Genomic DNA, 72089 nt, shown 5'->3' on the forward strand with positions numbered 1-72089 from the left:
CAGCGCGGGCGCGCCGTGGTACTGGAGTTTCAGTGTGGGCGCGTCGTGCTTCTGAAGTTGGCACTAAATTTTTTCTTCTTATGATTTTTTTATGGTTTTCACCTTGTTTTCTTCTTCCTCTATCTACTAATGTACAACAAACTTGGGTTGCCTCCCAAGAAGCGCTTGCTTTACATCTCTAGCTTGACGTAGAACCCCGAGATCAAGTTGACAATAAAACGGAACTAACCACCTCACGGTTTGTCGTATCGCCATAGTAATGCTTCAACCTTTGTCCATTCACCTTGAATGCTTGGCCTGGATCATTCTCAAAAATCTCCACCGCTCTATGTGGAAACATAATTTTGACAACAAACGGCCCTGACTTCCTCGAATTCAATTTTCCAGGAAATAGACGGAGACGAGAGTTGAACAAAAGAACTTGTTACCCCGGCATAAAAGATTGGAGCACTAGACCCTATCGTGCCACCTCTTGACTTTCTCCTTATACATTTTGTTATTCTCATATGCTTTAAGCCGAAACTCGTCGAGTTCATTCAATTGAAGCATCCGCTTCTTACCAGCTGCATCCATATCAAGGTTCAACTTCTTCAAATCCCAATATGCTTTATGCTCGAGCTCCACAGGAAAATGACACCCTTTCCATAAACCAACTGAAACAGTGACATGCCTAGCGGAGTCTTGTATGTTGTTCTATACGCCCAAATAGTTTCATCCAGCTTCAAAGACCAATCCTTCCTTGATGGACACACAACTTTCTCTAGAATACGCTTGATCTCTCTGTTAGATACCTCAGCTTGACCATTAGTCTGAGGATGGTAGGCTGTAGCTATGCGATGATTCACATTATGTCTCTGTATCATAGCAGTGAATTTGCGATTGCAGAAATGCGATCCCTCGTCACTGAGTATGACTCTTGGAGTTCCAAATTTTATGAATATCTGCTTATGAAGAAAATTAAGCACTACCCTCGCATCATTTGTCGGCAAAGCCTTGACTTCAACCCATTTTGAGAGATAATCAAATGCCAACAAGATATACTAATTATTGCATGATGAGACAAATGGCCCCATGAATTCAATTCCCCAAACATCGAAGACCTCAACCTCGAGAATCAAATTAAGAGGCATCTCAACCTTCTTGGACATATTACCAATACGCTGGCATCGATCACACTTCAAAACAAACTGATGCACATCTTTAAACAATGTAGGCTAGAAGAATCCTGTTTCAAGGATACAAGCTGCTGTCTTTTCTCCACTATAGTGTCCTTCATAAGCAGTCAAATGGAAATCTATCAAGATCTCCCCCGTTTTGCTATACGGAATACATCTCCTGATGATTTGGTCAGCTCCTTTTTTAAATAAAAAATGGCTCATCCCACATGTACCACTTCAGCTCATGAAGAAACTTCTTCCTTTGAGCAGAAGTCAAATCTTGGGGCATAATGTTATTCACAAGGTAGTTCACACTGTCTGCAAACCACGGTTCTTCCTCTTGCACCCCAAATAACTGCTCATCGGGAAAAGACTCATTAATCAATGTCTTATCCTGTGAAGTTGCACTTGGATCTTCTAAACGAGAGAGATGATCAGCGACTTGATTCTCAGTACCCTTTATGTCCTTGATCTCCAACTCAAACTCCTGAAGTAAAAGAACCCATCGAATCAGTCTAGGCTTCGAGTCCTTCTTCGAGATGAGATAGAGAATCATAGCGTGATTAGTGAGACTGTCTTCTTCGTCCCAAGCAAATAAGATCGGAACTTTTCAAAACCATAGACAATAGCCAATAGCTCTTTCTCAGTAGCAGTGTAGTTCAGTTGAGCACTATTGAGGGTCTTACTAGCATAGTAGACCACATGAAATATGTTGTTCTTTCTCTTCCCAAGAACTGCTCCAACTGCATAGTCACTTGCATCACACATCATTTCAAAAGGTTCATCCCAATTAGGGGCAGTTATGACCGGTCTCGTGATTAACCTCTTCTTTAATCGCTCAAAAGTAGCTAGGCACTCGTCATCAAACTTGAACGAGACATCCTTCTCTAGAAGATTGCATGAAGGTTTAGAGATTTTAGAGAAGTCCTTGATGAAACGCCGATAGAAACCCGCATGACCAAGAAAGCTGTGGACTCCCTTAATAGAAATTGGTGGGGGAAGATTCTCAATGACCCCCACCTTGGCTTTATCCACCTCGAGACCCTTACTAGAAACCTTTTTCCCAAGAATGATGCCCTGTTGCACCATAAAATAACATTTCTCCCAGTTGACACTACTAGAAAAAGTAGAATATACATCGCTTCAAAGACATCGGTTGCTTATTGCACTGATGTAAAAGGTGTTTTAGACATCGCTTGACATCGATTTTGAGCAAGCGATGTCTTTTGTGTTTATAAACATCGGTATTTTAGCCCAACTGATGTTAAAAGTCTATTTTAAAAAATTTAATCAGCGCGCCTTCCCCATTTCCCCCTTAACCAAATAATTCATTCCCTCTTAAAGATTTCCCCCTTATTTTTTGCCTTAGAAAAATTCCCCCCTCTTTTCAACCAAATGTTCCCCTCTTTTTAGTTAAAAAAAATTAAAAATCAAAATCAAAACCATAAAACATAAAACACAGATTGTAATATTAAAACAAAAAGTCCCCTCTCTCGTCTCTCACTCTTCTGTGCTCTCATCCAAGAACACCCACCACTCTCTCAATATGCTATCTCTCTATGTGGAATGTTGTCTCTCCATTGTGTTGTCTTCTCTCTCTCTCTCTGTGGGCTCTTATCTCTCTCTCTGCTCTTATATCTCTCTGTGCTGTCTGTTTAAAGATAAGTCGAAGTTTAACTCGGAGTTCAAGTTTAAATCGGGGTTCAAGTTGGGGTTCAAGTCTGAGTTGGAGGTTAAAGATTGAATTAAGTAAGTTTTAAACCCTAATTTAGAATTGGGGGTTTCAATTTGAAAACCTAATTTTTTAATATTAATTAGTTGAGTGATTGTTCTTATTGTGCATAATACATTGAACATGTTAATATAAGTTGTGTAATTTTTCATGTTTTTAATCATTTTCAGTAGTGTTCTACATTGGGTAATTTTTCAATATTTTAATTATTTTTAATTTTCTTGAGCATTGTTATGTATTCGTTTCTTGTTATGGATTTCCAGCCTGTTAATTTATTTACAGATACACCTCGCTTCGTGATTCCGACAGAAGGAGGTCCTTAATAGGAATATACTACCTCAATATGCTTCCTAGCCTCCCAACTAATGCCTTATTGAGTATATTTGTATGAGTTTACTACTGTGTTTCTTAGAGAGGTACAAGAAGGCCAGCTCTTATACCCTTAACACTCCTTCAGTTTCGGAAGCCAGTGTTCAGATCTGTATTATCAGCAACATAACAGGTTAAGAAGCCTGAAAACTACCAGACGCAAATGATTTATATTCGAAGCTAACAAATTTTCTTTTCTGGTTTAATTTGTATATACTCTAGATGTTAATTGCCCTATGCAACAAACACTACAGGAAATCAGGTTTAATTATGTAATCTAAGGGTTATAACAAAACTTGGGCATTTACACATACTCTAGATAGCATCACTAGTTTTGTCTGGACAAAATGTTCTAAAAAGAAAAGGTTGCCCTAATAAAATGGAGAACCTCACAAAACCAAAAGTATCAACTGCATAAAATGCTGATGATAGTTTGAATTTGACAGGTTTTATTGGATCTGGAGGATTTAAGGTTGCTATTCTTCTTGGCAAGTGACCCCTTTCACTTTCTATAGAACACCCTCACACTCTACATAAAAGGTACACAGAGGTACTTCAAAATGGAACAAATCGATAAACCTTCCTCCAGATATGATGAACTAGCGCCAATGTGGAAGCTGGTTCTTGTTTCAGCCATTGCTGCTGGTGTTCAATTTGGCTGGGCTCTGCAACTCTCTCTACTCACACCCTACGTTCAGCTTCTCGGAATTCCCCACACCTCGTCTGCATATGTTACGACCGGCATTTTCTGTAATATTAATTTTGGACTTGGTATAATATTAGAGTTGAATGTGAATATACTTAATGGTTGTACGTTGTGTGAATGAAAATTTCTGCATTTTAAATTTGCTTTATGTAGTATATGATTTTTCAAAGCAAAAGTTTATTTATTTTCCTTACTTTTGATTTATAAGGAATATTCTAAACCTTGGAGAAATTTTCTTTTAAAAGTTATTTTGTTCACAAATTTCAAAAGTGATTTTATAAAATTTCTAAAAATCCAAGTTATTTTATGGAATAAATTTCATAATTTTTCAACTTGTATGTTATTTTATAAAAATAAATCTTTACAAATTTTATTTGTTATAATTTGCAAATTACATAGAAGCCCTTGCATGCAAATCACCCTCCTATTCTCTCAAAGGGCAAATAAGACCTTTCCAACCCCACTAACTCATTTGTTGATTACCAAATTACCACACTAACCTTGCATGCAAAATGGCCTAACTTTAGCTAGAGGTCATTTTTGTACATTCTCACTTCCACTCATTATTTTGTCAACCCAAAAGCGTAAAACCAAAAACCAAGTGGGAGAAGTCATTTTCACTCACTCCACACTCCAACACACCTCATTTTTTCTCTCCTCCCCTCCCTTGTTGCTATCGGCCGGAGCCCCCTTCCCCCACTCCCTTCCATTTTTCATTCCATTTCTCATCTTTCCTAGTGTAAATCTTCTACCTACATTCATTTTATATACTTCCCAAGAGTTTTGTGACTTGGGAGTGGAAGTTTCATGGTTACATGTGTAGTTCTTGTGTGATCTCCAAAGAGAAACTCTTGATTCTTGTGAATTCAAGAGCTCTCTATGAGATACATTTTATATATGTGCTAACTAAGTGTTTTATGAAGAAACCATGCTTTAAAATCCTTTGCATGCTACTGAAATTTCATTATATAATCATGTTTAGCCATGCATGCTAGTTTTAAGATATTAAAATGATGATCAACCATGTTTTGCATGCTACTCTTTTCGAAATCATGTTGTTATGTCTAAAAATCTATAAATTCGAAATATATGTGCTTAAAATAGATTGTTTCCATGATAAATTTCTTATTAATAGTTAAGAGAAGATATATTTCATGAATATTAAGGATGAGTAATAGGTACAAGTCGAATTTGCAAGCATTTAAACTTTATGCTTTAGCCGAAATTTTGTTAAGTGTTTCCATGAGTTGCATGTTATATTTTTAGTTGCATGTTGTTGTTGTTGGGCATGGATGATCTCCCCTCCTGTTGAGGCACTATTTTAGGACATTAATGCACTAGGTTTGCTTTGGTAAGGGTTGGATGCTTGGTTTTTAAGCGGGAGTCAAGGTGGAAGGAGATTAGTTAGTGTTTGCATTTTTCCAGATTTGATGCACTAGTTTATGAGGAAGTTTTGAATGAGCATTTGTTGTGCACTTTGAGGCCCAAGCCACCAGAAGCTAGAACTAGGAGTATATAAAATGTTTTAGGTGTTTGTTGGAGGTTTATAAGTCGTTTGGTTAGGTGCACGAGTGGAATCACAAAATCTGTCCAGCAGGGGACAGTTTTGTTGCAACTTAGAAATAGGAAGTTTAGACCATGTCATGGGTAGACCCTCATTAGGCCTTCTTGTGCCTTAGTTAGAGGGAGTGTCAGAGGAGTTTTTCCAGCCATAGTTCATAATATTTGAGTTAGAACCATGTGTCACAAGTTAGTTCAAGTCAGGGCGTTTTCTGCCCAGAAAAACAGGGGAACTATGGACTTTAAGCTTAGGCCCAAGGAGGCCCAAGCTAGGCCCTTGATCCACATCGAGTTTGGGAGATGTCTTAAGGTCAGAAGAGTCTAGTGTAGAAGTTTTGGAGGTAAACTTGTAGTTCAAGAGTGTCTAATGCACTCAAGAAACCATAGATGTCATTCTGAAATTTTCCTTAGCGAGCACTTTCACTTATCACATAGTTTTAGAGCACTTATGAGTGAGACCTAGGTTGACCACTATGGTTGCAAGATAGTATAAAGCCAGTAGAGTAAAAGGCCCAAGTGAGGGTCAATAGGTTTTGGATAGTTTAGTAAAGGCACATCGAGTTAGGAGGCCAAAATTTGGAGACTTTGTCTAGTTTAGCAATCAAGTGACTTAGTTGGGGATCGAGATCATCCAAGCCTAGTGTTGCATTATGGTGTGTGTGATATTATTTGATATTAAAATATGATATGTGAGTATATGTGGCTATGTGTACTGTAATAACCCCAAAATTTTGAACTTTTTGTAACCCTTATGAATAGTGTTTTTGCTGATATTGCTGAATAAGAAAACTGTTCATGCCACACTATGTAGGGGTTTTTTTTATGGATATTCTGATATTTTATTGGTACTCTATATGATATATAAGTGTATGTAAAGATCGTCAGAATCCAAATCCGAACACTTTGATTTTCCGGAAAATCCACCAGATATCGAAAGAATTGAGTATAAGGTAACAGGATAAAAAGGATTTAAATTCAAGGATTGTACGAGAGGATCATAAAAGGAATATAATGTATTGAGAAAGGTTAAGGGAACCCAAGTAATAAGATCCCGGGTATGATCCCTCAAACGATAAACGAAAATGAAAGTTAAGCGAACCGTATAACAGATCAGTGGTCATTAGCCAAATAATTAAAAGCTAATCAAAGAGATTAGTGGGGATGATGTCATCAAACCAATGAGAAGAGGACAAAGGAGGGAGGGTGATATCACATGGTGACATAAGCATGACCAAGCAAGTGTGTTGTTGGTTGAATTAGAACCACACAAAAATTACCATGGTAAAAAGGTAACAAAACAAATCAAAATGTCAACCAACCAAGCCAACAATTCATTTTCACCAAAAACACAAACTTTTCTCCCCATTCTTCATCAAGCTCTCAGCTTTTCTTCTTTTCCAAAGAAAGAAAAATCAAAAACCTAGTTCCAAGCTTTGTTAAATTGCAAGGTAATTATCTAAGACTCCTTATGCATAGTTATGGATATCCTATAAGTTTGAGCTCCTAAATCATTCACAATCTCTTCCTAAAAATCATGGAAGAAGATGGTGAATAGTGTTTTTCAAGAACTAAATTTTTTGTTCTTGAAGTTTTATTTAGATTAAGTTTGGATAAGGACTTTAAGGGTGATTCCAAGTTATTCACTTGATTCTCCACTCTCCAAGGAAGGTATAACCCCTCCAAACCCTAACTTTATTTGAGTAATTAGGTTTAGTTTTGTTGTTATAATTCATGAGAGGCTTGCTAGTTGTAATTGTAGAGATTAGTTGATTTTGTGAAGTTTTTGGAGTGGTAGTTCTTGGATTGTTGATTAATGAACTTAAGTGTAGTTTAAATTCAAGTTTAAGAATAGTATAAATTGATAATATGGAGGTTTTGGGGCTGTCATGGTGAGTTATGGATGGAATTTTGATTGGGTTGTGATTGTGTATTGATTGTGGGTTGATTTGGAGTGGTTTAAATTTGGGTAATCGCGTAAACATAGCCGTCGTAATGTCCGATTTACTTTAGGCTGTTTTTGTTCTTAACATTAGGACTCGTGAACTCACTGCTAGGTTTTGACCATTGCCATGATTAGATAGTTCATGTTACGAGCTTCGTTTTTATATGTAGTTCGTTTGATTCCGATGTACGGTTTAGGAGAAACGACCGTTTTAAGTAACGACATTTCGCGAACGAACCATTACCCCTTGCCTTACTTTGAAACATAGGTTAAAGACCTTAAAGGACTAATTGGAGTATGAAACATTTATGTAAAGTGTATTAGGAAGTTGGTAAGGAACTCGCGAAAGAATCGCCTTAAAACCCCTAATGGTTAATTTATTAAAAATGGTGGAGCCGAGTGTACTCGAGCGACTTAAGAGAATCAGTAAGCGCAAAGCGAGCGTTAGAGTCTAAATTGGTTAAAGTATAGATTTATAAGTGACTTTGGTTTAATTCCAACTTATATGTTGTTTATAGGTTACCAGACTCGTCCCAAGCCATTTATAAATCCCAGTCGCTCAGGCAAGTTTTCTACCTGTTATACTGTTGTGGTGATGTATATATGTATATGCATTATCTTGTGATAGATGCATGTTGGTTAATTAGCAAATTTTGCGATATATTGAAGCATGCTGAGATGGTATATATATGCATGTCTGTTTCGTAATCTGGTTATCTATCTGTTGATTTCAATGCTTATAGTTGCATAATACCTATGCTAGAGATAAGCGGTAATTTGCATATACCCTTAGTATAGGGGACCCAAAGGTGAATTTTTTTTCCTAAAACCGGGAGTCGATGCTCCCGAGTATAATATATGTAACACCCCCAAATCCGGGGTCGGGGATCCGGGTTGTCACGAGTTCCATTTCCCTTAATAACACCCAATCTTAATAAATAATCAACTACTCTGTACTGTGACCCCACAATAAACACACACACCACAAGTTATAGTCTCAGAGATGAATATCCAAAAATAATCACAAGTCGTTTTATTCCACAATTATATGTCAATACACCTTAAAAAGGTTTCTGAATAAATTTACATTTCTTTGCCATTATTACAATTCAAAATTATACATCAGTCTGGTACATCATAAGTTGAAAACCTAGCCTATTGGTAGTTCCTACCTCAGCTACAGCGACATCAACGCCTATAGGAAACTGCGGAACGTTTCCTAATTGCTTGCGAATCGAGAGCTTGGTCCTGTTCATCTTTTCTATCTGTTGTTGTGTGATAAAAGAAGAAAGCAAGGGTGAGCAACAAGCTCACCGAAATAATATGTATAATATTCAACAATATCTGAGCATTCTCATAGTACTCATTAAAGTCTTGGTCAAAAAGAAATGAACCAAGTTGGATAACTTAACGCGACCAAGTCGCAAAATATTCAGTATATATGTATATATACTTTTCAAAATCTTTGAATCCTCTCCCATGCATAATATACATAGAATTCCAGTTTATAACTGTATAAAAATATCGTTGCAAGGTGATCTCATATATCTAACCTTGTATCAATGTTTATCTGAAAATCTTTGTCAGGCATAAGATAATCATTAACTAGATATAAGTTTAAAAGATGAAGTTATAAGATACTCCAATATACTTATATCTTTTCCAAATACTACTTGAACTACCACCGTTCAAGTTATAATCAGTTTCAAAAGTTCATCACATAGATGAGACCACAAGATAAGACTTGAATAGATTCAATCTTTGAATTATCATTTGAAAGAATGAAGTTACGAGATACTTCATTAAGTCCCGATATATATATATATATATCCATATATATATATCTCATACTTTTCCTGAAAACCTCTGTCATGTAAAGTATGAACAGAGTTGCAATATCCAATAAATTTGGAAAGGAAAGAATTTTGGAATAAACCCGATATCTTGCTGATCAGGCAAAGATACCAATAAGTAACCTTTTCTACTAGTAGATGGATGAATCCCCCACCGGTCATCACCCTGGCCTCAATAGGACCTTGTGCTGGACCGCCACCCGGCCTCTTACACGTTGATGGACTGCCACCCAGCCACTTACACTTTGATAGACCGTACCCCAGCCTGTCGCTTATGCCGACTCAATTAGATGGGCTTACTTCCCGAACGTTAGGTAAGTAATCAATTCATTTGTTTTCTCAAAACAGCAACCACGTTGCGAATGTAAAATGCACCACAGAGCTGGATCCCCCAGGTTTTGAGCGAGTATTTAAATCCCCTTTGAAAGGAAGATCTTAAATATAAAAAAAATGAGTTTTGGGGTCCACTTTAACTTTAAAAATCATTTTGAAGACTCGAAAACATTTTTAAGAATGTTTGGAGTACTACTGATTTATTAAAATAAATCAGTCCCGATATATTAGAAAATATCTGAATATTATTATTTAAATAATATTCTCATAAAGATAATCCTTATAAAATAATCGAAGTAGAAGTTTTAAAACTTATACTTGAAATGGATATTAAATAACCAAAGATATACTTATATGAAAGTACTATCTTTATTTGAATAATCGAAAATAAGTTTGATTATCGAAACATTATTCTTTAATAAAATAAAGAATATTATTAAATAATAAGCGGAGTCATAATACCTCGAATGAATATTATAAATAATATTCATTAAATAAAATAAACGGAGTCATACATCCTCAAATGAATATTCAAATAATATTCATTGAATAATATAGACTGAGTCATAAGCCCTCGAATGAATATTCAAATCATATTCAATAATAAAATAAGGTTACTTATTGGTATCTTTGCCTGATCAGCAAGATATCGGGTTTATTCCAAAATTCTTTCCTTTCCAAATTTATTGGATATTGCAACTCTGTTCATACTTTACATGACAGAGGTTTTCAGGAAAAGTATGAGATATATATATATATATGGATATATATATATATATATATATATATATATATATATATATATCGGGACTTAATGAAGTATCTCGTAACTTCATTCTTTCAAATGATAATTCAAAGATTGAATCTATTCAAGTCTTATCTTGTGGTCTCATCTATGTGATGAACTTTTGAAACTGATTATAACTTGAACGGTGGTAGTTCAAGTAGTATTTGGAAAAGATATAAGTCTATTGGAGTATCTTATAACTTCATCTTTTAAACTTATATCTAGTTAATGATTATCTTATGCCTGACAAAGATTTTCAGATAAACATTGATACAAGGTTAGATATATGAGATCACCTTGCAACGATATTTTTATACAGTTATAAACTGGAACTCTATGTATATTATGCATGGGAGAGGATTCAAAGATTTTGAAAAGTATATATACATATATACTGAATATTTTTCGACTTGGTCGCGTTAAGTTATCCAACTTGGTTCATTTCTTTTTGACCAAGACTTTAATGAGTACTATGAGAATGCTCAGATATTGTTGAATATTATACATATTATTTCGGTGAGCTTGCTGCTCACCCTTGCTTTCTTCTTTTATCACACAACAACAGATAGAAAAGATGAACAGGACCAAGCTCCCGATTCGCAAGCAATTAGGAAACGTTCCGCAGTTTCCTATAGGCGTTGATGTCGCTGTAGCTGAGGTAGGAACTACCAATAGGCTAGGTTATCAACTTATGATGTACCAGACTGATGTATAATTTTGAATTGTAATAATGGCAAAGAAATGTAAATTTATTCAGAAACCTTTTTAAGGTGTATTGACATATAATTGTGGAATAAAACGACTTGTGATTATTTTTGGATATTCATCTCTGAGACTATAACTTGTGGTGTGTGTGTTTATTGTGGGGTCACAGTACAGAGTAGTTGATTATTTATTAAGATTGGGTGTTATTAAGGGAAATGGAACTCGTGACAACCCGGATCCCCGACCCCAGATTTGGGGGTGTTACATATATTATACTCGGGAGCATCGACTCCCGGTTTTAGGAAAAAAAATTCACCTTTGGGTCCCCTATACTAAAGGTATATGCAAATTACCGCTTATCTCTAGCATAGATATTATGCAACTATAAGCATTGAAATCAATAGATAGATAACCAGATTACGAAACAGGCATGCATATATATACCATATCAGCATGCTTCAATATATCGCAACATTTGCTAATTAACCAACATGCATCTATCGCAAGATAATGCATATACATATATACATCACAACAACAGTATAACGGGTAGAAAACTTGCCTGAGCGACTGGGGGTTCCAAATGGCTCGGGACGAGTCTGGTAACCTATAAACAACAAGTAAGTTGGAATTAAACCAAAGTCACTTGTAAATCTATACTTTAACCAACTTAGACTCTAACGCTCGTTTTGCGCTCACTGATTCTTTTAAGTCTCTCGAGTACCCTCGGCTCCACCATTTTTAATAAATTAACCATCACGAGTTTTAAGGCGATTCTTTCACGGGTGTCTTACCAACTGCCTAACACACTTACCACAATTGTTTCATACACTAATTAACCATTTTTGGTCTTTAACCTATGTTTCAAAGTAAGGCGAGGGGAAAAGTTTCGTTCGCGAAATGCCGTTACTTAAAACGGTCGTTTCTCCTAAACCGTATATCGGAATTAAACGAACTACATATCAAAACGAAGCTCGTAACATGAACTATCTAAACATGGCAATGGTCATAATCTAGCAGGGAGTTCTCGGGTCCAAATGTTATGAACAAAAGCAGTCTAAAGTAAATCGGACATTACGACGGCTATGTTTACGCGATTTCCCAAATTTAAACCATTCAAAAACCATCACAATTCAACCTCAACCCATTCATACAACCAAAGTCCATCCTTATCACATCATAACAGCCCCAATAGATTCAATATTAACATTTATACTTATGCCTAAGCTTGAATTTAACTATACTTAAGTTCTTTTAACCAAAATAACAAGATTCACCATTCCATTTCACTACCACTCCAACCCAAACTCTAAACCACAAGCATTAAGCTACTATATCACCATAATAATCAAAATCATCTTATTATACAAAGGAATCTAGGGTTTGAAGATGATATACCTTCCTTGAAGTGGTGGGAGTAGCTAGGAAGCCTTAAGAAGCCTTGAGAAGTCTTAGGGATGCTTGGATCTTAAAGGAAAACAAGAAAAATTCAAGTTAAAAACTTTGAAATCACTATTCATTGTCTTCTTCATTGATTTATTGAAGAAGATTCAGAATGAATGGGGTGCTTAAACTCATGATATAGCCATAACTATGCATAAGGATGATTAGGGAATTATCTTACCAATTTAGGAAGCCTTGATCTTGAGTTTTGAAATTTCTTGCTTCTTGAAAATGAAAAAGCCGAGAGCAAGCTTTTGTTGAATGAGAGAAATGATTTTGTGTTTTGATGAAAATGATTTGTTTGGCTTGGTTGATTTGGTTTTGTTTTTGTTTTAGTTAATTACCTTTTTAGCCTTGAACTTTGTGTGGTTCTAATTTAACCACATCTCCTTCCTTCCCATGTCATGCTTATGTCATGCTATGATGTCATCTTTTCCTCTTTGTCCTCTTCTCATTGGTTGGGTGACATCATCCTCTCTAATCCCTTTGATTAACTTCCTAATTGTGTGCCTAATGACCGCTGATCTGTTATACGGTTCGCTTAACTTTCGTTTTCGTTTATCGTTTGAGGGATCATACCCGGGATCTTATTACTTAGGTTCCCTTAACCTTTCTCAATATATTATATTCCTTTTATGATCCTCTCTTATAATCCTTTAATTTAAATCCTTCTTATCTTGTTACCTTATACTCAATTCTTTTCGTATCTAGTGGATTTCCGGGAAAAATCAAAGTGTTCGGAATTGGATTCTGACGATCTTTACATACACTTATATACCATATAGAGTACTAATAAAATCTCAGAATATCCATAACAGAACCCCTACATAGTGTGACATGAAGAGTTTCATATTCAGCATAGTCTGCAAAATCACTATTCATAAGGGTTTCAAAAATTCCAAAAATTGGGGTTATTACAATATATATATTTATATATATATGAATTATTTTTAAAACTATGAATCAAATAAGGTTTATTCGACAACCTTATTTTATTAATGAATATTATCTTGAATATTCATTCAAGGGCTTATGACCCCGTTATTTTATTAATGAATATTATTTTGAATATTCATTCGAGGGCTTATGACCCCGTTATTTTATTATTGAATATTATTTTGAATATTCATTCGAGGGCTTATGACTCCGTTTATTTTAATTAATGAATATTATTATTTGAATATTCATTCGAGGACTTATGACTCCGATTAACTACTAATTATTATTATTTATTTTATTAAGGAATAATGTGTCGATGATCAAACTTACTTTTGATTATTCAAATAAAGATATTACTTTCGTATAAGTATATCTTTGGTTATTTAATATTCATTTCAAATATAAGTTTTACACTTCTACATCAATTATTTTTATAAAGATTATTCTTTATGGGAATATTATTTAAATAATAATATTCAGATATTTTCTAATATATTGGGACTGATTTATTTTATTAAATCAGCATCACTCTGAACATTCTTAAAAATGTTTTGCGAGTCTTCAAAATGATTTTAAAAGTTAGAGCGGATCCCAAAACTCATTTTTATATTTAAGATCCTCCTTTCGAAGGGGATTTAAATACTCGCTCAAAACCTGAGGGATCCGGCTCTGTGGTGTATTGTATATTCGCAACAAGGTTGCTATTTTGATAAAAGAATTTTTGATTACTTACCCAACACTCGGGAAGTAAAATTCTTGGAACAAGTTAATCCATTAACAGGCATCGCCTGGGAAATATCGGTGAGTTCTCCTTTCCAACTAGATACGTCTTCTTGGTGGAGTCGGATCAACAAGTTTCTACTTGGGGAAAGGGGGGACGAGCTTTACGTTTCAGAGTCATGGATTTCATCTGAACTAGGAGTGGCGTAAGTGGTCGAGTGGCGCCGGCCCAGCCTTATTATATTGGCCCAAATGGCCTGGAAGTTCCGCAAGACGGTACATTCCTTAGGAGTCCAGTGTTCGGTTGACAAGTAAATCCGACATGTTCTCCTCTATATGTAGAAAATGGTGGGGTTGCACTACTACGACTGATCATCGTAAGTGGTCTTCCTGGCGCGGTAAACTCCCGTAATGAGTTCTTCATCCAATTGGATATTTCTGCAACACTACCCAGAGCACTTCAATAGAAAGGCTACAGTTGGGCGATTGTTGAGTGTTGGCAGGGTCAAGTTTTCAAAATGATGTTTGCATCAAATAAAGTATCTCGTAACTTTATTTTATTTTGATGATATTTTAAAGATTGATTCTATACAAGTTTTGTCTGGTAGCTTAATCTATGGGATGAACTATTTATACATTGAACGGTGGTAGTTCAAGTAGTATTCGGAAAAGATATAAGTATATTGAAGTAACTTGTAACTTCATCTTTAAACTTATATCTAGTAAATGATTATCTTGTGCATGTCAAAGATTTTCAGAAAAACGTTGAGACAAGGTTAGATATATGAGACCACCTTGCAACGATATTTTTTTATACAGTTATAAACTGGAACTCTGTGTATATTATACATGTCAGAGGATTTCAAAGATTGTGAAAAGTATATGTATATATATACTGAATATTTTGTGACTTGGTCGCGTTAAGATATCAGCTTGGTTCATTTCTTCTTGACCAAGATTTTCATGAGTACTATGAGAATGCTCATATATTGTTAATCATTATACACATTATTTTGGTGGGCTTGTTGCTTACCCTTGCTTTCTTTTTTCATCACACAATAACAGATAGAAAAGATGAACAAGACCAAGCTTCCAATTCGCAAGCGGTTAGAAAATGTTCCGCAGTTTTTTGGAAGCATTGATGCCGCCGTAGCTGAGGTAGGAGCTACCAATAGGCAAGGTTTTCAACTATTAATGAACCAGACTTATGTATAATATGAATTGTAATAATGGAAAGGAATATGTAAATTATTTAGAAACCCCTTTTGAGGTGAAATGGTTTATAATTGTGGAATAAAATGACTCGTGTTAATTTTGGATATTCATCTCTGAGACTATAACTTGTGGTGTGTGTGTTTATTGTGGGGTCACAGTACAGAGTAGTTGATTGTTTATTAAGATTGGGTGTTATTAAGGGAAATGGAACTTGTGACAACCCGGATCCCCGACCCCGGATTTGGGGGTATTACAGAAGTGGTATCAGAGCCAAGCGTTATAAACCTTAGAGATGATGTGACGTTAAGATAATAAGTTCACTCAGATAATAAGAACTCTTGCCACGTTCATGGTCGGACTACTTAACGTAGTACTGACAGTTAAAACCCTTACGGGAACCCTTATAAATATTATGATAGTAACATAGTTCGTTCTCGTATAGGGCAGCAGGGCACCGAACCCTGAGGTTCAGGAGCATTAGCATGAGGATGTTTTATTACATGTTGGAGATCAAATTGTGAATCTGATAGAGTACCCTAACGAGGGACCGAATGAGATTCATATTGAGAATGTTGCGGTTGGGGATGTTATCCCAGAAGGGATTGTTGCCGAGGAGGATCTCGTGGAGGATCCTGACGAGAATGAAGAGAGGACCGCTGAGGAATTGATGACCGTAGTCAGGGCGACTACCAGAGCAAGAATGGCCGCGAGGGTGGCACTAGAGGATGAAGAGTTACCAAGGGCACAAAGGTTAATGAGGGAAGAAGGAGTGGGGCCTTCCACGACACCAATTATACCAGTATCAGACCCTCTTCCTGAGGTTCCTGAAGACATTCATGAGGTTCCACCAATTCCTGTTCCCTCCCCTGTACAGAGCCCAGCACCTACTGAGGAAATGCCACCTTTATCTCCTGCACCATTGTCACCTGATACCGTGCTTGGTTATCCATTTGGATCCCCTGGGCCTGCACCACCTGCACCCCATGGACTGCTAGATGCAACCACTCAGGCTTCTCTTATCGCCGATTATTACATGACTTTGGGTGGCCTGTCTGAGGCCCGTAATGTTAGGAGTGATCTGTTGGATCGACTTACTGCACCAAGGATTGAGGGCGGGGTACTTCCGGCAGGATTAGCTCATAGCATGGAAAGGATTGAGGCTACCACCCGTGTTACAGCTAGAGGCCATCTTGAGGGTCAGATTGATCCAGCTCTACTTGCAACTATCTTAGACCTCATCACCTCTGTGATGGAGCAGGTTAGGGATGTCGTGCGTGCCCGCATTTCTTGATCCATGGTAGTGTGTAGAGCTAGAGCGATCAGACAAGGGTTTCATGTAGCACCGCTTTTGGAGGATTAACCTAAGTTATGAATGATTAGTTTTAATGACTAGATGATTATCTATGGTAGTACTTTTAGGATAGAAGCGATCAGATCAAATGATGTAATTCTCTTTAATGTGTTCAGTTGTTGTACCCTCGAACAAATGGTTATGTATATATTCGTTAATTTCAGTTCAGATCAGTTTGTTTGTGATAAGTTCATATTGTTAGTTGCACTATCAGCACTTAATAGTGTCATGAAGTTTATAGAACTCGAGAATTCATAATTTGCAATCATGCAAGGACAATACGAGGGAAAGATTTAAGCAAAGTAAGTAAGACAAATATCCAGAGGTTCTCAATTTTTTTTTCCCAAGGATTATGCCCCATGAGGAATAAGATTAGGGGCAAACCTTGAATATGATAATCAGGGAGGTCATAATTAAGGTATAAGGAACCCAGAATATAATGAAGTGGAAAATGAGGATTTTAAATTAAAAGATGACCCCAATTATGGGGAGTAGGAAGAAATATTTAGACTGAGAAAACAGAAGTCGAGCAAGATAGGAAGAACCAGGATGGTACTCTTATTGGGAAATTCATGGACCTATCTAAACATAACTTATACTTTTATTTCCAACCACCACCTTGAGGAAACAATGCGGTGAGAAATTTTTTTCAGGACCTTTAAGTCGCTAAGCTCTCAGAGTTCCAAGGAACAAGCTGACCTAGCCGAGGCAAGAGCCTGGCTAAAGGAAATAGAGAAATGATTTTATATTCTAAATGATTGATGAAACGCAAAAACTATTTTGTCGCTTACCCTCCCAAGAGAGAGGCCACCCGCTGGTGAAAGGCCAAGAAAGGCACGGAGCTAGAGGTTATGATAAACTGATTAAAGTTCAGTCAATTGTTTTCGGGAAAGTCATTCCCAAGGATAAGGAGATAGCTTTGGAGCTAGAACAAAAGCGGACGAATATGATGAATTATGAATCTAAGATTGTAAAAGTTGTCAAGATTCCTTCTGAGGACATGAATCCAGAATGACGGGATGTTTGAAATCAATGCTTATGTTGTGTTGGTTCATGAAATAATGATAAGAGAAAGGAAAATAAAAAGGAATTGAAGTGAAAAGGAATATAAAGGCAATAGAGTTTGAGGAATGATAAGGGAGTTGGGTATGAGGAAACCCTAAAGACTCGTAGCAATAGAAATAGAAAAGTATGTAATCGTCAGGATGGGGGTGATTCACCATGAGTTAAATTGATGGTTGAAGGCATAAGAGATACATATATTTTATCCCCTGTAAGTTGGGAGGATTCGAGGAAACCTTGAGATAGTTCGAAGGATAAATAATGAGACGCGGATAGACTGAGGAGACAAGGAAGTAAGAAATTAGGAAAATTGGATGAAGGAAGTGACCTTCAAGAATGTGAAGTGTAAGACCGGTGGCTTGATACCCAGAAAGGGAGACGCCAGGTATGAAAGATATCCCAGCATTGAGGTGACTGTTGAGATAAACAACAAAAGTAAATAAGGAATTATTAAGAAGAAGTTCACATTGAACATGACCAATATCTTCCAGAACATCCTTGTTATCATTACCAAATAAGGCAAGAAAAGCGGATAACCGTTGTTATCTTTTGGAGGCCATATTGATTGACCTCATTTTGAATACAGATGTTATTGTGAAATTAGGCATATACTATCGAGGTGGGAATGATTGAATAAGATACCCTTATCAGGGATATCTGACTTGATTATCCATGGAAGGATGCATGTACCTTTTTAAAGGTGGGATTAAGGATAGAACATTGGTAACTTAAAATGAATCCTAGGGGAATGCATAAAGGTTGGCATTTCACCCTTAATAGGGATAGTATGAGTTTTGACAATATGAATTGGAAAGGATTAAGGTAATAACAACCTTTAAAGATCAAGAGAGAAATTTTTTCAGAAGTACATAGACAATGGTTCTAGTATTAGTATATGGTATTTTGATATGCCCTATATCTAGGGAATACAGGAGGAACGATTCAAGGATAACCTTAGAGGTTTTACAAGGAGAAAGGTAATATTCAAAATTCTCAAGAATAGAAATGTTGATAAAGGAAATATGATGTAATTATAATGATGCCAAGTGGGGCACGTGTTAAACCACGAGAAAGTATGGATCGAACCAGTAAACGTCGAAATTGTTCAGGGCAATTAGGACCTAAGATAAAAGATGTTCTAAGTATGATTGAGATTCAGTCGTGACAGTGATTAACCTCTAATGACTGAGGCAATAACTTATGGAAAAATGGTGATATTTTTTTTACTCATCAGATTTTAAGGAAAACATCTTCACATAAGCAGTGATTGAAATGAGGTAGAAAATTTATTTGGAGGTGGTTAAAATGACATTGACTGTAAGGAAATTTTACTATTAGGAAAGGCCAAAGAGGTGGCCGACACCTTAAAGGTAAGAGGATAATTATAGGCGCTTGTGCCAAAGGAATACAGTGATGATGGTTAAAGCTGTGAAGGTTGTATTATGGTTTGGAAGATTGACATTCCTTATGATGACTGTGCAATATCCAACCGTAATAGTAGTTGGTAAAGGTTTAATTCGTGTAATCTCCATGAGCGGGCTATCTATCTCAGAAGGTACTATCTTGAGATAAGCCAGGACCATGTTTCAAAAAGGACTAGACGAACCTTTGAGTTAAGTCTTCTATTTAAGGCATATGATTAAGAATGGTATTAACCTGCTATCGTTGCTTTGATTGAAACTCTTCTGCAATTTTATCTGCTTCATGTCATGAAAGTACGTCAGAATTTGGAGTGTTCTTCATGAATTTTGAATGATGATTATGTTAACTCCTTAGAAGAATTCTATACGACATGTATGGACTCGGTATGGTTAGATATTAAGATTTCATGGAAAGTGAATAACGACAGTAGGTCAGTGGTGGACCATAGTAATGCATCAATGATTCTGCGAGTAATGAGTCGATTACAACCGTGAGAGTTGTATTGGAATGGACGTTGAGATTGAGTACCACTAATCGGGTCGTGTTGACGTATAAGTTATCTTTGATAGAAAAACTAGGTCGATTATTTACCTATTGAATATTTATTCCTTCTATTAATAGAGAGTCGTATTACTATACGAGGAAGGTTGCAGCGCAAGCATAAAATTCTAGTAACGATGATGTCTAGAATGAGGTCCCAGATTCGAGTTTCGATATTGAGGGAGTTTCAAAGGTGATTGTGTATAAGCTCGAGGAAGAGCATGGGTCCATAGAATGATGGACGGAATAACGAATACCTGATATGGATTTATATACATATATGTTTTGTTCTCCTATGTTAAACCTCTATAGTTCAGAGGTAGATTCCAACCTAGATATTTTGTGGCAGTATATTTTATATATATACAATTCTCTTCAATTCGTTCTTTTCTCTCCTTTTCATTTCATATAAGCTGAGAAGAACAACCCTTCCAGAAGGGGAGGTATTACCGAATGACTATCTATCTGTGTGATAGAAGCCTAGTAGGATGCCATCTATTGTTTAATTGCTTGTCAAGTACTAAAGGCTGGCCACCTTCTGTACTAACTATGCAATAGAACAAGTGTTCATGATCATAGTGATCTCTCAACAAATTCCTTTACTTCTATATGATGGATCAAGCTTTCGAAGATGGAAGCAGCTAAAGGAAGTAGTATCAGTACGGTGGTATTCCGATTCTAACGCGTTAGTGATACTAAGGTTGACGTGGTTATTAAAAGGTTATAGAACGCTAACGAGCAAAAGTATAACCAGTATAATATTAGGAACGGAAGGTAGTAGCGATTACGAACTGGAAAAGAATGGGTATTGAGAAGCAAAAGCTCTAATGCTAAAAGCTATAATGAGAGTCTGTGCAACAGACTTGAAAGAATTTGGAATGATCACTTAACGCGGATTGAGTTTTCTCACGATAATAGATCGTATGTCAGGTATCGAGATGTCGTCTTATGAGATCTTTAAGGGAAGACAATGTCGATCTCCCTTATGTTAGGATGATGTTGTAGAGCGCAAGATGCTCGGACCAGCAGTGGTCCAAAGGACCAAGGGTATGATAGATCTAATCAGAGGACGGCTGGTAGTAGCCCAGGATGAACATAAAAAGTATGTTGATTTGACACAAAAGGACAAAGAATAGGAAATAGGGGACCTAGTAATGTTAAAGGTATCCCTTGGAAATGATTGATGAGGTTCAAAAAGAAAGGAAAGCTAAGCCTACGAATTGTTGGACCCTTTGAGGTATTAAGACGTATTGGGAAGTTAGCATACGAGCTAGCCCTACCCCCGAACATGTAGCAAGTCATAACGTGTTTCACGTATCAATGTTAAGGAAGTGTAATTTGGATGCCAGATAAATAGGGGCATATGAGCGCATAGACATGCAACCAGACGTAACCTACATGGAGCAACCAGGAAGGGTTATAGATCAAAAATGGACAAATGCTTAGGAGAAGAGTTATCAAACTAGTCAGAGTTTGATGGTAGAACTACAATGTGGGAAAATTATGTAAGAGTTAGAAAGTGCAATTCTAAGAAAGTATCCCTACTCATTTTCTATCTGATTCCGGGACGGAATCCTTTTAAGGAGGGGAGACTGTAATAACCCCAAAATTTTGAACTTTTTGTAACCCTTATGAATAGTGTTTTTGCTGATATTGCTGAATAAGAAAACTGTTCATGCCACACTATGTAGGGGTTCTTTTATCGATATTCTGAGATTTTATTGGTACTCTATATGATATATAAGTGTATGTAAAGATCGTCAGAATCCAAATCCGAACACTTTGATTTTTCCCGAAAATCCACCAGATATCGAAAGAATTGAGTATAAGGTAACAGGATAAAAAAATATTTAAATTGAAGGATTGTAAAAGAGGATCATAAAAGGAATATAATGTATTGAGTAAGGTTAAGGGAACCCAAGTAATAAGATCCCGGGTATGATCCCTCAAACGATAAACGAAAACGAAAGTTAAGCGAACCGTATAACAGATCAGCGGTCATTAGCCAAATAATTAAAAGCTAATCAAAGATATTAGTGGGGATGATGTCATCAAACCAATGAGGAGAGGACAAAGGAGGGAGGGTGACATCACATGGTGACATAAGCATGACCAAGCACATGTGTTGTTGGTTGAATTAGAACCACACAAAAATTACCATGGTAAAAAGGTAACAAAACAAATCAAAATGTCAACCAACCAAGCCAACAATTCATTTTCACCAAAACCACAAAATTTTCTCCCCATTCTTCATCAAGCTTTCGGCTTTTCTTCTTTTCCAAAGAAAGAAAAATCAAAAACCTAGTTCCAAGCTTTGTTAAATTGCAAGGTAATTATCTAAGACTCCTTATGCATAGTTATGGATATTATATAAGTTTGAGCTCCTAAATCATTCACAATCTCTTCCTAAAAATCATGGAAGAAGATGGTGAATAGTGTTTTTCAAGAACTAAATTTTTTGTTCTTGAAGTTTTGTTTAGATTAAGTTTGGATAAGGACTTTAAGGGTGATTCCAAGTTATTCACTTGATTCTCCACTCTCCAAGGAAGGTATAACCCCTCCAAACCCTAACTTTATTTGAGTAATTAGGTTTAGTTTTGTTGTTATAATTCATGAGAGGCTTGCTAGTTGTAAATGTAGAGATTAGTTGATTTTGTGAAGTTTTTGGAGTGGTAGTTCTTGGATTGTTGATTAATGAACTTAAGTGTAGTTTAAATTCAAGTTTAAGAATAGTATAAATTGATAATATGGAGTTTTTGGGGCTGTCATGGTGAGTTATGGATGGAATTTTTATTGGGTTGTGATTGTGGATTGATTGTGGGTTGATTTGGAGTGGTTTAAATTTGGGTAATCGCGTAAACGTAGCCGTCGTAATGTCCGATTTACTTTAGGCTGTTTTTGTTCTTAACATTAGGACCCGTGAACTCAATGCTAGGTTTTCACCATTTCCATGATTAGATAGTTCATGTTACGAGCTTCGTTTTGATATGTAGTTCGTTTGATTCCGATGTACAGTTTAGGAGAAACGACCGTTTTAAGTAATGGCGTTTCGCGAACGAACCATTACCCCTTGCCTTACTTTGAAACATAGGTTAAAGACCTTAAAGGACTAATTGGAGTATGAAACATTTATGTAAAGTGTATTAGCAAGTTGGTAATGCATTCGCGAAAGAATCGCCTTAAAACCCCTAATGGTTAATTTATTAAAAATGGTGGAGCCGAGGGTACTCGAGCGACTTAAGAGAATCAGTAAGCGCAAAGCGAGCGTTAGAGTCTAAATTGGTTAAAGTATAGATTTATAAGTGACTTTGGTTTAATTCCAACTTATATGTTGTTTATAGGTTACCAGACTCGTCCCAAGCCATTTATAACCCCCAGTCGCTCAGACAAGTTTTCTACCTGTTATACTGTTGTGGTGATGTATATATGTATATGCATTATCTTGTGATAGATGCATGTTGGTTAATTAGCAAATTTTGTGATATATTGAAGCATGCTGAGATGGTATATATATGCATGTCTGTTTCGTAATCTGGTTATCTATCTGTTGATTTCAATGCTTATAGTTGCATAATACCTATGCTAGAGATAAGCGGTAATTTGCATATACCCTTAGTATAGGGGACCTAAAGGTGAATTTTTTTTCCTAAAACTGGGAGTCGATGTTCCCGAGTATAATATATATATATATATATATATATATATATATGAATAGTTTTTAAAACTATGAATCAAATAAGGTTTATTCGATAACCTTATTTTATTAATGAATATTATTTTCAATATTCATTCAAGGGCTTATGACCCCGTTATTTTATTAATGAATATTATTTTGAATATTCATTTGAGGGCTTATGATCCCATTATTTTATTATTGAATATTATTTTGAATATTCATTCGAGGTCTTATGACTCCGTTTATTTTAATTAATGAATATTATTATTTGAATATTCATTCGAGGACTTATGACTCCGATTAACTACTAATTATTATTCTTTATTTTATTAAGGAATAATGTGTCGATGATCAAATTTACTTTTGATTATTCAAATAAAGATATTACTTTCGTATAAGTGTATCTTTGGTTATTTAATATTCATTTTAAGTATAAGTTTTACAACTTCTACTTCAATTATTTTTATAAAGATTATTTTTTATGGGAATATTATTTAAATAATAATATTCAGATATTTTCTAATATATTGGGACTGATTTATTTTATTAAATCAGCATCACTCCGAACATTCTTAAAAATATTTTGTGAGTCTTCAAAATGATTTTAAAAGTTAGAGCGGATCCCAAAACTCATTTTTATATTTAAGATCCTCCTTTCGAAGGGGATTTAAATACTCACTCAAAACCTGAGGGATCCGGCTCTGTGGTGTATTGTATATTCGCAACAAGGTTGCTATTTTAATAAAAGAATTTTTGATTACTTACCCAACACTCGGGAAGTAAAATTCTTGGAACAAATTAATCCATTAACATGCATCGCCTGGGAAATATCGGTGAGTTCTCCTTTCCAACTAGATACGTCTTCTTGGTGGAGTCGTATCAACAAGTTTATACTTGGGGAAAGGGGGAACGAGCTTTACTTTCAGAGTCATGGATTTCATCTGAACTAGGAGTGGCGTAAGTGGTCGAGTGGTGCCGGCCCAGCCTTATTATATTGGCCCAAATGGCCTGGAAGTTCCGCAAGACGGTACATTCCTTATGAGTCCAATGTTCGGTTGACAAGTAAATCCGACAGGTTCTCCTCTACATGTAGAAAATGGTGGGGTTGCACTACTACGACTGATCATCGTAAGTGGTCTTCCTGGCACGGTAAACTCCCGTAATGAGTTCATCATCCAATTGGATATTTCTGCAACACTACCCAGAGCACTTCGATAGAAAGGCTACGGTTGGGTGATTGTTGAGTGTTGGCAGGGTCAAGTTTTCAAAATGATGTTTGCATCAAATGAAGTATCTTTTAACTTCATTTTATTTTGATGATATTTTAAAGATTGATTCTATACAAGTTTTGTCTCGTAGCTTAATCTATGGGATGAACTATTTATACATTGAACGGTGGTAGTTCAAGTAGTATTCGGAAAAGATATAAGTATATTGAAGTATCTTGTAACTTCATCTTTTAAACTTATATCTAGTAAATGATTATCTTGTGCATGTCAAAGATTTTCAGAAAAATGTTGAGACAAGGTTAGATATATGAGACCACCTTGCAACAATATTTTTTATACAGTTATAAACTGGAACTCTGTGTATATTATACATATCAGAGGATTTCAAAGATTGTGAAAAGTATATGTATATATATACTGAATATTTTGGGACTTGGTCGCGTTAAGATATCAGCTTGGTTCATTTCTTCTTGACCAAGGATTTCATGAGTACTATGAGAATGCTCATATATTGTTAATCATTATACACATTATTTTGGTGGGCTTGTTGCTCACCCTTGCTTTCTTCTTTCATCACACAATAACAGATAGAAAAGATGAACAAGACCAAGCTTCCAATTCGCAAGCGGTTAGAAAACGTTTCGCAGTTTTCTAGAAGCATTGATGCCGCCGTAACTGAGGTAGGAGCTACCAATAGGCAAGGTTTTCAACTATTGATGAACGAGACTTATGTATAATATGAATTGAAATAATGGCAAGGAATATGTAAATTATTCAGAAACCCCTTTTGAGGTGAAATGGTTTAATTGTGGAATAAAATGACTCATGTTATTTTTGGATATTCATCTCTGAGACTATAACTTGTGGTGTGTGTGTTTATTGTGGGGTCACAGTACAGAGTAGTTGATTGTTTATTAAGATTGGGTGTTATTAAGGGAAATAGAACTCGTGACAACCCGGATCCCCGACCCCGGATTTTGGGGTGTTACATGTACTATTGTATTTATAAGGTGATTATAAATTGTGTGCATATAGGCCTAAGTACCATTTGTGTTTAATTTTGGGTTGTAAATAGGTTGAGTTGGTGAGAATATATTATAAGGAGGTTATTATTATTTATGTAGGATCTCGAGACGAGGGTAAACTTGCCATAAAGGTCGATTAAAGCTTCCAGTTGCTACTACCTGCCAGACCAGTCCAGCCTTTCTCAAGGCAAGTGTCATTCCCTTGTAAACTTATATTGTGCAAGTGATTCAACCTGTTTTTCGTTTACACTGCAAATGTGTGATAATTAGGTCATATATATTGATGCGAGTATACTGAGTTATCTTGATATACTTGAACCACGCGATTCTTAAATCTATCTTCGTATTATATAGAAATGCCATGAACCCTCAAGTACATATTGCCAGTAGATCAAAAGTCGTATCATGCTAGTACATCAAAGTAATTGGAATGCCTTGATAAAATAAAGATTCGTTATAATACTTGATTGACCCTTTTTGTTTAACATGCTATTGATCCCTGAGAAGTCCTGAACATTTTACCCGGATGCTTGAACCCCAATAGAAACCTTTCCTTGATACCTAAAGGCCAGATATTTTTCAAAGTTGTTTATGATTGATTGATAACCCTATTCTTACCCTAAAGTTTGACATCCTGATATACCTTAAGCTAATGAACACTTTATGTGTACCTTAACACCTCTAGTATACTTGTAACCAGTGATGCTTATCTTCTTGATGTTCTAATACCTATACCTCGTCTAAAACTGTTGCTTTAAGCCTAGTGTGGCATTACTCTTATCCAACATCCTTGCTAATCTCCTTGTCAAAGTTCTTGTAAATGAAAACCTTTCAATCTCCCTAATATAGTAAAGTCTAGTGAATCATGGCCCTAATATTTGGTGACATATTTCCAGTGTTTCAAAGTTGATCTATAATCCCTCGATAAAAATGTTTACTATTTAAGAGATTTTATTATAAATCGGCATCAGTTTTTGAAATGATTAAAATGTGGATTTTCAGTCCCAAAGGGGATAAATGTTTTCTTGAATAGTGGATCTGGACTGAGACGCGAGTCCCTTCCACGCTTAAATTGTAGGCTTAAAAGTTGCCTAGGGATCCCATTAATGTTTTAGAACCCAGCGAGGTTCGGGATTACTTCGCGGCTGATCACCGGCTGCAATCCGTAGCGTCATAAAATGTTTTTGATTAAGATATGATTTTGAAAATGTCTTGATTCAAGCAAATGATGCCATCACCCAAAATTTCATCTCTTGTTATTATTAGTTATATTTTCGCAATGTCATTCTTTAATATCTCGATTTATGTTTTGTACCGTATTGTTTAGCACTTGTTGAGTATTTGGCTCACTCCTTGCTTTAACCCTGATATTACAGCTAGCAGCTATGGTTAGATTCAAGCAGTCAGCACGTAAGACCTATGACGCCGATGCGTATGTCCGAGCTCAGGTAGAAGAAGAGATAGTTTTGTGTGAGGACTCGATATTAAAATTAGTTGTAATAGTTGTTAGTGTTGGGCTGTTCCAAACCTTAAACTGTAAGATCTTGGATGCAGTTATATTTACTTTCTTTTAAATATTGTAATAGTTATATATTTTGTTTGTTAAGTTGGGGGTGTGACAGGTTTTTGGTATCAGAGCTACGGTTTAGAGTCCCTGGACAGCCCAAATAGGTTATAGGATATATGTATAGGTTATAGATAATATTCAAGAGAGTAGGTTAAGTAAATTTATTATTAATACCCCTCTTATTGGTTTGTCAGCAAAGGGCGCATTCCTCGTCATCCTCTGGGTCGGACGGCTCTATTGCTTTCTCCGTGTAGGCTGAGTTGAGGCGCGAGTTTGACATGCTTCAGGGCAAGTACGACCAACTGATAGACCGACTGAAGAACGTGTATCCGGACAGCCGAAACTATGAAGGGAAGCCTAAGGAGCAGATGACTGCGAGACTTGAGACTTTGGTTCAGTACGTCAACACTAAGCTTGAGGAAATGACATCACACCGAGACCGTACCAGTCAGTATATCATCCAGATGGTGGCGGATGAGCTCCAGAGCATTGTGAAGATGCTTCGAGAGGAAAAGACTACCAAGCCCCGTTTTGATGGAGTGGAGCCTTAGTTCTTTCCATTATCTACCTTCCATTTTGTAGTACTATCAGACTTCGTAGAATTCCCAGTTGTTTCCTTTAAATAAGCATGTTATTCCTAGAATCAGACTTTGTCCTAATCTTGATGTATTGTGACCTTTAAATTTCAATTATTATGCACTATCGTTCCATTTGCTCTCAACTGTTATTTTACGCCTTTATATGCATCACCATATCTGTTTAATTTGAAACTTGACCTCATATGTAAATAAGAATGCCATGTGATACCCTCAAATTATTTCATCATTCATACCTGTTTTGACATAACTCTTATTTCAGGATCATGCCACCTAAAAAGAAGAACCCAACAACCACATCCACCACAGACCCAAATATTCTTCGATTACTGGAAACCTTGCAACAACAAACCAACGCTATAGCTCAACAACAACTAACTCTTCAACAACAATTTGAAAACTAAGATAACCGTGAACCACACCAACCACCTGATCCACCAGTACCACCTCGACAAGTTGTCACTTTCAAGGCTTTTCAGAATGTGAATCCACCTGCATTTCATGATACCACTGATCCAATAATAGCTAACACATGGATTAAGGAAATGGAAAGGGCTTTTGAGTTGGTACAGTTAGGGGACGATCAGAAGACACCATATGCTACTTACTTCTTGAAGGGCGAAGTCATCTATTGGTGGGAATCAGTAAAAGCTATGGAAGTAACTCAACAAGTTTCTTGGGAAAGATTTAAGAAGTTATTTCTGGAAAAGTATTACCCTAAGTACATGCAGAATCAGATGGAGCTTAAATTTCTTGAATTGAAGCAAGGGAATATGTCTGTACTGGAGTATGAGAAGAAGTTCACAGAGTTGTCAAGGTTTGTGACAAAGTATACCAGCAGTGAGGAGGAAAAAGCAAAGAGATTTCAACAAGGATTAGAGCCTTGAATCAGAGATAGAGTGGCTATGTTTGAGCTTGATACTTATGCGAGAGTAGTACAGAAAGCTGCTCTGATTGAGAATAATAGGATGTAGTCAAGAAAGGAAAGGGATAACAAGAAGAGAAAGGTTCCATTTTATGGAGAAAAGTCTGAAGCCGGAAATTTGCAAGATTGGAATGTAAAGAGGTTTGGATTCCATAAAGGCAGAAATTTTCAAAAGAAGGGGAATTTGGGCAAAAGATAAGAATCGAAAGGGAACAACCAGACAAGTCAAGGATAAGTTGGAGAAAACAGATTCCAGAGAACGGAAAGCAAGCATCATGGAAGAAGGCACCCCAGAGTGTGTAATAAGCTGAGCATGACATGCTATAGGTGCAACCAGAAAGGACATTTGGCAAACGAGTGTAAGATGCCGAAACCAGGAGTTACATGTTACAAGTATGGAAAGACTGGGCACATAGCTAGGGAGTGCAAGACAACCAGACCAGTTAAAGCTCTAATGAATGTGGCAAGTACCAGTGCAAGCGTGCCAGCCGAGGTATTGGCATTACCTCCACCACCTACAACAACCCCGCAAGCAACAGCAAGGACATTCGATTTGAAAATGAAGGATGCTGTTCAGAACTCTGAGGTGATAGGAGGTACACTTTTACTAAATAATGTCAAAGCTAAAGTATTGATTGATTCGGGAGCAACGAGATCTTTCATATCAGAAACTTTTGTTGATAAACTTCAATGTGATAAAATGATTATGAGCGAGGTAGTAAATGTGGTAATTACGAACCAAGAGAAGATTCCTGTGAATCAATTCTGTCCGAAGTGTGAGATTGATATTTCGGGGCATAAGTTTTCAGCCGACTTGATACTCTTCAAGTTGGGAGAGTTTGATATAATTTTAGGTATGGATTGGTTAGGGAAGAATAACGTCCAGATTAATTGTAAGACCAAGAAAGTGTATTTAAAGACGAAGAGTGGAGAGAAGGTAGTATTTAAGGGACAGAGGCAAGAGCAACTGTTTCTTACAATCGTTCAGGCTAAGAAGCTACTTAGAAAAGGTTGTGAGTCGTTCCTAGCTTATGTAGTGGATTCAGAAAAGGGCAACCCCAATATAGAAGATATCCTCGTAGTTAACAAGTTCCCAGATGTGTTTCTAGACGAACTACCAGGCTTACCACCAGATCGACAAATCGAGTTCGAGATCAACCTTGCTCCGGGCACAGAACCAGTTTCAAAGGCCCCATATAGGATGGCACCGGAAGAAATGAAAGAGTTGGCGAGCCAGCTACAAGAATTGTTGGATAAGGGAGTGATACGACCAAGTACGTCGCCATGAGGAGCACCTATTCTGTTTGTAAAGAAGAAAGATGGAAGTATGCGGCTATGTATAGATTATCGGGAGTTGAATAAGGTGACGATTAAGAACCGTTACCCGCTACCAAGAATAGATGACCTATTTGACCAGCTGAAGGGAGCAAAATGCTTTTCAAAGATTGACTTGAGATCTAGATACCATCAATTAAAGATCAAAGAAGAAGATATTCCCAAGACAACATTCAGGACCAGATACGGACATTATGAATTCTTAGTAATGCCTTTTGGATTGACTAATGCTCCAGCAGCATTTATGGATCTGATGAATCGGGTATTTAAAAAGTATTTGGATAAGTTCGTAGTGGTATTTATTGATGAAATCCTTATTTATTCAAAGTCAGAAGAAGAACATAAGCAGCATCTATGGATAACATTGGAGATACTCCGATAAGAGAAGTTGTATGCCAAGTTTTCTAAATGTGAGTTTTGGTTAAAGGAAGTTCAATTCTTGGGACACGTCATTGGAGATGAAGGAGTTAAAGTAGATCCGGCAAATATTGAGGCAATTATGAGTTGGGAGAGGCCAAAGACACCTACGGAAGTGCGAAGTTTTCTAGGATTGGCAGGGTATTATAGAAGGTTTGTCAAGGATTTTTCGGAAATTGCCACGCCATTGACTAAGTTAACCAGGAAGAATCAGAAGTTCGAATGGAGTGCATAATGTGATGATAGCTTTCAAGAGTTGAAATAGAGATTGGTAACAGCTCAGGTGTTAGTACTACTAGATGACCAAGGAAACTTTGTGATTTTCAGCGACGCTTCACATAAAGGATTGGGCTGCGTGCTAATGCAACACAATAAGGTGATCGCGTATGCGTCAAGACAGTTAAAACCGCATGAATTAAAGTACCCGACGCATGACTTGGAACTAGCCACCATAGTGTTCGCACTTAAAATTTGGAGACATTACCTCTACGGGGAAAAGTGTGAAATCTATACGGATCACAAGAGTTTAAAGTACATTTTCACTGAGAAGGAGCTCAATATGAGGCAAATGAGATGGTTGGAATTTATCAAGGACTACGATTGCTCGATAAATTATCATCCTGGAAAGGCGAATATTGTAGCTGATGCTTTAAGTAGGAAGGAGAGATTGAATATGATGGCAACACCAAAGGAACTGTCTGAAGAGATTAAGAAATTTGGATTAGAACTTTATGATTGTGGAATAGTTGAAGAAGTTTGTCGTGCAATGACTTTTTAGCCAACACTAGTGGAAAGGATAAGGAAATGTCAGGAAGAAGTAATGGAGAAAGAGAAGAATCAGCTAACTGGAGAAGAGATTGGCATTCAAGGGGATAAGCAAGGTATACTAAGGTTTTCCTCAAGAATTTGGATTCCTCATATACCTGAATTAAAGAATGAGATCCTACAAGAAGCCCACAACTTAAGATTTTCAATCCATCCGGGGAGCACCAAGATGTATCGGGACTTAAAGCAGAACTTTTGGTGGCCAAATATGAAGCGAGACGTGGCAGAATGGGTTGCAAAGTGTTATACTTGTCAGAAAGTGAAGGCAGAACATCAACGATCAAGCGAATTAATTCAGCCCCTAAAGATTCCAGAATGGAAATGAGAAAATATTGCTATGGACTTTATAGCGGGATTACCACGAACGAAATCCGGACATGACGCTATATGGGTTATAGTTGATCGCCTTACGAAGTCGGCGCATTTCCTACCAATTAATGAGAAGTCATCATTGGACAAATTGGTTCATCTGTACGTGCATGAAATCGTACTAAGGCATGAAGTACCTGTATCGATAGTTTCAGACAGAGATCCCCGATTTAACTCGAGATTCTAGAAGCAATTTCAAGAAAGTCTTGGCACGAAGTTGAACATGAGTACGCCGTACCACCCGCAGACTGATGGTCAGAGTGAAAGGACAATTCAAACAATCGAAGACATGTTGCGCAGTTGTGCAATCGATTTTGCAGGAAGTTGGGACGACCACTTGCCATTGATAGAATTCTCTTACAACAACAGTTATCACTCCAGTATTGGCATGCCACCATATGAAGCTTTGTACGGACGAAAATGTAGATCACCGATAAGTTGGGATGAAGTAGGAGAAGGAAGGATTCTAGGCTCGGAATTGGTACAACATTTGCATGAGACAGTCAAGTTAATTCATAAAAGGTTGCTTGCTGCTCAAGATCGACAGAGGAAGTATGCGGATCCAGCGCGTAAGGATGTTAGATTCCAAGTAGACGAAGCCGTTTTGTTAAAGGTGTCACCAAGAAAAGGGTTGTCTACATTTGGCAAGAAAGGGAAGTTAGCACCTAGATATATAGGTCCTTTTGAAATTTTGAGTCAGGTGGGGAAGGTGGCCTATGAGTTAGCCTTACCACCTCAGTATCAGCATGTGCATAATATGTTCCATGTGTCGTTGCTTAAGAAGTACAATCCTGACGCCAACCATGTGATAGAACATGAACCTGTAGAAATTCAGGCAGACCTGTCATTTGTGGAGCCACCTGTCAAATTACTTGATTGGCAAGTAAAGAGTCTTAGGAATAAGTCGGTAAAATTAGTGAAAGTACTTTGGAGGAACCCCAAGGTCGAAGAATCAACTTGGGAGTTAGAGTCTGATATGCGTTCCCGGTATTCTCATATGTTCTCTTAGATTCTGGGGACAGAATCCCTTAAGGGGGAGAGGATGTTACGACCGGCATTTTGTGTAATATTAATTTTGGACTTGGTATAATATTAGAGTCGAATGTGAATATACTTAATGGTTGTACGTTGTGTGAATGAAAATTTCTGCATTTTAAATTTGCTTTATGTAGTATATGATTTTTCAAAGCAAAAGTTTATTTATTTCCCTTACTTTTGATTTATAAGGAATATTCTAAACCTTGGAGAAATTTTTTTTTAAAAGTTATTTTGTTCACAAATTTCAAAAGTGATTTTATAAAATTTCTAAAAATCCAAGTTATTTTATGGTATAAATTTCATAATTTTTGAACTTGTATTTTATTTTATAAAAATAAATCTTTACAAATTTTATTTGTTATAATTAAAAAATTACATAGAAGCCCTTGCATGCAAATCACCCTTCTATTCTCTCAAAGGGAAAAGAAGACCTTTCCAACCCCACTAACTCATTTGTTGATTACCAAATTACCACACTAACCTTGCATGCAAAATGGCCTAACTTTAGCTAGAGGTCATTTTTGTACATTCTCACTTCCACTCATTATTTTGTCAACCCAAAAGCATAAAACCAAAAACCAAGTGGGAGAAGTCATTTTCACTCACTTTACACTCCAACACACCTCATTTTTTCTCTCCTCCCCTCCCTCCCTTGTTGCTCTCGGCCGAAGCCCCCTTCCCCCACTCTCTTCCACTTTTCATTCCATTTCTAATCTTTTCTAGTGTAAATCTTCTACCTACATTCATTTTATATACTTCCCAAGAGTTTTGTGACTTGGGAGTGGAAGTTTCATGGTTGCATGTGTGATCTTCAAAGAGAAACTCTTGATTCTTGTGAATTCAAGAGCTCTCTATGAGATACATTTTATATATGTGCTAACTAAGTGTTTAATGAAGAAACCATGATTTAAAATCCTTTTCATGCTACTGAAATTTCATTATATAATCATGTTTATCCATGCATGCTAGTTTTAAGATATTAAAATGATGATCAACCATGTTTTGCATGCTACTCTTTTCAAAATCATGTTGCTATGTCTAAAAATCTATAAATTCGAAATATATGTGCTTAAAATAGATTGTTTTCATGATAAATTTCTTATTAATAGTTAATAGGAGATATTTTTCATGAATATTAAGGATGAGTAAAAGGTACAAGTCGAATTTGCAAGCATTTAAACTTTATGCTTTAGCCGAAATCTTGTTAAGTGTTTCCATGAGTTGCATGTTATATTTTTAGTTGCATGTTGTTGTTCTTGGGCATGGATGATCTCCCCTCCTGTTGAGGCACTATTTTAGGACATTAATGTACTAGGTTTGCTTTGGTAAGGGTTGGATGCTTGGTTTTTAAGCCGGAGTCAAGGTGGAAGGAGATTAGTTAGTGTTTGCATTTTTCCAGATTTGATGCACTAGTTTATGGGGAAGTTTTGAATGAGCATTTGTTGTGCACTTTGAGGCCCAAGTCACCAGAAGCTAGCACTAGGAGTATATAAAAGGTTTTAGGTGTTTGTTGGAGGTTTATAAGTCGTTTGGTTAGGTGCACGAGTGGAATCACAAAAACTGTCCAGCAGGGGACAAATTTGTTGCAACTTAGAAATAGGAAGTTTTGAGCATGTCATGGGTAGGCCCTCATTAGGCCCTATTGGGCCTTAGTTAGAGGGAGTGTCAGAGGAGTTTTTACAGCCATATTTCATAAGATTTGAGTTAGAACCATGTGTCACAAGTTAGTTCAAGTCAGGACGTTTTCTGCCCAGTAAAACAGGGGAACTATGGACTTTATGCTTAGGCCCAAGGAGGCCCAAGCTAGGCCCTTGAGCCACATCGAGTTTGGGAGATGCCTTAAGGTCAGAAGAGTCTAGTGTAGAAGTTTTGGATGTAAAATTGTAGTTCAAGAGTGTCTAATGCACTCAAGAAACCATAGATGTCATTCAGAAATTTTCCTTAGCGAGCACTTTCACTAATCACATAGTTTTAGAGCAATTATGAGTGAGACCTAGGTTGACCACTATGGTTGCAAGATAGTATAAAGCCATTAGAGTAAAAGGCCCAAGTGAGGGTCAATAGGTTTTGGATAGTTTAGTAAAGGCATATCGAGTTAGGAGGCCAAAATTTGGAGACTTTGTCTAGTTTAGCGATCAAGTGACTTAGTTGAGGATCGAGATCATCCAAGCCTACTATTGCATTATGGTATGTGTGATATTATTTGATATTAAAATATGATATATGAGTATATGTGGCTATGTGTACTATTGTATTTATAAGGTGATTATAAATTGCGTGCATATAGGCCTAAGTGCCATTTGTGTTTAATTTTGGGTTGTAAATAGGTTGAGTTGGTGAGAATATATTATAATGAGTTTATTATTATTTATGTAGGATCTCGAGACGAGGGTAAACTTGCCATAAAGGTCGAGTAAAGCTTCCAGTTGCTCCTACCTTCCAGACCAGTCCAGCCTTTCTCAAGGCAAGCGCCATTCTCTTGTAAACTTATATTGCGCAAGTGATTCAACCTGTTTTTCGTTTACACTGCAAATGTGTGATAATTAGTTCATATATATTGATGCGAGTATCCTGAGTTATCTTGATATACTTGAACCAAGCGATTCTTAAATCTATCTTCGTATTATATAGAAATGCCATGAACCCTCAAGTACATATTGCAAGTAGATCAAAAGTCGTATCATGCTAGTACATCAAAGTAATTGGAATGCCTTGATAAAATAAAGATTCGTTATAATACTTGATTGACCCTTTTTGTTTAACATGCTATTGATCCCTGAGAAGTCCTGAACATCTCACCCGGATGCTTGAACCCCAATAGAAACCTTTCCTTGATACCTAAAGGCCAGATATTCTTCAAACTTGTTTATGATTGTTTGATAACCCTATTCTTACCCTAAAGTTTGACATCCTGATATACCTTAAGCTAATGAACACTTTTTGTATACCTTAACACCTCTAGTATACTTATAACCAGTGATGCTTATCTTCTTGATGTTCTAATATCTATACCTCGTCTAAAACCGTTGCTTTAAGCCTAGTTTAGCATTACTCTTATCCAACAGCCTTGCTAATCTCCTTGTCAAAGTTCTTGTAAATGGAAACCTTTCAATCTCCCTAATATAGTAAAGTCTAGTGAATCATGGCCCTGAGATTTGGTGACATATTTCCAGTATTTCAAAGTTGATCTATAATCCCTCGATAAAAATGTTTACTATTTAAGAGATTTTATTATAAACCGGCATCAGTTTTTGAAATGATTAAAATGTGGATTTTCAGTCCCAAAGGGGGATAAATGTTTTCTTGAATAGTGGATCTGGACTGAGACGCGAGTCCCTTCCACACTTATATTGTAGGCTTAAAAGTTGCCTAGGGATCCCATTAATGTTTTAGAACCCAGCGAGGTTCGGGATTACTTCGCGGTTGATCACCGGCTGTAATCCGTAGCGTCATAAAATGTTTTTGATTAAGATATGATTTTGAAAATGTCTTGATTCAAGCAAATGATGCCATCACCCAAAATTTCATCTCTTGTTATTATTAGCTATATCTTCGAAATGTCATTCTTTAATATCTTGATTTATGTTTTGTACCGTATTGTTTAGCACTTGTTGAAAATTTGGCTCACTCCTTGATTTAACCCTGATATTACAGCTAGCAGCTATGGTTGGATTCAAGCAGAAAGCACGTAAGACCTGTGACGCCGATGCGTATGTCTGAGCTCAGGTAGAATAAGAGATAGTTTTGTGTGAGGACTCGATATTAAAATCAGTTGTAGTAGTTGGTAGTGTTGGGCTGTTCCAAATTCTAAACTGTAAGATCTTGGATGCGGTTATATTTAATTTCCTTTAAATATTGTAATAGTTAAATATTTTGTTTGTTAAGTTGGGGGTGTGACAACATATATTTGGCTCTGTGGCCCTGTCTCTGGCATGTTAGTCCAACCAGTTGTTGGTTACTACTCTGACCGTTGCACTGCTTCCTTTGGCCGTCGTCGTCCATTTATTATAGGTGGTGCGTGTTGTGTTCCCATTGCTATTGTATTGATTGGTTTTGCAGCCGATATTGGATATGCCGCTAGTGATGACCTGACAAGTAAGTTGAAGCTACGTGCCATTAGAGTGTTTGTCGTCAGGTTTTGGGTACTGGATGTTGCTAACAATATGTTGCAGGGTCCATGGCCGGCCTTTCTTGCCAACTTATGTGCCGGAGATAAAAATCTCATGAGCAGGTCCAACACATTCTTTTCATTTTTATGGCTGTTGGTAATATCCTCGAGTATGCTGCTGGTTCCTATCAGAAGATATACAAGATTCTATTGTAATTTACTTTCATTTTGCATCAGTGTTTTAAACTATATTGCTATTCTATTTGCTTTTCTCTTCATCAAGAAAATCATTGTCATTTTTAAGTTCCATCAGATCTCAAACTTATCTTATGTTACTAAGATGATGGAATTTTGCAGGAAAATCTATTTTATCTTGGTTGGCAGGACAGTGGTATGGGGACCAGTGATAAAAAGAACCTTACTATTTTAGGAGGTATAACATATTAATCTTACATTTGGATACTTGATCACGATTATTATGAGAATAAATTTGTATTGGTGATGGTTTGAGTAGTCTAAAATACCTAGTCACTATTCTGTTTGTTTTATGTTCGATAAGTATTACCTGTTTTAACCTCGGAAACAATGTTCAGGATGACGTGGAGATTGGGTAGTCCTTTTCCCTGATGTACTTGTACCTAAGCTGTGTTATTATCTATTTTTATTAGGTTTAGTTATTCGATAAATATTACATATCCACTAAAGTTGTAGTGGCCATGAAATTTCTTGATTAGTCTGAAACCTCTATTTTGATGTTTGCAGATCTAGTACTTTCTAATAGGCTAGTTCTTTATGATCTTGAAAACCAGGCCGATGGACAAAGTATAACTGTGAGTAACTTTTTTCCGTCCACTTAATTATTCTTTTAAAATATCCCCAGAGTAGTTCCTTGTGATTGTATTACTACCTTTTAATTGATTATTATGTTCTATGTATCATTGAATGTTTTGTTTCCTTGTATTACAATAAGGCAAGCTCCAGAGATATGGACCGCTATATTGGTTGTGACTGGATAAATATATCATTACTTGCAACTAAAGATTATTATATTAATCATACAATGGTGCAACCATGTCACATTTGATACTAATTGTGAGCAAAGTTGCTGCTTCCCAGCGCCAATTTGGTCCTGATGGGGATGCTCTAACACAGTCTCCTGAAGTCAGGGCTGGTGCTCTTGCTATTTTCGCAGTACTGGGAATTCCTTTGGTTATATGGAATTTAGGAGATCACATCAATATACGATATGCTAACAGCCACATTTTGGTTTCTTAATTATTCGATACAGGTAACCTATAGCATTCTATTTGCTTTGGCATCCATATTTTCAGCTGGTTCTAAAGCAGGGAAAGGTAAAATTAGCTCTAAGCTTGTTTCAACACTTAAATGTGTAAATTGTAATTGTCTTTCGGCTCTTATTAATGCATAATTTGATCTAAACTTGTTGAATATTCACTTACAGAACCTAAAAAACTTGTACCTTTCATTCTTTACAATTGCATGATACTAAATCTCGACCTGTATCCTATCTAATTCAGGAGACCCTATAAATTTGTGCCGATGCAGGAGACCCTGTATCTTACAGTGAATCTGATTGAAAGGTTTTTGGCCATTCAACCTGGTTCGGAAAAAGCTCCAACTGGTTGGGATTACAGCTCTTCTTCTCGCCTGCAAGTATGAAGAAGTGGCAGTCCCGGTTGTTGAAGATCTTATTGTGATCTCTGACAGGGCATACAATAGAATAGAAGTCCTTGAAATGGTAATTTTAAAACTTGTTTTTGATTTATTTGCTCTGTATATTGAGTATGTGTGTTATCTTATTCATTATAAGAGAAGATATTTAAGTTGTTGCTTATGCTATGACTTAAAATGGTTGATTTTTGTTATAGGATGGAATCAGTGTTTTGAGTTTTATTGCTCGAGCAAATTCTTGCTCAAGAAACCCGTAATCCTGACCATAGGCTACTTGTGTCGGTAAACAATCATAGGCGTCAACTAGTAACTAGTCTTGAGATAGTAAAGTGGCAGGTGAATGTCATGCTTTTTTGGTGTTTTTCTTTGTTTCTGTTGTTTTAGGATAGTTATTTGTTACAACTGTTTTAATAGCTTGAAGTATTCTACAACAAAATTAATCCTCTCAGGTCTATCAAAGTCTTATTATCATCGTACGGGACCAGAGGCTACAGGAGTTTTACTAAGGAGTGAGAAGATGCAGAAGAATAAGGGCGTTCCTCAAATGATATTTTATATGCTATTGTCGGTACCAAGTCAAATTCTTTGTATAGACAGTAGTAGAATATATGGAGGGACATGTGTAGTACTTGATATTTGGATTAGATGAATCTGTTGTACCGGATGTTTGAATATTGGTTGTTAGATTTATAGATAACTGATATTATACAGCAATTGGTTTTGGTAGTTCATTGGTTTTTGGAATCTATATTTTTAAAATGTGCATTAATAAAACAGGTACAAACATCATTACAATGGAAAATGATGTTTGTCAAAACTTAATACATCAGTTCTAGTGGACCATTGACATCAGTAAAAACCGATGTTAAATACTACAACAAACAAATTCTTAAAACAAAAAACTGATGTTATTAAGTATTATAGACATCAGTTTGTTACAAATAGACATCGGTTACCAATTAAGAACCGATGTCAAAGGTATTGTTAACATCGGTTTTTGATGAAAACTGTTGTTACTGGTACTGGTAACATCAGTTTATTGGTTAAATTGAAAGATTTTGCTTAGCTCACATATATTTAAATTGATAAAAATACCATATTATGATGATATATGAAGATTAGATATGTAAGAAATTTAATATCAAGATATAGAAATCGGTTTTAAACAAAGAACTGATGTTATATGTTGTATTTAATATTAGTTTAAAACCGATGTTAAATGGGGTGGTCTTTAACATCACCCACGAAGACATCGGATTTTTGCATTCATAGACATCGGTTTTTAGCCGATGTCTATTGACGTTTTTCTAGTAGTGTGAGAACCAGATTGGTCTCAACATACCTTTTAAGAACGGCACCAAGATTTTGAAAGCACTCATTAAAGAATCACCGAACACAGAGAAATCGTCCATAAACACATCCACATTCTGACCAATCATATTAGAGAATATAGCCATCATGCATCTTTGAAATGTGGTAGGTGCTCCACACAACCCAAAAGAAACTCTTCTGAAGGCAAAAGTTGTTAGGGCGAAAACAAGCGCTAAAATTCACGCAAATATACGCGTTCACAAGTAGTATAAGATATAAATCAAATTCGTTCCCACAGAGACTCTTTGGTTAATTTAATAATATGCACCTATACAACAATGATATGGTTATTATCCAATGCTAAGATAAACAACAAGTTGAGATTGTTTATAACTAAGAATTAAACTAACAATTATAAATAAGAGAACAAGAATGGTTGAAGTAATATATATGACAAATATGGGATCCTAACTTCATTAAATACTTCATTCAATAGCCTTTTTGTTCTTAACCTTAGCATGTAATGGCGATGACACTAATCAGATAACACGAAACTAGTAAACGCCAAATTTCGTTGTACGGAGACCCTACTACCAAGCATCCACAAAAGATATAGAAGTTGAATAGACACCAATTATGCTTAGTCCTTATATGTCTATAAGAATTGAAAATATAACAGTTTAATGCGCAAGTTATCTATCGTGATTACATAGGGCAAGTAAGATGGTTAAAATTACCTACGAATCATGTATAACACATACATGAACCTATGCTAGCATGGCAAGTTCTAAATCTCTATATTCACTTTCGCTTCAATAGAGATTAACATGCTATCTTATATGTTAGCTACGCACATAAGACGAATAAGCACAACCAATACTAGGTTATCAATCAATCACCACACACCAAGATATTGAAACAAATAACTATAAAAATTCATAAGTAAATCCGTTAGAACCCCACGATAATGATTAGTTCATAATCGAACTCATCATCACCATGGGTTCCAATGAAAGCATGAGAATAAATAATATAAGAGTACTAGGGTTCAAAGACAAATCGAAAACAAGCATCCAAGTATCGCCTAAATCAAAGAAAACAAAAGTCTTCTTCTCCGTAGCCGTCTCATACTCTCTAGGTCTTTTATTGCTCTCCCATGTCTCCTTGTTGTTAAAAACGTCTTTTTGTTGGTATATATAGGCTCCAGGATGACCAGGACTCTCAAAATCTTCAATTTCGACTAAAATCAGGATTTTGGGGCGGAAACCGGGTGCGGGCGCGCTGCTACAGGGCGCGGCCGCGCTGGAATAGTGTTTTCAGCGGCGCGGGCTGACATTCGGGAAAAATTCTGACAATTCTTCTTTTGGCCGTATCTTGAGTTCTGCTCATCAGAATTAGGCGATTCAACTGCCCATGCGAAGCTAATGAGATTCTATACAACTTTAGAGTATCCTAGGCTTCCAATTCTGATCTATTTTCAGCATATTTATTTGAAAAGCTCCTTTCTTCATTTAACTGATGCCTGAAATTCAATAACACAAAAACACATAAAAAAATACTAACAACTTGAGTCCAAAATACCAACTTAAGCCTGAAATGAAGCGTTCCAAGTAGATATAAAATCCACTTATCAAAAGTACCAAATGGACAAGTGAAGGTAGTCTTTTCCTGAACTTCCGGAGCGATACAAATCTGATTATAGCCTTAATAGCCATCCAGAAGATAATAGTATTCATGCCCACCTAACCTGTCAAACAACTGATCAATAAAAGGAAGAGGGAAGTGATCCTTCTTCATGGCCTTGTTCAGCTTCCTGTAGTCCATGCAAACTCTCCACCCCATGACTGTTCGAGTAGGACGAGCTCATTCTTTTCATTAGCTACCACGGTGATACCTCCTTTCTTCGACACATACTGTACTGGGCTCACCCAAGAACTTTCAGAAATGGGATAGGTGATCCATGCATCTAGCCACTTGAGAATTTCCTTCTTCGCGACTTCTTTCATGATCGGATTAAGCCTTCTCTGTTGCTCAACAGTAGGCTTACTATCTTCCTCTAGCAGAATTTTATGCATACAATAAGAAGGGCTGATTCCCTTAATATCTGCTATAGTCCATCCAATTGGTGACTTGAACTCTCTCAGAATTTTTAAGAGCTTTTCCTCATCACTGCCTGAAAGGTCAGATGCAATAATAACAGGCAAAGTAGATGCATCACCTAAAAAGCATACCTTAAGTGTTCAGGCAATGGTTTAAGCTCAAGTGTAAGAGCTTCCTCAATAGATGTCTTGAGGTGCTTTGGAGACTTGTTCAGCTCCTTCAATCCAAGAGATTCAAAAGGCATATCTAGCCTTCGCTTCCAAGGAGAAGCATTCAAATATTAAAATTGTTCATCACCTTCGCCATCTTCACTATCAGAATTTCCCAACAAGGCTTTCTCTAAGGCATCAGACCTTAGTCTTTGATCAAGTTCTGAAGTAACCACAGAATCGACCAATTCCACTTTTAAACACTCCTCATTATCAGTAGGGAATTTCATGGCATTGAATACATTGAATGTAACATCCTGATCCAATACTCTCATGGTGAGTTCACCCTTCTGCACATCAATCAAGGTTCGGCCAGTAGCCAAGAATGGTCTCCCCAAGATTATAGGAATCTTCTTATCCTTCTCGAAATCAAGAATTACAAAATCAGCAGGAAAGATGAGTTTTTCCACCTTGACCAAAATATCCTCCACAAAGCCTCGTGGATATGTAATAGAATAATCGGCCAACTGCAAGGACATATAAGTAGGTTTTGGATCAGGTAAATCCAACTTCTTGAAGACAGATAAAGGCATCAGATTGATGCTAGCTCCCAAATCACATAAGCACTTGTCGAATGACAAGTTTCCAATAGTGCAAAGAATAATGAAGCCTCCAGAATCTTTAAGCTTCGGAGGCAACTTCTGTTACAACACAGCACTACATTCCTCCGTCATAGCAACAGTCTCTAAGTCATCGAGCTTCACTTTCCTTGAGAGAATACCTTTCATAAACTTCACATAGCTAGGCATTTGTTCAAGAGCTTCAGCGAAAGGTATGTTGATATGAAGTTTCTTGAAAACTTCCAAGAACTTAGCAAATTGCTTATCCATCTTTTACTTCTGCAGCCTCTTAGGAAAATGAGGTAGAGGATAGACCTATTTTTCCCCTTTATTACCCTCAGGAGGAGTGTTGACAACAGCTGTCTTCTTGTATCCACTTCAGCTTCTTTCTTCACTTCTTCTTCAACCACAACTTCAACTTCTGGAACTTGAGATTTTTCAGTATTTGCAACCTTCCTAGACCTCAATGTGATTTTCTTAACCTGCTCCTTAGCTTCCCTCTTGCCTGGAACTTCAGTGTCACTCGGGAGTGTACCAGGTTGTCGATTCAGCAAGGCATTGGAAATCTGCCCAATTTGATTCTCCAAGGTCTTAATAGAAACCGCTTGGCTCTTGCACATGAGCCTCAACTCCTTCAATTCAGATTTTTCATTAGATTGTGGTAGCTGCTGAAGTTGGAGTTGTTGTCTTGGTGCATATTGCGGCTGTTGAAAACCAGGAGGGTTGTATTGCTTTGCTGCATACTGCTGATATGGCTGTTGCACCGCATTCTGAGTGTTGCTCCAACTGAAGTTAGGATGATTGCGGTTGTTGGGATGATAAGTGGCTGGTGCTGGTTGCTGCGGCCTCTGAAAGTTACTCATGAACCCATTATAAAAGCAGTTAATAATCATCCAATCAGGAATCCCATGATGAGGACACTTCCTAAGCATCTCCTTGTAGCAATCCCAAGCTTCACACAAAGATTCTCCAGACTGCTGTGTAAATTGAGTAAGAGCATTCCTGATTGCAGCAGTCTTCGCTATAGGGAAGAATTTAGTGAGAAACTTCTAAGCAAGATCCTCCCATTTGGTGATAGAACCTGGTGGCAGAGAATGCAACCAACACTTAGCTTTATCCCTCAGAGAGAATGGGAAAAGTCTCAACTTAATAGCATCTTCAGAAACTTCATTGAACTTAAAGGTGTCGCAGATTTTGATGAAATCTCTGATGTGCATGTTGGGGTCTTCTATAAGAGAACCCCCAAACTGAACTGAGTTCTGTATCATCTGAATCGTGCTCGACTTGATCTAAAAGGTGTTAGCCGTGATGGCTGGTCTGATAATGCTAGACTGAATATCATTGATCTTTGGCTGAGAATAGTCCATCGAAGCCTTCAGATTTCCTTCTAGTTCTCCCATTAGGACAAGATCTTCTTCTTCAACTTTTTCTACTTCCTCAAAAACTTCTTGAGCTACTATAACTTCTTCCTTGGCTTGATCCAGAGTTCTCTTACAAGACCGAGAATGTGTATGCATACACGCTCGCTAGAGTACCTGAAACACGACAAGGGAACAAGTAAGTAACAATGTCCGAGTCAATGAACTTTAACGACCACTGATGACAAACACATAAACTAAAAATTAACACCGAGTCCCCGGCAGCGGCGCCAAAAACTTATTAGGACGAAAACACGTGCTAATATTCATGCAAGTATACGTGATCGCAAGTAATATAGAATTAATTCTAGTTCATTCCCACAGAGACTGGTTTAGGTTAATTTAAATCAATGTACTTATGCAATGATGGTATGGTTATTATTCAATGCTAAGACGAATAACAAATTGATTGTTTATAACTAAGATATTAACTAACATGCAATTAAGTAAGAGATTAAAAGGTTAAATTACTTATATGACACAAACATGGGATTCTAACTTCATTACTACTTCATTCAATAGTCTTTTTGTTCTTAACCTTAGCATGCAATGGTGATGACAACTAATCAAACAACACAAAACTAGTAAACGCCAACTTTCATTGTACGAATACCCTACTACCAGACATCCACAAAAGAGATAGAAGCTGAATAGACCCCAATTATATTGAGACCCTATATGTCTATAGAATTTCACAACATAACAGTTTAATGCGCAAGTTATCTATCGTGATTACATAGGGCAAGTAAGATGGTTAAAATTACCTATAAATTATGCAAAATAAATATATGAACCTACGCTAGCATGGAAAATTCTAAACCTCTAAATTCACTGTCGCTTCATTAGAGATTAACACACTATCTTATAAGTTCGCGACACTCATAAGACGAATAAGCACAACCAATACTTGGATATCATACAACCACCACACACTAAGGTAGCTAAACATATTAACTATTGAAATCCATAAGTAAATCTGCTAGAACCCCACGATTAGCCCATAACCGAACTCATCATCATCGTGGGTTCCGATGAAAACATGGTATAATAAACTAGGTCTTTATAAACGAATAATAAAAAAAGTACGTAATCCAGAGTATTAGGTTCAATAAAACAAGAAACTAGCATCCAAGATGACAACTTAGAACAAAGAATCACAAGAATAAACTAGATCTTCTTCGCCTTCATTATATTTGTGCTATAGAACTTCTTGATGCCTTCTCCTTAAGCTCCATCATGAAAAACGTCTCTAAGTTGTCTTTATATAGCAGCCCAAGTAATTCAGAAGCCCATAAAACAGTCTTCTAATTAAAATAGAATTCTGAAATCTCGACATGGCGCGACCACGTGCTTCATTAACGCGGGCGCGCTATCCTTCTGCATCTTCGGCGCGGCTGCGCGCTAGCACAACATGGTCGCGCTGACCTTCTGGAAAAACTTCTTCTATATGTTTTTATGGCTGGTTTGAGATGGCAATCCACGAGCTTTTATTCAAGACATCTTCCTAACACCATTTTAGCATCAAAGCAATGCTAAATCACCTTGATCCCGTATATATGCCTGAAATGCAAAACACTACAAAAACACATAAAAAACACAAATAATTTGAGTACAAAACATCAATCCAAGCCTTTATAGAGCATTCTAAGTGGATATAAATGCCACTTGACAACACCTGTTATACCCAAACAATGCAACAAGAATTACAGAAGGGGGGTTGAATGTAATTCTGGCTCCTTTTTCAATTTTAAGACTGTTCTTACTTAATATATAACAGTGTTTGATTTTACAAGAAGTGCAGATTGAAACTTGAATTGAAATCAAAACACAAAGTAATAAAATACAAAGCTTTAAAACTTTCTGGTAGATTTGAACTTATCCACCAGAGATATATATTAGTATGAGAACTCTGTGATGCTTAAATAACACACAGCTGCTTACAAGTGAACTTACAACCTTACAGAGAAATTCTTAACAAATACAGCTTTTTCTATCTCTCTGAAAATAATGCTTATTTAGTTGGTTGTTCTTCTTGCTTTTCTTGGTTTATATATCACCAAGTTACATGGTAGTAAGACAAGATAATAAAACAAAATTATATCTAGTCTAACTTCATGCTGCTACATTATTCAATCCAGCATCTTTAAATATCTTCATATTTGCATGGAAATGGTAATGCTTCTTTGTTCTCTAAATCCTGCAATTAGGCTGCCACATTCCATTTACAACACCCGACACATGTGACTATGTTATCACTGTCAACTGCTAATTTGAATATTATCATCCGTAGGGATTATGTTGATCATCCGTCGGGAGCCTTGTTGATTATCCTTCAGGAGCCTTTGTAGATCATTCGTCGGGAGTCTTTCTATCACTTGATTCTATTTCACTTATGCAGAATTACAAGACATTTTATATTTACAATTAGCCAATTTATTCTACATATCAATCTAGTAGCCAACATGACTTAAAGAATCCTACAGTGTCTATTCAACTAATATATTGTTGTTTACAGAAATGTGCTACAAGACTTATTATTATATAAGCTACACTCTTGATGGATGTCAAATTATCATCCGTCGGGACTATAAAGTATATCTATCGGGACTATATTAGAACATTCGTCGAGAGCTACAAAAACACTAAGTTAAAATCTACTAAGGTGTTTTTTTCAATTTATCATCAAGTTCACAACATATTCCTAACAATATCCCCCAATTTATGTCTACTGGAATTGTAGCCATAAATTAAAAGAAACTTGATGATAAAAAAACACCCTAAATGTACAGATTGAATTATAGTAGATAAAACTAATAAGTGCGACAATTTATTTAAAAATTGAACAAAGTAAAGTATACAAAGAGTTCTCACTATCATTATCAAGGTGATCCTCTAGCCTGAGCAAATGTTTTCTATTTCCTTGACTGTCTTGATTTCTTCACAAGCTTCCAGTTGTTTTCTTCTATTTGATTTTGGAGTTGTCTGTGAAATTCAAATTTTTCAGCATTTGATAGATCTAACTTTTCTTGCATTTCTAATAGAGTCTCATTGCTTGAGATGCTCAATTGGTCCTCCAATCTAAAGAATCTTCTAATAACTTTGTCATCCATGAATTTCATCAGCCAGTAAGGCCTCAAGTGCACTGTATTTCCTGTGAAGGGAATATATAGAGTTCTTGGAAGTGCATTTGAGGCTTTTCTACTCCTGAGTTATTCTATCTTCTTTAGAACCAATTTCTTGGCTGTCACATTGAATCCAAAGTTCTTTTTGAAGAATGAGAAGATCTTTATCAGAACAGAATGCTTTCTTGAAGAATTCTGTGAAGGGGCCATGTAAACTCTTTCCCACCTTTGTACTTGAATACCAGACTTTCAGGGAGATTCCTGCGAGCATCAATTGCTCTCACTTCTTCTAGCTCATCCAGGTAGAGATTGATGTCTGAAAATTTCTTGATATCACAAATGTATAGAAGATCTCCCTTATTGATAATTGGTTTAGCTTTGGTTAGGGTTTTGGTTATGAGTTTCACAGGCTTGACCTTCTTGATTGCTCTTGTCTTTGTCTTCTTTAGCTTGTTTAATATTGGTAAGTTAAGTTCAGGAATAGGTAAACTTTCCCAATCTATTGGCTCATCCTTGGGAACTATAGGCTCACCATGAAAATTCTTTGTAGGATCCACCTTAAATTCCTCATGTACCACTGAGAGCTTGGATGTTTGAGTTGAAGTTGTAGACTATTTGCGAATGTAATCTTCCATTTCCTCATCACTGAAGTCCAATTTTCTCTTGATTCTTTGTTTGTATCTTGGCTTCTTTGTCTGTTGAGGTCTCTTGAGCATTTTCTGATCCTGAGCTTCAGATACTACAGGTTGTTTCACAGAAATCTCAGTTGCAGTTTTCACAGCTTGAAGCTTGGCTACTATAGTAGCTTGCTCTTTCTTCTATTTGAGCTTCTTAGCCTCTAAAGCAGCTTGCTTCTTTTCTTGCTTGATTCTTTGTTTTTCTTCCTTTTTAGCTTCTGCAAACTGAGGGTGTCCAACCAACGCAGAAATTTCTTTCCCATTCCTGTAGATTTTGGCATTTCTTTTATTTTGTACTGAGTCAGTTGGATCTTTGAAGAATGCAATGGACCTTGCCAACAGCTTTTTTTTATCTGGCTTTGGAGTCTCAAACAGAAGATCCAAGGGATTTTTTTCAGATGACTTTGGATAATTTCTTTTGGGCTTCAAAACCATGTTGGATTTTGGAGACTTAATGCATGAAGGTTGGCCCTTTTCCAAGTTTCCTAGACTCAATTCATTCACAGAAATTTGCTTGACTTGAGAGAAGTGATAAAAGATCTTGTTAGGTTTCTCAGTGGGAGCAATTTCTTCTGAATTGCTTCATCAATATTCTTCCATTTATCATCTAATTCTTTTTCAGCTGCTGCAACATCAAGCTTTGTGAAACTTGACTTTGAATCCAACTTAGCATCTGCTATTTGGATCAGATCAATGTTGTCCAATACTGGTGGCTTATGAAAAGTAAAATTTGGGACAATTACCTGACTGACTTGGATGTTAAGCAAATTCTCCCCCTCACTGATTGGCTCTCCTTGACTAACTGGGACAAGTGAATCATTCTCTCCCTTTTTGTTAGCATCAAGTTGAGTAGAGGTAGAAATATGTGCAACCACTAGTTTTTGAAGCAACCGAGTTTGCTGGGCTTGATGTAAATGAATTGTTGTAATGAAAGCTTCTAATTTCTTGAGTCTTGTGTCTAGGGAGTCTACTTTGGTTGTGAGATTAGTGTTTTTCCTCAATTTTCTGTCGATGTCAAGCATGGTGGTGTTTGGAAATTTAGCATCCAATCTCTCAGAAACATCCTTCTTGACTTGATCAATCTCTGTTTTAATTACAATGACATCCAATTATGTTGAAGAGACTGAATTTGGTGCAGTTGAAGAGAATTGAGATGTGCTTGAAGAAGCTTCTTGGTGTTGGCATTGGTTGTAGCTTGAAGAGCTGTCTAAGTTTGTTGGATGATATGAAAGAGAGTTGACTTGAAATGGTGCTCATCACAATCTTTGGAAAATACCCAAGATGGCATGCTAGAACTTGAGCTAGGGCCTTCTTCTCCCCCTATGTCCATTGGATCTTCTTTATTATCATCTTCATCTCCAAAGAAGTCTTTAGATTCACCAGTTCCATAATCAACATCATCACCAATTGTGGGAGGCATGGCTGAGATGGCATCTTTGGCTCTTTGCATTGAGGCTGTTGTATGCACCAGATTTAGCATTCTTTCTGTAGCCACATTGTCCTGCTCAGCTAGAACTTGATAAGCTGAAACAGAGTGGGTAAATGCCTCAACTTCATAAGAAACAGAATCTAAGACATCTTGATATTCTTGCTGAATTAGTTGTTTCTTTTCAGCCTCATTGACATTCATTAACTTACTTACAATGGGCTCTTCCCATTCTGCTGTACCTGCTTTTCTCTCAATTTCTCTCTGTTCTTGCATTAAGGGCTCCCCTTGGCTCACCACCCTCACACCCTCACCTTCACCTACTAAGGTGGAACTCCCCTCACTCACTTTTTCCAGACTGGAAGAAATAGTCTGCATTGTTTCTCTTTTTTCCTCTCCATTTACCTGAGTGTAACTCAGCCTCTCACTCTGTTCACTCCCTTCCCTAAAACCTAGGAGTGATTGTAGAACTACTAACTCATCTACACTTATAACAATTGTTGAAAATTCATTTTGTGTAGTGAGTACCGACGGATGAGGAACATCCATCGGGGTAGTAGTTAGGACATCTGACGGATGACAGCTGTTAGGCACATCCGTCGGGATACAATCACTGGCCGACGGATGAATAATATCCAACAGAATAGAAGAAATGATAGGGTTTGGAGTTGAAACTATTATAGACTCTGTGCAGATTGATGATATTTTAGGCACAGAAGTCTCAACAGTTCCTGAAAGAATTGGCAAGTGAGCCAACAAATCATCTAGAAGATGAAGCTCACTTGCACTGAATTTTGGATTCTCCAACAGAGTTAAAGAAGGAGAATCAAGCATTGATGTATGAATCATATCCACATCCAGTGAGTGTGTGGGTGAGTTTGGTGTGTTTGGTGCTTCAATAGTCAAAGATTTTGGCCGTGACTCCACATTTATTAGAGCCACATCAAACTGAATTGAGATAGTGCAGTGACTGAGTGTTTAGCTGCAGTTTGCATTATGTGTGATCGCTGTGCATCCCCAAGTTTTCTAGATTTCTTCTTTCTGGTATAAGTTTGGGGTGAGTCTGTGTCCCTATCCCTTTTGATCTGTGCTCCTGGTTGGGAACTTGTTTCAATAGTAACATCCTTTTGAGAGGATGAAACTAGAGATGTGCTAATTTCCTTATTAATCACCACAATTTGTTGGAAACCTGTGGTGTGGCTAGGTTTGGGTACACTCACCTCTCCATCCCTATTCTCAGGGTTTCTTTGATGTTCATCCTGTCCCTCACCAACCTTACCACCCTTCACACTCCCCTATTTGGTTTTGGTAGATTTTGAAACTGGCATCTTTTGGGAGACACCAGAGTGTGGTTTCTTTGATTTTGATTTTGAAACTTTGGATTTTGTGGCTTGGGTAGGCATTTGTTGGGTCATTGACACAGATGTCATAGCCACAGACAATGGCAAAGAAATTTGAGAGGTAGGAGGAGTAGAGACAGAAGAATTTACCTCACTTACCTTAGGGCCATCCATGATAGGAAAATAAACAATGGGTACTTCCTTGTGATGATCAGCCCTATCTAAATCTGCAATTACACTTCTTTCTTGAACCCAACAATTCAGTTTGTTGGTTGGGTTCTCAATTACAAGATTCTCACAAATATGGTTAGCAATAATCATGAAGAATCTAGCATGATAGATATTTATAGATCTCTTTTTGATCTCCCCTAACTTGTATCCTAACTCAAACATGATGGCATCACTGAAATTGTAGTACTTATCAGTAAGAAGCATGTAAAGCATGTTAAGCATTGTAGTGTTGATATAATCAAAGTTATTTATTTTACCATAAAATACCTTGGTAACTATATCATACATATAACTCCACTTTTTCCTAAGACCTAGCCTCCTAATTTCACTTAACTTAGTGGTAGGAAGTGCATAGCCCATAGAATTAAGCAAATTAACTATATCAGCATATGTGTGTGGCTTAGTAGTAGTGTTATCAGGAATTTTAAAGCATGCTTTGATAATATCACTGTTAATGCAATGTTCTTTAACTTTAATGGAGAGAGTGATGGTTTTGTCATTAGACTGATATACAACAGTAGTCCACATCTCTTCCACAACTTCATAGTAGATTATGAGTGATTCCAGCATGGCATAGCTAAGCTTGCATCCCTTCACAAAATCCATCATTTTGTGATAATCCTCATATGCTGGAATATCTTTCTTCACTAGTGCTACAAAGTTGTTCTTCTCATATATGAATCTTGACTGATACATGATCTTTACTACTGGTGCCATTGTTAAAGCAAGGAAATTTGCAGAGAGAAAAAAAATTTTGCTTCGAAGAAGAAGAGAGTAGTTAATTGCAATAGAGAAAGATAAAAGCTAAAATAAACTTAAATTAAGGCTTTTATGTATTCTAAGATAAAATGGGATAAAAATTAAAGCTAAAAATTAAAGACCCAATGAGAATTTCCCAAAATAGCCGTTTAAAAATAGAATAAATTGTTAAAATTCTGTCAATTGTCCGTCGTGATATACTTATAGACTGTAAGTATATCCGATGGATAATGTTCAGAACTTTAACGGCTAAGATGTAGACAATTCGACAGATGAGAATAAAGCAATTATCCGCCGGGTTTAAAATAATCCACAAAAGTAATTGACTTTTACCAAACTATTCTATTTCAACGGATGATCAAATTCGATGGATAATGAACATCTATCGAGTGTAATTTTTGACTTAGCCAAAATTTCATCTAAAACAGAAAGATCAATTAAGTTTCTGGCTGTATTACAACTTGCAAATTTATCAGAAATAATTCAAGAATAATTAAGCATACCTAACTCACTTACCAACATAGTAAAGGTGGATTCATCAAGTGGCTTGGTAAAGATATCTGCAAGCTACTTCTCACTTGGAACAAAATGAAGTTCCACAATACCATTCATCACATGTTCTCTAATGAAATGGTACTTGATGTCTATGTGCTTTGTTCTTGAATGCTGTATTGGATTTTCAGTGATGGAAATTGCACTTGTGTTATCACAGAAAATAGGAATTCTGTCCACTTGGAGACCATAGTCCAACAATTGGTTTTTCATCCATAAAATATGTGCACAACAATAGCCAGCAGCAATATATTTAGCTTCAGTTGTAGAAGTGGAAACTGAATTTTACTTTTTACTGAACCAGGATACTAGCTTGTTTCCTAGAAATTGACAGGTTCCTGTAGTGCTTTTTCTATCAATCTTGCACCCTGCATAGTCTGCATATGAATAACCAGTTAGATCAAAACCAGAATCTCTCGGGTACCAAATTACAAGTTTTGGTGTACCCTTGAGATATCTGAAAATCCTCTTTATAGCTATTAAATGAGACTCTCTAGGATCATCCTGAAATCTAGCACAAAGACAAGTAACAAACATTATATCTGGCCTACTTGCTGTTAAGTACAAAAGTCAGCCAACCATGCCTCTATAGCTTGAAATATCCACAAACTTTTCAGTAGTGTTTAATTCAAGTTTAGTTACAGTGGCCATGAGAGTTTTTGCAGATGTGCAATCCATTAGATCAAACTTCTTTAAAAGATCATAAATATATTTGGTTTGACTAATGAATATTCCATCATTAACTTGCTTAACTTGTAAACCAAGAAAGTAAGTTAGTTCTCCCATCATGCTCATTTCATACTTACTTTGCATCAATTTAGCAAACTTTTTGCAAAGTTTTTCATCTGTAGGACCAAATATAATATCATCTACATAAATTTGAACAAGTATACTAGAGCCATTAACATTTCTAAAGAATAAAATTTTGTCAACAGTACCTCTTGTGAAGTGATTATCTAAGAGAATTTTTGACAAGGTATCATACCAGGCGCTAGGTGTTTGCTTCAGTCCATAAAGTGCTTTCAAAAGATAGTAGACATATTCTGGAAAGTTTGGATCTTCAAAACCAGGAGGCTGACTGACATAGACTTCCTCCTCCAAGTCTCCATTCAGAAAGGCACTTTTGACATCCATTTGATAAACTTTGAAATTGGCATGGGCTGCATAGGCTAAGAAAATTTTGATGGCTTTAAGACTTGCAACAGGAGCAAAAGTTTCATCAAAATTGATTCCTTCTTGTTGACAGTAGCCCTTAGCAACAAATTTATCTTTATTCCTGACAACTATGCATTTTCATCCATCTTGTTTCTGAATACCCACTTGGTTTCAATTGGATTCTTTCCTTTAGGCTTGGGTACCAGCTTTCATACCTTGTTCATTTCAAATTGGTTTAGCTCCTCTTACATAGCTAGAACCCAATCAGGATCCAATAGAGCTTCTTCTACCTTCTTTGGTTCTTCCTTTGAGAGAAAACTGCAATATAGACATTCTTCTTGAGTTGCTTTCCTTATTTGAACTTTAGAAGATGCATCATCAATAATGAGCTCAAAAGGGTGATCTCTAGTCCATTTTCTCTGTTGAGGTAGATTAGCTCTAGATGAAGAGGCCTCATCATTGTCTTGATGTGTGACTGAGTTTTGATTTGAAGAAACTCCCCCTGAGTTTATGAATCTTTGATTTAAAGAAAGAGTTCTTTTTGTAAGAGATCTGTTTTGACTTTCAGCTTCTCTCATTGTTCCGACGGATGATGCACTTTCTATCTCGACGGATGAAGCTGATTGTCTACCGATGGATGATGCATTATATAACTCAACTGATGCTGAATTTTGTGCATCATTGGGGATAGCCTTTTCTGCATTATCCTTAGTCACTGTTTCTTGATCACTATCATCATCACTGTCTTCACAAAATATCTCCACATTGTCAAATTTGAGGCTCTCATGGAAATCTCCATCTTGTAGTCCTTCAATCTTTTTATCATCAAACACAACATGTAAAGATTCCATAACAATGTTTGTTCTAAGATTGTAGACTCTATATGCTTTCCCAACAACATATCCAACAAAAATTCCTTCATTTGCGTTAGCATCAAACTTTCTATGCTGTTCAATTTGATTCCTTAAATTATAGCATTTGCATCCAAAGACATGAAGAAAATTTAGAGTTGGCTTCTTATTCTTGAACAATTGGTAGGGAGTCATGCATTTTGCTTGATTGATCAAAGAAATATTATGAGTATAGCATGCAATATTCACAGTTTCAGCCCAAAAATATGTTGGTAACTTTGATTCTTCCAGCATCGTCCTTGCAGCTTCAAATATGAGATCTTTTATTCCTTTCCACCATCCAACCTGTTGTGGAGTTCTAGATGCATAAAACTCATGCATAATCTCATTCTCTTCACAAAATAATCCCATCACAGAATTCTTGAACTCAGTTTCATTGTCACTCCTGATTCTTCTTACTTTGAAGTCAGGATGATGGTTGACTTGCCTTATGTGATTGATGATGATTTCACTAGCTTCATCTTTGGATTTTAAAAAAAATGTCCAAGAGAACTTTGAGAAATCATCTAGAATTACTAGGCATTATCTTTTCCTTGAGATGGACAACACATCGACTGGTCCAAACAAATCCATGTGTAACAATTGCAAAGGTTCTTCAATTGTTGAATCAAGCTCCTTTCTAAATGATGCTTTAATCTTCTTTCCTTTCTGGAAGGCATCACATAATCCATCCTTTGAAAAATCCACTTGAGGAATAACTCTAACCAAATCTTTCTTGACTAGCTCATTCATGGTCTTGAAGTTTAGATGAGACAGCTTCTTGTGCCATAGCCAAATTTCATCTTAACTTGCCTTGCTAAATAGACAAGTAACAAATTCTGCATTAGATGAGTTGAAATCAGCAAAGTACACATTTCCTTTTCTCACCCCGGTGAGAACCACTTTGTTGCTTCTCTTGTTGGTCACAACACAGGCTTCAGAATTGAAAGTGACTGAGTTGCCCTTATCACAAAGCTGGTCGATACTCAATAAATTATGCTTAAGTCCATCCACTAGGGCAACCTCTTCAATGATGACATTATCCTTTGAAATTAAGCCATATCCCACAGTATAACCCTTGCCGTCATCTCCAAAAGTGATACTTGGGCCAGCTCTTTCCTTGAACCCAGTGAGCAGGGTAGAATCTCCAGTCATGTGCATTGAGCACCCACTATCCAAATATCAAAGGTTCTTTCTGTTTCCCTGCACACATCAAAATCAAATCAAGTTGATTTTGGTACCCAAGTTTCCTTGGGTCCTGCCTTGTTAGTCTTTTTCTTTGGTTTCTTAGGTTTGACCTCATTTGACTTGGTTATTTCAGATTCATCCTTAGTCATTTGAGTTGGACCTTTGAAACCATTCATTGAAGCAAAATTATCATGCACATTTTGATTAACAGGAAAAGGCATGATATGTGCAAACATGTTATTCCTGTAAGGCATGCTAAATGGCATTTGAGGCATACTAAATGCAGCATAATATGGATTAGGTGCAAATGGCATATTAGCAACTTTTGCATTCATATTCCGTGCATGTAAAGTATTCATACACATGGCAGGCATGTTAGGAAATAAAGGAGGTGCATACATAGGAGTAGGCATAGCAAGTTTGTAATTAACAGACAAATGATTAACACTACCACACATAACACAAATCTTTCTTGGAGTATATTTATCAGGTGTGTAGTTGTTATGTTTGTTAACTCCTACCTTCCCATTTTTGTTGTTTTTCCTTTTTGATTCTGCTTTAACCTCAATCTTATCTAATCTGTCATTCAATTGCTTGATAGATAGATGACCAACATTAACTCTTTTTTCTTTTCTCACTTGACTTGATTCTCCTGGAACAAAGTTTTTAGTAACTGATCCATATTTATCATTCAACTTAGCTAACTTAGCTTTGCTAACTAGCTTACTAACATTTGACGGATGTGGCTCATTATCTTTCGACGGATAATCTTTTTGATTATTCGACGGATAATTTTCATCATCCGTCGAATCCACATATGTTGAAAGTCCTTCAACAGATTGGAATCAAGCTTCTTTTTGCTCTTTTTCCAGGCTACATGAAAAAGGGTGTCTATACCTTGAGCTTTATAAATTTAGAGCATGGACATCTCTAGATGATTTCCATGCCTTAATTACTTCTCGTTCTCGTTTAAGTTACTTTCTTAAAATCTCCTCTTTCTTTAAGGATTCTGTTAGTTCATCCTTAGCAACCTTGCATTCTAATTTCAATTTTTCAAACTCAATGAATTGAGTCTCTAGCACATTATTCCTCTCACTTAAAAACACATTGTTCTCCTTACTTTACTGTTTTCTTTGGTGAGAGACTTAAGTGTAACACGCAGGTGATATAGTTTAGTAGACATGTCATTTATGGCATCATTACACTCAGCTTTACATAAATGAGCTAGGTTTGTTGTGATTACCTGATTGCTTGATGAACTGGTTTCTATTTCATCTGATTTGGCCATAAGTGCTAGATTGACATAGTTTGTTTCTTCATCTTCATCCAATTCATCTGCAGCCCAGTCATTTTCTTGTGTAATGAATGCCCTTTCCTTTTGCTTGAGCAACTCAAAGTATTTTTTCATGTAATCAACAGGCTCTAACTTCTTTTTACCAGAATCAGGCTTCCTGCATTCACTTGCAAAATAACCTGCCAAGCCACACTTGAAACACTTGAATTTGGACTTATTAACCATGTTTATGTTTGACTTAGCTGCTCCGAAATTCTTCTTGAATTTAAGTTTGGAAAATCTCCTGGATAGAAAAGCAAGATGCTTATCTATGTCATCCATGTCATCTTGGCTCAACTGTTCTTCATTTTCAGCTACCAGCCCTTTGCCCTTGCTCTCACAAACCTTTGAGTTTGATGCAAATTCCACAGCTTCAACCTTCATCCCCTTTTCCTTCTCTAGCTCAGCAACTAGTGCAATGGATCCTCCTTTCTTCCTTCCTTTTTCCATCCTTTCATCTTGCTTTATTTCAAGCTCATAGGTCTTTAGAATTCCATACAGTCTTTCCAAGGTGAATTCCTAGTAATCTTGAGAGTTTTTTAAAGAGACTGTCATGGGCTTCCATTCCTTTGGCAGAGATCTAAGGAATTTAAGGTCTGAGTCTTTTGTTTGATAGACCCTTCCATGCAACTTGAGAGTATTTAGTAGCTTTTGAAATCTACTAAATATATCAGTGAGTGATTCACTTTCTTCACAGTGAAAATGCTCATATTGTTGAATCAAGAGTTGCATCATATTCTCTCTTACTTGCTCGGTACCATCACAGATCATTTGAATTGTGTCCCAAACCTCTTTAGCTGTTTTGCAGTTTATGATGTTATCAAACATATCACCATCAACACCATTAAACAGTATATTCATGGCCTTTTTTGCTTTCTTGACTTTTTCAATGTCTGGATCAGACCATTCATGTCTAGGCTTTGGAACTGATGGTTCATTTCATGTAGCAGCTCTCATAGGAAAATGAGGACCTCTCTCAATGCAGTCCACATAGGCTTCATCTTGAGAAAGAAGATGTAGGTGCATTTTCACCTTCCAATGGTGATAGTTGTCTTTGTCCAGAAATGGAATCTTTACTCCAACATCCTTTTTGGTCATCTTGTTGATTGTTGTGATCTTTACACTCTTTGTACTTCAAGAGCTTGTTCTGATACCAATTATTAAACCCAAACAATGCAACAAGAATTACAGAAGGGGGGGTTGAATGCAATTCTAGCTCCTTTTTCAATTTTAAGACTGTTCTTACTTAATATATAACAGTGTTAGATTTTGCAAGAAGTGCGAAATCAAACTTAAATTGAAATCAAAACATAAAGTAATAAAACACAAAGCTTTAAAACTTTCTGGTGGATTTGAACTTATCCACCAGAGATATATATTAGTATGAGAACTCTGTGATACTTGAATAGCACACAGCTGCTTACAAGTGAACTTATAACCTTATAGAGAAATTCTTAAGAGATACAGCTTTTTCTATCTCTCTGAAAATATTGCTTATTCAGTTGGTTGTTCTTCTTGCTTCTCTTGGTTTATATATCACCAAGTTACATGGTAGTAAGACAAGACAATAAAACAAAATTATATCTAGTTTAACTTCATGCTGCTACATTACTCTATCCAGCATCTTTGAATATCTTCATATTTGCATGAAAATGGTAATGCTTCTTTGTTCTCTAAATCCTGCAATTAGGTTGCCGCATTCCATTTGCAAACACCCGACGCATATGACTGTGTTGTCACTGTCAATTTCTAATTTGAATATTATCATCCTCGGGATTATATTGATCATCCATCGGGAGCCTTGTTGATTATCTGTCGGGAGTTTTTGTAGATCATCCGTCGTGAGTCTTTATGTCACTTGATTCTATTTCACTTATGCAGAATTACAAGACATCTTATATTTACAATTAGCCAACCTATTCTACATATCAATCTAGTAGTAAACATGACTTAAAGAATCCTACAGTGTCTACTCAACTAATACATTGTTGTTTCCAGAAATGTGCTACAAGACTTATTATTACATAAGCTACACTCTCGATGGATGTCAAATTGTCATCCGTCGGGACTATAAAGATTATATTAGAACATCCGTCGAGAGCTACAAAAACACTAAGTTAAAATCTACTAAGATGTTTTGTTCAATTTATCATCAAGTTCACAACATATTCCTAACAACACCCAAACAGGATAACCCACATGGGTCTTCCACAGCTGAAATCCTTTCTTCAAAACCATTATATGCTAGGAAACCCGCTGCTTCATCCTCTCAAAAGGATGGAGTTAGTAAAAAGAAGAGGAAGCAAACAAACCTAGTAGTTTTAAATGAGAGTGGTGAAGATAAAACAAAAATTGAGTCACCCTTGGTCAGAAAATCAAAGAAGCAAAAGAAAGCTGAGTTGATCACTCAAATAGACACATCTGCATCTTCTCAAAAAGATGCAGTTGTAACACAGGGGCATAAACAGACTTTAGTGGCACCTTCTCAACAAGGTGGAACTATTGAAACAATCATTCTCCCCAATGCATCATGTAATGAGTCTACACCCCTTCTTGAGCACTCTCAAGAGGGTGAAAGAAGTCAATTGTTTGGAACACAATTTGAGGGCACATCAATTGAAACTCTCTCATCTATTCAGGGGGTTTCCAACACTCATGCCTGAGCTCATAATTATTATGTCTAAAATTTCTTCAACTTTTAATGAAGGACTTGAATCATCTTCTCAAGCCCTGCCAAAATCAAGTAACGGTTCATGAAACTGTGATCACCACTCAAGAACAACCTTTAGATGGTGAGAGGCTACATGCTGAGGTAGACCTTGATGACACCATCACAAACATAAGGGTTTCATTAATTTTTACTGAATACCATGTGCAAGTTTCCAATGCACCTTCATATGCACAACAGTCTTTACAGACTCTATATTTGAGGGTAGTACTCTTAAGGGGGTGTGGCGCTCCAAAATCTGGGGTCAGGGATCTCAGAGGCCATGCCATCTTAATCACTATAAACCACATACCTCGCATCATAATATATAAATACTCACATTTTAAGACCACACACTTATCACACACACACACACTTACAGGTTATTGTCTTGGAAACGAACCATTCATTACTAGAGTAGGTCAACCACAAAGTGATAATTATTACAACCCAAAAGTAATTAAGTCTTACCGGGGAATAACCTTTAAGTAGGCTAGTCTGTCAGCCAAATATACATTTCTTATTTATTACCTTACATAAGTCATACTTATAAATAAGCCGAACTAAAAACAATAGAAAACCAATCCAGCTTATTCGGACTACCTATGGTACAGCACCAAACAACCTACGGAACAGCTGGCCATTTCCTACCCGTTTCCTGGCGGTGGTTCTCATGGTAGGCATCTTGATTCACTGTTATGTTGTCAATTTAAGAAAACAAGTGTGAGCTATAATTCCCAGCATAAAAATGTACAGTATGAAAATTACTGTATGATAACTCACGTAAAACATCATATATGATAATTATGTTTTATTCGAAAATAGTTTTCCTTGGTGATACACACCTTCTTATGAAAATAATTATTTAGTGGATTTTATTATCCTGCGAATACCTTAATAGTAAACCCAACACCTAGGCTTGGGTTACGGTATTGCATCACAATTCCAATTGGAAGAATAGGACATTCACCGGAGTCACCGTATACGATGATCAGTCGTACTACGGAAATAGTAACCTTTTCTAACATGTAGATAGACGATTCCTTTTTATTATTGGTTATCACCCTAGCCGCATTTGAGCCTTTTCTGTATCCGTCCCTATCAGGTACACACTTCGTGTCTATCCCTCTCAAGACACGGTTTTGCGTCCATCCCTCTCAGGTACGCATACTCCACATATTCATCAGTATATAAGATACCTTCTCATATGATAGTTAATTGGTAGTTGAAAGAGATATGTCCTAAGTCCAATCATGTATGAGGATTTAGGAATAACTTTTATGTAATCTGTTTTGATTTCATTAATATTAATAAAAGACTTGTTTTGTTTTTATTGCGGGCTCTATCTATTTAAATGTTTAAATAAGATATACCACAGTTTAGAGTAAAGCTTTTTATGGATTGTGATGAGATCATAATAATGAGACCTAAAAGATGATAACTCTAAACTTAAATAGTTCCTGGTCGTATGATTACTAACTGGTAATTAATAATCCGCAAAGATCGGTACATACTATGCTTGCTTCATTATGAAGGATGTCTGTTCTCATAGATATTTGTGTGGTGACACTATAGCTAGTATGTAGGTGATTATTATAGAATAAGTTCACTGAACATGACTCACACAGTTGAACAACTGATGGAGTTCACTCACGTGTCAGCAGTTGTTCATATAGTGATAGTTGTACAAGTATCCTTAGACTTGAGGTCATCATAGTCATCTTGTGTACACTGAACTATGCTTTGGTTTAGTTCTTAGTCTCAAGGGACAATTATAAGGGATCTACTGGGTATAGGAATTTGTACACGAAAATAGTGTATGATCAATAAAGGATCTACCTCTTCCAGTGAAGGAAGAGAATGTTCAATGCTGATCCACTTATGCTAGTTCAGGAATCTCTGGCCAGAGTGAATGAAATTAGAAAGGATTTTCTAATTTACATTAAATAGAATTAAGCATAGTGAATGGGAAAGCAAGTGATTAAATATGATAGGCTTGACACAAGTTCCATGCCTTGTATTTAATCGTGACATTGCACGGCAGAAGGAATTGATTGTACGGTAACTACTCACTGAATAGGATCTTGGTATTCTAAGCAGTGAATTCGTATTATCCGGATAGTCGCGACATGCTGAGAAGTATCCCTCACGATGTAGAATAAATATGATTAATTAATCATATTTAATGAATTAGAGAATTTATATAAATAATGATAAAATAGTTTTATTATTATTTATTTCTACTACCGGCTTAATATTGAACCTACAGGGTCACACCATAAAAGAGAATGATTTAATGGTGGAGGAATTAATTAATAATGGCTGAAAATTATTTATTTATGAAATAAATAATTCATTGGCAAATTTAATAATTGATTAAATGAGATTTAATTGATTATAAATTAATTAAGAAAAGGTTCTTAATATTATTAATTAAGAATTTAATTTTTGGAAATTAAATCAAGTGAGAGAATTATTTCTAAAGAGTTTAGAAAAAGGATTAATAATTAAAAGGTGTTTTAATTATTAGTGAGAATAATAAAGGGTTAATAATAATATTTTATGGGAAAATTTTCAGCTGAAAATTTTGCCTATAAATATACTATTATAGACCATATTTTTGCCTCAACTAAAAAGATTTACAAAACCCTAATTCTCTCCATCTCCCCCTCCTTCATTATATCGTTTTCTTGGTGGATACCGGTGGAGTGCTTCACACTTGAGGAGCAGCTGCTAAGGATCTCCGTTTATCGTTTTTGGATCGCCATTAAAGACCTCCATCTTTCCATTAACGTAAAGCATCTTAAGGTAAACATACTGAACTACGAAGTAAATATTATTTTTCGCATCGATCCTGCGGAGGGTTTCGGTTTTTTTTAAGATTTAAATTTACGTTTTCGCTGCGTTTAAGATTTAATAATCTTTAATATTTAATCGAGTCTGAAATAAATATTCACTGGAGAATACTTCTCCCATAATAAATGAATAGTAAATAGATAGTTATTATTCGAATGATAAAGTATAGTTGAGGGAATATGATCTTTAGAAATTGTTTTAATAAAAGTTCGAGGTGTTTAGTATTTTATAAGTGGATGTTGAGTCTTTTTAAACCATACTACTATGGACTTTTAATCGTCTTATAATATCACTGGGATGATCATTGGGTTTTTATCTTAAAATCCCGACCGACTCACGGTCTTATACTTATACGTCACGCTTAAAGCGGAATTAAACATTCTACGATACTTACTTATCGTACAACATCGCTATATTATGCGAAAAGTTCAATTACTATGTATCATGGCAAGCATGGTATATATGTAATGATAATAAAACAATCCTTTCACAACACAACAGTAAATGGAGTTGGGTTCGTAAACTTGCCTGGGTATCTCGAGGTGGAGGATGCTCTTGGTTCCGGTCGGAAATCTATAATCATAAACACAATTCGTTTCGTTAGGTCCCGTTCTAGTTTACGGCTACCCGCACTCATGCGCTAATTATTATATACCCTCTCAACTTATATTACCCTTATTATTCCTTTAAGTCCTTATTCACATCATGGTCGCTTCCTTTTCAAAGTATCTTAATTTCATTTTCATTTTCGTCGTCGGCTCCGCTTATGGATTCTACGGTTTCTAATCGCGCGGCCTTGGCTCCGATATTTTTATAAAATTGAAAAATCATTAATTTGACTTGAAATTTTTATGGAAGTTAGGAAACTCAACATACTACTCTCTGTAAAAATTTAATGATATATGAACATTCTTAAGTTGATTTTTTATATTTTCAAAGTTCGTAATTCGTAGCAGTTTTTGTCGCGTAAATCACTTTTAGTAAAACGGCCATAACTTTTGATCCGTAAATGGGAATCAAGCGATTCAAGCGCCTAAACGATCCTTATAACATTGTCTATCATAATCAAGGGTTAATTTTCAAGAAACTACATTTTACATCTTCGGTACTTTCTGCAGAAACTTAAAGTTATGTTTTGTTCATTTTAACGAGATTACGATTACGATCGGAGTTTCGTTTATGCCTTAAATTGTCACGCCCCCAACTTGACAACACATATTATACAAATTATTATAATAGTTAACAAAAGATAGTAAACACAACCGAATCCAAGATCTTACAGTTTAGGGTTTGGAACAGCCCAACACTATAAACTATTACAACCTGATTTTTAACATCGAGTCCTCACACAAAACTATCTCTTATTCTACCTGAGCTCGAACATACGCATCGGCATCACAAGTCTTACGTGTTGTCTGCTTGAATCTAACCATAGATGCTAGCTGTAATATCAGGGTGAAAACAAGTAGTTAGCCAAATGCTCAACAAGTGCTATACAATAAAACTAGATAAATGAATAACAATATAAAGATAGAGCTAATATTTACAAGAGATGGACTGTTGGGTGATGGCATCATTTTTTTGTATCAAAACATTTCCAAAATCATTTCTTAATCAAAAACCATTTTATGACGCTACGGATTACAGCCGGTGATCAGCCGCGAAGTAATCCCGAACCTCGCTGGGTTCTAAAATATTAATGGGATCCCTAGGCAACTTTTAAGCCTACAATTTAAGTGCGTAAAGGACTCGCGTCTCAGTCTAGATCCACTAGTTAAAGAAATCATTTGTCCCCCTTTGGGACTGAAAATCCAAATTTTTAATCATTTCAAAAACTGATGCCAATTGACAATTAATTTATTAAACAGTAAATATCTTTATCAAGGGCTATAAATCCACTTTGAAATACTGAGAATATATCCACTAGGGCCATGATTGTCACTAGACATTACTCTATCAGGGTAATTGAAAGGTTTCTATTTACAAGGACTTTGACAAGGAGATTTAGTAAGGCTATCGGATATCGGAAAATAAAAAAAGGCAACACAGAAGCTATAATCAATTAAATACCCATATACATACATATATATATATATGTATAAGCATACAACAACAGGAAGAAACTGAGGCAACCGAACACAACTACTCACCGGAAAAATGAACCGGAGTGAACACATCGGCGAAGTAGAGAGCAAATGAAAAGAAAAACAAATGAGATAAAGAAGAAAGACTGAGACATGGCACGCACAGGGGGGGTGGGGGTATGGTTTTAATAAAAAAAAATTTGTTATTCCCCTACTAACACGTATCAATAATAATAAGGATACGTATCAATTCATTCTTATATGAATTTGACACGTGTCCCAGCTCTATTTGGGGACCAATTTCGTAATTATCGGACCGTTGCGACTTTTAAAATGATCTCTATAAATCATGAAAATTCTCCTAGAATATTTTAAATATCCTGAAGATAACAAAAATGTAAATTTTAAAATTTTTAAATAAACTTTGGGGCGCAACAAATACCCGCAATCTAACAATAACGAAACAACGCGCGGGTGAAATTAATCCCGAAAATTTCCAAAATAATTTTAAAATTACTAGAATATTACAAACTTAATAAAATATAAATTTCATGATTTTTGAAGAATTCTAGAATTAAACATGGATTTTACAAATAAACATAATCAGAAAATTATTTAAAGATAAATAATTAGTGAAATATTGATTCTCAATTTTATAAAGTCCTAAAAATAATTATTGAAATTATAAAATTATAAAACAATTTTTAGAGGCAATCTAAATATTTATGGAATTAAAACTAAAATAAAATCACTTTTACAAGTGAAATAAAATCGTATAACTCAATAATAAATCACACAATCCAACCCACATATCAACAGATCACAGATAAATAAATAATAATAAATAAACTGCTGCCAAAAATTAATGCACACTTTTTATTTAATTATTTATTCAATTATTACACTTTTTAGAATATTAAAAATAAAAGAAAATACACGAGTCGTTATATGCATAATTGGTCCATGTTAAGGGTTTGTCTAGTGTGCCCATAACATTTCTCTTGTTATATGAAACTGGCATTTAAGTTTAAATAGGTTAAAAACTAACAATTAACCTAAAAGAGCCTTAAAGTCAAAAGTTGACCGCGATATAAGACAGCGTTAACGACCAACGATGATTCAGGTGATTCTATAGTATTATTGTTATTTATATGCATGTTTACCAATTTTTTTTAATTTAAATGATAAGTTTTATCCCAGTTCAATAGTATACGAACCATATTTAGTTTTATTCTAAATTTTTTTATCTTGAGACCCATTATACTGATCAAATCCAACTAATAATATTTAACTTGATTTCAATTTTGTTTAGACCGGAGGAATATATACTTTTGTTTAACTTAGATGAACGGTATACATTATTTTATTCTAGCTGGTCGAATTTTATTTTGATTTTTTTACCATGGATTAGTTCTATAATATTTTATCTAGATGAATAGGATAAAATATTGTGTTTTAACCCGATGCTATTATTACGATCGATGAATTACCATTTTAATAACATAATTTTTTTAGTCGAATGAATAGTAGTTAATATTTTGTTTTAAACCTAAATCCATTACACCGGATAAATTCAACTGATTATACTTAGTTTGTTTTAAATTTATTTTAACATCGATCGATAGTATAATTTTGTTTTGTCAAGATGAATAATGCATATTATTTTTTCTTATTTCAATGTGTTGTGCAAGGCTGTACACAACAAGACTAAGTCACTGTGACAACCCTAAGATTTAGTTGTATGATAATCTTTTGTATTTTGTAATTTTACATCTTGAGTCTGTAAAAATGTTAAGGAGATTAGACTGAAGGATTTTTCTATGAACAATCATCAAGCTAAGAAATAAACTCTGGAAGAAGATCAATCCTGAGAATGCCTCAGAGAGAAGTGTAGAAGCTTGGAATTGAATAATGTTATTTCTGGAAAAATGTTCTATGTCCCGTATTGACAAGTCACATATCAAGATGTATAGAGATGTCTGTTGAGAAGTCAAAAATGACTTGTAGAGAAGTCCAAAGAGATATCGACAAGTCAGTCTGCTTGTAGAGTACTGAAGATATCGACAAGTCAAAACTATATGTAAAGAAGTAGAGATATCGACAAGTCAAAAGTCTATGTAGAGAACTGGAGATATTGATAAACCGAACTGCATATAGAGAACTGGAGATATTGACAAGTCAATCCACTTGTAGAGAATAAGAGATCTTGACAGATCATAATACTTATAGAGAAGTAGAGATATCGATAAGTCATTTTAAATATCGATATATGACTTCTCTATACAGTAAAATAGATCTCGACAATAACTTCAAAATTCAGAATACGGACAACTTGAAGATCCAAGATTATCAGTCAATAAACCATTCTATTATTGAATTGGAAAGTCTATCAATGCAGCTCGAAGAGTGCAAGATCAAAGGACAAGATGAACTGGACAAAGGAGGGTCACAGACCTGGAAGATTATATGCAAATATGTTGTACTTAAAATGGAAACGGACAAATGGACTTTAATATATGTGTTAGTCCATTTTAGTGTAATATTTGTTAACTGTGCATGTTGTTCTATAAAACATGTCACGAATCCTTTGTTTAGAGGTAACAAAACAGATCTAGAAATCTTGTATTCTCTCAAGAGAAGTAGTTGAGTTCTTATCATACAAGAACACAAATTTGTAGCACAACTAATTTGATTTAAATATAAATTAAATGAGTTTTGATAAATTACTTGTGTCTTTTACATTCAGTTATTTATCACTACAAATTAATATCTAGCTGTTGAGTTCTAAAGCCTAAACACTATCTAATTTTCAAGAAAGTAAAATCAAGAAAATCAAGAAAACAAATTCATCCCTATGTGTTGCACTTCATACCTAACACAATGTCATTACACCGATAAAGAATAATCTCTATTTTAGTTTTGAAAAAAGTATCATGAATAACATATATAGTTAATCAACCCGTGTATTATATAAACTCAATTACTCTATAAACCCAAATACGGTACCGGATAACCGACTATCAAATTTTTAATATTTCAGAGTGCAATGCACAAATATTTTATTTTTTAAAAAAAAGTTAAATAATTTGAAATAGTTAGAAACAAATTAAAGTTCAAACAAACAAAAAAAGTTACCGAGTTTCGTTTAATTTTATTTCGACTCTATCTTGATTTATATAAATAAAATTTTAACGATTTTATAGCCCATACGAAGCTCACGAAGTCATGTTTAATTCAGTGATAGTTTAAAAATTTTGTCCAAAAATTGTTCGAAATTTGAAGAAAAAAATTAATCACGAATTTTGCATTATTATCCTATTCGGATTAGGACACCTACTTCTTTTTGGTTTAAATCATTAAAGGGTAAGATATTCTATTCAATTTATAATTCCTATTTATTATTGGTTATAGAATATTCCTTTATTTTAGATACAACCTTTATTTTAGATACAATGGCTATGATAAATTTGTTTAAAGATCTAACGGTCCATGTTAAATTGGTAGTACAGGTGTTGATTGAGGAATCTGGTAACAACAAAATTTGAGGTTTCTCGCCGGAATCAAGATCTGTGATTGTAGTTCTTCGCCGGAAAATCAAGCGGTGTGTAGTGGTTGTATGTTAATTAGTGGTTGATATTAATTAGCGCAAGTGGTGGCTCCTTTTCAGCTCTCAACTTCTTACCTCCTCAATGTGCCTACGTACCCTTTATATAAGGATCAAGCCTGACGTAGTTCTTGGGGAACAAGAAATCTAATAGGCTTAGACTTCTCATTCCTAGGCCCGGTAGAAGTCCCTCCAGAATCCATCTTCCGCTAGCTTTATGAATGTCTAACTATGAGGCCCAACCGCGAAGGACCAAAGATCGTCCGTAATCGTAGGACTTCACAGATAGTGCATCTCCCTGCGCAAATATAACACTCTGCTACAACTATCTCCCTTGATTTACGAACGCAGGTATAGCCACGGTTCACCCCAAATGCCGGACGCATCCCTGTCCCCCGAATGAGGATAACCCACCAGATAACAGGATAGGTGATCCCAAGCTCTTGGATGGAAAGTGCAGGATGACTCCAAAGTTCTCCAGCGAGGACACCCGTTGAATACAAGAACAGAGTTCCCAAAGCACACACCAAAGTTAACCCCGCATCCCCAACGAGGACACCCGTTGAATTCAAGATGAGGCCTTTAATCATTAGGCATACCCCTGGAGGCCTTTAAGCTTTTCACGGACATCCCCCTCCTTGACCGTCTCAAGGAGAGAATTCTTCAAAGGGTACCTACAACAAACACATTAGTAAGAATAATATTCCATTGCTTCTCTCCATGTTTGCCTTGCTCTAAAATATCCTTATTTGCCTTGTCCTAGGTGAGGACAAGCCCAAATATCCAAAAGTATGCATCTCCCAAGGACAAGACGCGTCCTCTATGTGTGGAATGCACACACTTCCCTTGCATTGCAACCTTAACATGTGGATAACCCATATTGTCAATTTTACCCAAGCAAGGTGCGCCCTGAACCCTGAGCGCGTCCTGGTTACATTGAGGTTTCCTCCACATCCCTTGGCATAGCAATCTCAACTTCAAACAACCCAAGTCACACAGTCCACTCAATATTGGACGCGTCCTACACAATGAGGATGCGTCCTTTCTTAGTTCATTGCAGCCTACAATTCAATCCTTCATTTCTATGCCCCAATTCTATTCCAATTGGCCCATTCTTGACCCGAAATGACCCGATGCCAAATTTTGGCTATGACAACTACCCCCCAAATTTTATACGCAGTTGAAAACAAAGTTGGAATTTTGATCCTTAAAACTATCAGCAAAATTTGGTTTGCTACCTTCCAAATCGTCAAAACGCGTCGTAGTAGGAGGACGTGTTCTTCCTTCGTACGAACAAAACTCAACTGTTTTATAGCCGTTGCGCTATAGCTGTCTCATACATCATCATCACCACTCCCCTATAAAATTATCTCAATAATTAACCGCCCATTTATACTTCTCTCTCTCTCTCTCTCTCTCTCTCTCTCTCTCTCTCCTCAGAACACCATCTCCATCGCTGCAAGAAGCTTTGCTCAAAAATTCGGCGATTTAACCGGCCATTTCCCAAGTTTTTATAGCCAATCAACCTCCCAAGTTTCAAGGTACATGAATCTTCTTTTATTTCTCTATTTTATCAAGTAAATCTTTCATAATAGACAAAAGACCGTTCATGTTCTTTTACTCCCACTCAATTGTTCTTCATTACAAATTTATATGTATGTGTATATATTGATTAAATCAACATATTTTGCTTCTTTGATTCCTGATTGAATGTTTTTAGGGTTATATAGGTTTTACCCCAAATTGATTGTTAACCGATTAGAATCACCGTTTTTATATTATCAAGACACGTCCACCACACAGGGCGCATCCTGTTGCCTGTTAATTGCATTATTTAATGAACATAGAATAATCTAGACGCGCTATCAAACTAGGACGCATCATATATTTTAGCTGATAGACTTTATGGACGCGTCCGCGTATATAGTCCCATCACTTCACTTTCTTTCTTCTTTTCCTTATGCTCATACGCGTCTTTCTTTTGACGCGTCTTTACTATTTTCTTCTTTTTTTTAAGTCATGGATGCGCCCTGAGATCTTCATTTTATTATTTCAGCTGGAAGGCGAGGGCGCGTCTACATATTCTTCATTCCACCCATTTGAATTTTTCAACAAATGTTTGGGTTTTTATTTACGATTCCACCTTACTTTCATAGGACAGATTCCTTCCTTGAAGTAGAAGCTCGTACTTTTGAATCTCTCAAATCAAAAACTTCAATCATGTCAAATTCAATTTTTGAATCCATGGACAACATTCCTCTAAGTACAAAGATTGGAAAGAAGAAACTGAAGCGTAAAAGAAATTCCCAAACCGTACGTAGCTTATCAATTGAAGATTACACTAATGACGAGATTATTCCCTCTTCCAGTAAATCGCAACATAGAATTGTCTCTGATGAGGGCGCTTCCCCATCTTCTAAAGACGCATCTCCTCTTCGGGGTGCGCCCTCTCCTAATAGTCAAAATGAGTTTGAGAGAAGAGCTCCTGACCTTATAAAATGCCCTATCTCTGCCCAATAATCTGACTATCCACTCGAACATTGGGAGCCAGCTGATGAAGAGCTTGATTTTGATTGGAAAGAGCTCGAGGATCTCCCTGAGGCAGAAAAGAACGTTTGGAGAAAGAAGGAGAACAAGCTTGCTTGTGTTGGCATGAATTTACAGCAACAGCCTAGAGATCGGATGGAATATGAAATGTTATGACATGGAGGGCATCTGGGTGCGTCCTCTTCGAGAAATGAGGCCCCAACTTTTCAACATGGAAAATCTAAGGATCCCCAGGATGGTGCTTACTCCTAAGCTCATTTATCTTGGTGTGGGCGCGCCCTTACACCCATACATTAAGAAAATCTTGAAATGGTATGATGTTGCTCCAGTCCAACTGCCCCCAAACTCATACAAGTTAGCATGGGCTTTATATATTATGTACCACAACTTGGAGTTGGGCGCGCCCTCCATGAAGGAGTTCAACTATTTTTTCAGTATTAGGAAGTCCATCCCTGGTTACCATTTCTTCGTCATCAATAAGTGGCTGAACAACAAGGGCTTCAATGAAGGAAAAGTGAGTCACGAGAGAGACTGTAAAGAGCCATTTTTCTACATTTGCGATGCCAAGAGGGCTCGCGTTCGCTTCAACTTAGAGACAAGTAAGTGACATACCCAGGACGCGTTCTATAGTCAGGACGCGTCTTCTCTTTTATCAACTCTTTTTCTTTCCTTCCTAATTGTAATATATAATAGATGATGTCAAAGATTACTGATGCTGACAATGTCATTAGCAATCAGTTATATAATAGATGATGTCAAAGATTATTGGAGCTAACAATGTCATTAATCTTCAATGATCTGATGTCAAAGATTACTGGAGCTAACAATGTCATTAATCTTCAATGATCTAATGTCAAAGATTACTGGAGTTAATAATGTCATTAACATGATGATGTCAAAGATTACTGATGCTGACAATGTCATTAGCAATCAGTTAAGCTTGGGGCCAACCCTAAGATTAGTTGTATTGTAATCTTAATCTGTAATTCATACTTGTAACACTTAATGTTTGTAAAATGTAAATGGAGCAGACTGGAGCATTTTTCCCTAAACAGTGTCAAGCCTAAGAATTATATCCGGAAGAAGATCAAGAAGGTCATGCCTCAGAAGAATTATGAAGAATCTTGGAGTTGAATAATTCTGTTTGGTGAAAAACATTCTAAGTCAAGATCTCTACAAGTCACAAAATTAGTGTTATAGAGAAGTCATTTGAGAACTCAGAAAGACCTATCGAGAACTCAGGAATTGCCTATCGAGAACTCAGGAATTGTCTATCGAGAACTCAGGAAATGCTATTGGAGATATCGATAAGTCAGATACCCATCCGAGAACTCAGAGATATCGACAAGTATATATTCATTAGAGAACTCTGAGTTATTGAT

The 72089-nt window shown here is 36.2% G+C and overlaps 1 non-coding gene and 1 pseudogene across 1 annotated transcript; both read left to right on the top strand.

The window, feature by feature from the left end:
• The first annotated feature begins 3866 nt into the window (after positions 1-3866).
• On the top strand, positions 3867-38895 carry LOC141659945 (sucrose transport protein SUC2-like; annotated as a pseudogene).
• A 4826-nt stretch (positions 38896-43721) lies between these two features.
• LOC141663011 (small nucleolar RNA R71) lies at positions 43722-43828 on the top strand. Its single transcript, XR_012551105.1, has one exon. It is a non-coding gene; the product is annotated as a small nucleolar RNA R71 (small nucleolar RNA).
• Positions 43829-72089: the final 28261 nt, after the last annotated feature.

Source organism: Apium graveolens, chromosome 5 (assembly GCF_009905375.1).
Source record: "Apium graveolens cultivar Ventura chromosome 5, ASM990537v1, whole genome shotgun sequence".
NCBI lineage: Eukaryota > Viridiplantae > Streptophyta > Magnoliopsida > Apiales > Apiaceae > Apium > Apium graveolens.